General features: G+C 51.9%; 4 protein-coding genes and 2 long non-coding RNA genes across 9 annotated transcripts in view; 2 read left to right on the top strand and 4 right to left on the bottom strand.

The window, feature by feature from the left end:
• The window catches only part of APOBEC3D (apolipoprotein B mRNA editing enzyme catalytic subunit 3D), a 12,117-nt gene extending 10,295 nt beyond the window's left edge, over positions 1-1,822 (bottom strand). The window contains exons 1-2 of one of the 2 annotated variants that reach the window (XM_034949103.3): positions 1,408-1,822; positions 1-120 (exon numbers count right to left, since the gene is read on the bottom strand). The exon at positions 1-120 is cut by the window's left edge and continues 73 nt beyond it. In XM_034949103.3, the coding sequence (XP_034804994.2) occupies positions 1-120; positions 1,408-1,424 (137 nt within the window). In that variant the 5' untranslated portion in view covers positions 1,425-1,822. The remainder of the gene's footprint in view (positions 121-1,407) is intronic. The other variant, XM_034949104.3, reaches the window with a different exon arrangement.
• A 372-nt stretch (positions 1,823-2,194) lies between these two features.
• On the top strand, positions 2,195-10,327 carry LOC117977493 (uncharacterized). The gene is made up of 3 exons (XR_004668662.3): positions 2,195-2,329; positions 7,998-8,111; positions 9,879-10,327. It is a non-coding gene; the product is annotated as an uncharacterized LOC117977493 (long non-coding RNA).
• Positions 2,453-9,105, bottom strand: APOBEC3C (apolipoprotein B mRNA editing enzyme catalytic subunit 3C). Of its 2 annotated transcripts, none has more exons than XM_063603312.1 (4): positions 8,578-9,105; positions 7,206-7,362; positions 4,906-5,185; positions 2,453-2,577 (listed from the first exon to the last, which is right to left on the bottom strand). In XM_063603312.1, exons 1-4 carry the CDS (start codon positions 8,592-8,594, stop codon positions 2,474-2,476), a joined length of 558 nt encoding a protein of 185 aa, XP_063459382.1. In that variant the 5' UTR covers positions 8,595-9,105; the 3' UTR covers positions 2,453-2,473. The 2 variants fall into 2 exon arrangements, with proteins under 2 accessions (XP_063459382.1, XP_008973353.1); XM_008975105.4 differs by lacking the exon at positions 2,453-2,577 and adding an exon at positions 2,597-4,682 and having other exon boundaries at positions 8,578-8,840.
• Positions 10,328-24,780: 14,453 nt separating the features above from the next.
• On the top strand, positions 24,781-61,763 carry LOC130541153 (uncharacterized). The gene is made up of 5 exons (XR_010111798.1): positions 24,781-24,915; positions 25,317-25,573; positions 30,059-30,124; positions 30,505-30,685; positions 61,704-61,763. It is a non-coding gene; the product is annotated as an uncharacterized LOC130541153 (long non-coding RNA).
• APOBEC3B (apolipoprotein B mRNA editing enzyme catalytic subunit 3B) lies at positions 30,520-40,543 on the bottom strand. Of its 2 annotated transcripts, NM_001301766.1 has the most exon segments (8): positions 30,638-30,652; positions 30,934-31,049; positions 31,458-31,752; positions 33,474-33,627; positions 36,596-36,710; positions 36,917-37,196; positions 38,772-38,928; positions 40,527-40,543. In NM_001301766.1, coding segments are annotated over 8 exon segments (1,149 nt in total).
• APOBEC3A (apolipoprotein B mRNA editing enzyme catalytic subunit 3A) lies at positions 59,505-65,305 on the bottom strand. Its single transcript, XM_034949099.4, has 5 exons — positions 65,157-65,305; positions 63,691-63,835; positions 61,696-61,990; positions 61,154-61,269; positions 59,505-60,872 (listed from the first exon to the last, which is right to left on the bottom strand). Exons 2-5 carry the CDS (start codon positions 63,826-63,828, stop codon positions 60,858-60,860), a joined length of 564 nt encoding a protein of 187 aa, XP_034804990.3. The 5' UTR covers positions 63,829-63,835; positions 65,157-65,305; the 3' UTR covers positions 59,505-60,857.
• Positions 65,306-68,384: the final 3,079 nt, after the last annotated feature.

Here is a 68,384-nt window from a genome sequence, read left to right as displayed (position 1 = left end):
GAGCAGCCCCTCTTTATTTTCACTTCATAGCACAGCCAGGTGTAGCTCCGACCATAGAGGATGGGTTCGTTTTCAAAGTGGTTGTAGAATGTGCGTCGATACATCCGCTCCATCGGATTTCTGAAGGCACAAGAGAGAAACCGGCCCATGCAGGGAGCCCTCCCTGGAGTCCTCGGGGCTCATGTCCACTGAACACAGCTCCCGGGACGGCCCTGGGCCTCCCCCACCCCTCCACAGCCCTGAGAATTTCTGCTGCCTTCCCAGGCAGGAAGACTGAGGGGAGAGGAAGAGGAGGGGATGCTGGCAGGGGGGCTGGGGTGATCTCTCCCAGCTCGGGCCCAACTCTGGCCTTTCCAGGGATACATTCCCCACTCTCCTAGTATTTCTGCCAACCCACTCCCCAATCCATTAGGAGAATGCAAAAGAGAATAAAACTCTTCACCCCTAAAAAATAGCTTTTAACCTTTCAGCTCAATTCCTTCCTGATGTTTCACTCTGCGTGTTAACATTATTTTAAAATCATGGTAGAACCGAATTCTGAGGCCCAGGCCTCTCTTCTAAGTGCTGCGTGGGGGTGGGCTCATGTGAGGCTGCCCTAGGCCTGCAGGGACCATTCCCATCTTACAGAGGAGGGGTCAGAGGCACAGAGAGGTGGGGTAACCTGCCGAGGCCACAGAGCTGGGGACAGATGGAGCAGGGGCCCCTTTCCAGGCCAGCCCTGTGCAGCCTCTGCATCACGGGCCCTGCAGGAGAAAGCTGTTGGGGACTGGGCTCTCTTTTCACTAAATTTAAAATAAGAGCATTTCTCCTGATCATTGCGTTCTTTCTCACATTCCATGTTACTGGTCATGTTCTAAAAGATGAAGAGTGACCTTGGAGTGGAACCTGTCTGGGGACATCTGCTGACTGTGGAGTCATCCTTGGACGATGTGATTTATCTTGTGCTTCAGAGACCATTCCCTCCCCACACCCTCTCCTAAGACTTTGTATTTAAACAAAGTAAATCTTACAGAAAGTTCATCAAAGCACTGAGAACAAAATGCCTGATTGCCCCAATCATCCTTTGGTTCAATTCTCCCAGTTCCTGAGCTCAGGAATGGTGGGCAGCACACAGAGGGAGGACCCTCTCAGGGCAGGGAGCACCGGCCTGGCCATGACTTTCAGGGAAGAGTCTCAGGAGGGGGCCTGGACTGTGGCAGGTGGGGAAGGTGGCCCATTCAGAAGCAGCAGTGGGGCGACCACACAGCAGGGCAAGGAGTCTGGCTGGGAGTGGGGGCGGCAGGGAAGCCAGAGGGAAGGAAGTCCAGGGCTGGGGCTGGGGCAGGGGGAGGCCAGGGCTGAGGCCCAGCAGGACCACCAGACAGGAAGGGGCCGGAGGGGCCCTGCGGACATAGTGGGCAGCGGTACCTGATCTGTGGATTCATGTTCAGCCTCTTAGATACGCTTGTCCCAGTCTCCCTCTTTTTTTGAAGTGCTGTGGTTTCACTTCCTGCTTGCGGTGTCCTTGCAGTTGGACAGCCCTCCTTAAAGTGACCTCCTGGCCGGGCACGGTGGCTCACGCCTGTAATCCCAGCACTTTGGGAGGCCGAGGCGGGCGGATCACGAGGTCAGGAGTTCGAGACCAGCCTGACCAACATGGAGAAACCCCGTCTCTACTAAAAATACAAAAATTAGCCAGGTGTGGTGGCGTGCGCCTGTAATCCCAGCTACTCTGGAGGCTGAGGCAGGAGAATCGCTTGAACCTGGGAAGCAGCGGTTGCAGTGAGCCAAGTTCCTGCCACTGCGCTCCTCCAGCCTGGGTGAGAGAGTGAAGCTTCCTCTCAAAAAAAAAAAAAAAAAAAGTGACCTCCCAGGGCCTGGTGAGTCATGGCCCCTCCCCCTTCCTGCTCAGGCGCTGATGTAGGAGGCCCTGGGATGCTTTATCTTCCTCAGTCTCTCACCCTCTTTCTGGTTTTCTCTGGGGCCCTCCCCCTGGCAGAGGGACCTCTGATAAAGACAGGCCGCTCTGTGCGGCAGGACCCAAGGCAATTGCAAAGGGAAAGAGAAAGTCATTGCAGCCAGTGCCCGGGAGGTGGGTCCACACCAGGCTGAGCCAGCAGAGCACAAGCCCCTCCCCTGGTGGTCCCGCCCAGCTGGAGCCGCCACTCCACCATCAAGACAGACAGGCTGATGCCTCTGCAGGGACTCCCGGATCCTGCCCTCGGGGATCATCCCAGAGACGGCCCCCACCCAGCGGCCATGGGGACAGGGAGGGAGAGTAAAGGGCCAGGCGTCTGCCTCCCCCCAGGCCTTCACCCTCGGAGGCCGCCTTGGGAGGGAGGGACAGCAGGTGAGTGTGGGCCTCAGATGTTCCACCGGGATGCCATGCGCGGCCCCACACTGAGCTCTTTCCTTCCTGCTTCTCCTTCTTCCCCATCTCCTGCCCGGAGATCCTCCCTGGTGGGCTGAGCTCTCGCCTCCTCTTGTCCCCATGTCATGGAAGAGCAGCGGCTGGTGTCCCAGGCCAGCCTGTCTGGAGCCTCCCTGCGCGTCTCACAGCTCCCTTCCCCTGGTAGCGTGTTCCCATGGCGCGGTGACCTAAAAATTACACAAGGGATGCATTTGCAAAGGACACTTTATTTCTTGTTAAGGGCGACAGCCTGCAAGGTAGCCATCCAGCAGCCTGGGAAGAGCAGCCTCTGGTTAACACCAGAGACAGACATTTAGAAGCAGGAGGGGTTGGGGCAGGAGCTTTATGCTGAAGAGGTTGGCTAAACATACATATTCAACAGGCTACAGGAGGAGCTATGAATATTCATGTAGGTGGTTGCAGTCCATGCTTATTGAACAAACATGTGTGGAACATATGATCCCAGCCGGGCATAGTGGCTGATGCCTGTAATCCCAGCACTTGGAGAGGCCGAGACAGGCGGATCACCTGAGGTCAGGAGTTCGAGACCAGTCTGGCCAACATGGTGAGACCCCATCTCTACTAAAACTACAAAATTAACCAGGTGTGGTGATGCATGCCTTTAGTCCCAGGTACTCGGGAGGCTGAAGCAGAAGAATCGCTTAAACTCGGGAGGCGGAGGTTGCAGTGAGTCCAGATTGTGCCATTGCATTCCAGCCTGGACAAGAGGAGCAACACTCTGTCTCAAAAAAAAAAAAAAAAAAAAAGATATTTGGAGGCAGAGAGACCCCAGAGGTGCGTGTGCATAGAGGAAAGGCCACAGAGGACACGGCTGGAAGAGACTCCCTGCCAGCCAGAAGGAGCGGCCTCAGAGGAAACAACCCCACCCACCCCTCGAAGTTGGACCTGCAGCTTCCAGATCTGTGAGAAAATAAATGCCTGCCATGTGGGCACCTGGCCTGGGACATCTTCTATGGAGGCCACAGCATGAAGGGGTCATTTTTATGGAGAATCTCATTCTCTAAAACTTACATCTGCTTTGAAAATGTCAAATCAAATTTAAAGTGTTTAGAAGAGCCTCTAAATTTCATATTTCATTTGCAAAGAAAGAATTTAATTTGAGACATACACGGAGTCCGGATGGTGTTCACCATGTTGAGAGAGCAAAGAGATGGCAATTATAGAAGGAGAAATGTTCTCTTGCCCTATGTAAAGCCCATGGGCACTAGGAAGGGCTGGGAGCTGCGAGGTTCTATTGCTGAGTCACTGCGTTTGGAGCAAGGAGTCCAAGACTTACAGCCATTTATCGCAGAAGGTATGGATAAAGCTGGTTTCAGGGTACAATGCACAGTTTCAGGAGTCAGGCTTACAGAGAAGTCCATTTCGGAAACAATGTTGTGTGGCCTGACTGCTTTTCCTCCCTGGCTCCTGGCCTCTGTTTTAGCTGGGTAGGACATGAATGACCCAATTCATAGGATGAAATTTACAAAGGATGTTTCTCAAAACTTCTGGTTTTCAACTTACATATATTCACACCTGTTTAGGTTGAGTTTATTTATCGATTTATTTTCAGGCAGGGTCTCTATCTGTTGCCCAGACCCGAGTTCAGTGGCGCGATCTCTGTTCACTCCAGCCTCCACCTCTCGGGCTCAAGTAATCCTCCCACTTCAGCCTCCCAAGTAGCTTGGACTACAGATGCATGCCACCACGTCTGGCTTTTTTTTTTTTTTTTTTTTTTTTTTTGTAGAGATGGGGCTTTGTCATGTGGCCCAGCCTGGTCTGGAACTCCTGGGCTCACGCGATTCTCCCACCTTTGCCTCCCAAATTGCTTGGGGATTACAGGCGTGAGTCACCATGCCCAGCCTAGGATGAGTTTAGTAAGATTTGGTTATGCTGGGGAGATGGGAAAAGCCAGGTTAGGGGCACGCAGGCTGGAGGAACGGGGTCTGTGGGGGTGGATGGATAGCCATGGAGGCAGAAAGGAGCCTCTGCAGGAAGAGTCTGGAAGAGCGAGGAGGAAGCGGTGAGGCAGGGGAGCACTGTGGAATGGCCCTGAGGCCAGGAGGGGCTCAGGATGACCAGGCAGAAACAGAGTGGGTCCAGGGTGGAGGGGAGGCCCGTGCAGCATGAGCAGGAGGCTAGAGGAGACAGACCATGAGGCCCAGGGAGACCCCTCACTGGAGACTCTCCCGTAGCCTTCTTTTCAGAAGTCGAAAGTTGGTTTTTAGTCCCTTCCAAGGCTTGAATGGCTCATTATCATTGTACACAAAGTTTTCCCAACAATATTTAAAATCTGAGAAAAAACAAGGAGAAAGCAGTGAGGGCCCAGCAGGCCTCTCTCCCGGCCCTGGGCCCTCCCCTCCCAGCCCAGGTCTCCAGGCTGCCAGTTGCAGTGGGCGCCGGCCCGGTCCCCACAGACACCCAGGGGACACTGACCCGCCCCACAGCATTGAAGAACCATCTGCCCCTCATGCTGTCCCTCCTGCACCCACTCTCCTCAGCCCCCCACGTCTCACCTTCATAGTCCATGATCTCCACAGCGACCCCTTCCTGACTCAGGCTGCGGAGCCCCTCCTGGTAACATGGATACTGGAAGTAGTAGAGGCGGGCGGTGAAGATGGTGAGCTTCACGTTGCTGTGCCTGGCCAGGAACTCGGCCACGTTCCCTGCACACTCTGGGCAAGGGCTCCAAGATGTGTACCAGGTGACCTGGTAGTTTGTGTTAGGAGACAGTATGTCGTCGCAGAACCAAGAGAGGAAGCACCTTTCTGCATGACAATGGGTCTCAGAATCCACCTGGGGAAGGAGGAGGAGGAGGACAGGGGAGCTCAGACCAGGAGCAGGAGGAGTGCAGGGGTGGGGCGATGGGAGCAGAGGGCGGGCCTGGAGCCCCGGGCCGTTTCCTTATTTATTCATTTTTGAGACAGGGTCTCTCTCTGTTGCACAGGTTGGGGGGTGCAGTGGTGGGATCTGGGCTGACTGCAGCCTTGACCTCCCAGGCTCAAGGAATCTTCCCACCTCAGCCTCCTGATTAGCTGGGATGCAGGTGCATGCCGCCACACCTGCCTAATTTTTTAAATAATTTTTTTAGAGACGGGGTTTCACCATGTTGCCCAGGCTGATCTTGAACTCTTGGGCTCAAGCGATCCTCCTGCCTCACCCTCCCAAAGCTCTGGGACTATGAGCATAAACCACATGCACGGCCTTATTTTATTTCTTTACTTTTCATTTTTCTGGCTACATAGTAGGCCCCAGGGTGTTTTATTCATTGAGTTTCCCTTCTTCTATCCTTCTCCTTCTCTCTTTATTCTTTTATTTTTATTTTTTTCAAAGATGGAGTCTTGCTCTGTCGCCGAGGCTGGAGTGCAGTGGCACAATCTCGGCTCACTGCAACCTCTGCCTCCCAGGTTCAAGCAATTCTCCTGCCTCAGCCTCCTGAGTAGCTGGGACTACAGGCATGCACCCCCACACCTGGCTAATCTTTGTATTTTTAGTAGAGACTGGGTTTCATCATGTTAGCCAGGCTTGTCTCGAACTCCCAACCTCATGATCCGCCTGCCTCAGCCTCCCAAAGTGCTGGGATTACAGGCATGAGCCACCACGCCGTGCCCGGCCCCTTCCTTCTTTATTTTATTGAGTCTTTCCCTGTCTCATAGACTCATGTGTGAATTCTGCCATCTTTTCTCCCAGGCATCCATTCACCAGGCATCCTCAGCCCCTGCTATGGCCTGGCTCTCTGGGGTCAGCTTTGTTCCCTGCCTGCCTTCTGCTGAGGAATCAGGGCAGTGGCGGGGGCAGCCCCACCAGCCCGCAGTCACTGGCCCAGACACAGCGCTGGACACAACACCCCCCGCTTCCCACAGCTGCTGATTCCTGAGGACTGCCGGACGCACAGCTCCATAACAAGATTTTGGGAAACAAAGTCAAGAGTGAGGGTGCTGGGCGCTAAACAAGGCCTTTTGGGAGGAAGCAAACCCCCTCCACGATCTGATCACAGGAGAGTCAGGGAGGAAGATCTGGGCCATGGACTTAAAAAATGTGGGGAGGGCCGGGCACAGTGGCTCATGCCTGTAATCCCAGCACTTTGGGAGGCTGAGGCGGGCGGATGATGAGGTCAGGAGATCGAGACCATCCTGGCTAACACCATGAAACCCCGTCTCTACTAAAAAAAAAAAAAAAAAGAAAAAAAAAAGAAAAAATTAGCTGGGCATGGTGGCGGGCGCCTGTAGTCCCAGCTACTTGGGAGGCTGAGGCAGGAGAATGGCGTGAACCCGGGAGGCGGAGCTTGCAGTGAGCTGAGATTGTGCCACTGCACTCCAGCCTGGGCGATAGAGCAAGACTCCATCTCAAAATAAATAAATAAATACATACATAATGTGGGGGGGAGGCCAGGGGCATGGTGTCTCACGCCTGTAATCCTAGCACTTTGGGACGCCAAGGCTGGTGGATCACTTGAGGTCAGGAGTTCGAAACCAGCCTGGCCAACATGGCGAAATCCTGTTTCTACTAAAAATACAAAAGAATTGGCTGGGCATGGTGGCAGGCGCCTGTAATCCCAGCTACTCGGGAGACTGAGGCAGGAGAATCACGTGAACCTGGAAAGCAGAGGTTGCCGTGAGCTGAAATCGGACCACTGCATTCCAGCCTGGGTGACAGAGCGAGACTCCATCTCAAAAAAAAAAAAAAAAAAAAATAGAAATGTGGCAGGAAAGTGTACACAGGAGAGCCCAGGCCGGGCACATCACTTATTGTTGCGTTTTCTGCATTCCCAGCTGCTTAGCTCCTATTTAGGGTGTAACTAGGACTTTGGTGCTACCTGGTTTCGGAAGACGCCCGTCTTCCAGGAGACAACTGAGCGGCGCTTTATACCTTCCACAGTGAAGCACAGCCAAGTTTCGTTCCGATCGTTGGCTTCCCATAGGTTTTTAAATTGGAAGTAGAATGTGCCTGGATACATTGCCTTCATCGGGTTTCTGAAGGCACAAGAGAGAAACCCCAATGCAGAGACCCCCGCACCGGAGTCCTCAGGGCTGATGCCCACTGAACACAACTGCCTGGACGGCCCTGGGCTCTGGGCCTCCCCCATCCCTCCACAGCCCTGAGAATGTCTGCTGCTTTCCCAGGCAGGAAGACGGGGAGAGAGAAAGAGGAGGGGACGCTGGCAGGGGCAGCAGGGCCGGGATGACCTCTCCTAGCTGGAACCCCAGCTCTGGGGCTACCAATGGAACACCCTCAACCTCCCAGTTTTTCTGCTACTTTTTTTTTTTTTTTTTTAAAGACGGCATCTCGCTCTGTCCCCCAGGCTGGAGTTTGCAATCTCAGCTCACTGCAACCCCCACCCCTCGGGTTCAAGGGATTCTCCTGCCTCAGCCTTCCAAGTAGCTGGGATTACAGACGCCCGCCAGCACCCCTGGCTAATTTTCTGTATTTTCAGTAGAGACGAGGTTTCACCATGTTAGTCAGGCTGGTCTCAAACTCCTGACCACAAGTGACCCGCCCGCCTCAGCCTCCCAAAGTGCTAGGATTACAGGCATAAGCCACCGTGCCTGGCCTAAAATAAGAGCATTTCTCCTGATCATCATATTTTTTCCTACACTCCATGTTGCAGGTGTCATTCTAAAAGGTGAACGGTGCTCACGGAGGAGGAGCCTGTGTCTGGGGTCGTGTGCATCCTCCTCTGCTCACAGTGGAGGCATCTTTGGAAGAAGTGACTTATTTTCTGGTACAGAGACCATTCCCTCCCCCACACCCTCTCCTAAGACTTTGTATTGAAACGAAGTAAATCTTACAGAAATTGCACCAAAGCGCTGAGAACAAAATGCCTGATTGCTCAAATCATCCTTTGGTTCAATTCTCCCAGTTCCAGAGCTCCCAGGAATGGTGGGAAGCACACAGAGGAAGCACCCTCCCAGGGCGGGAAGCACCAGCCCGGGCATGATTTTCGGGGGAGAGTCTCAGCAGGCGGACTGGGCTGGGGCAAGTGGGGAAGGTGGCCCATTCAGAAGCAGCAGTCGGGGGACCACACAGCAGGGCAAGGAGCTTGCCTGGGAGTGGGGGCAGCGGGGGAACCAGGGGGGAGGGACCCCAGAGGTGGGGCTGGGGCAGGGGGAGGCCAGGGCTGAGGCCCAGCAGGACCGCCTGGCAGGAAGTGGCAGGAGGGGCCTGGCAGACAAAGCGGGCAGAGGTACCTGATCTGTGGATTCATGTTCAGCCTCTTAGATACGCTTGTCCCTGTCCCACTCTTTTCTGAAGCGCTGTGGCTTCTCTTCCTGCTTACAGCGTCCTTGCAGTTGAGCAGCCCTCTTTAAAGTGACCTCCCAGGGCCTTGTGAATCATGGCCCCTCCCCATTCCTGCTCAGGCACTGGTGTGGGAGGCCCCGGGGTGCTTCATGTTTCTCTGGCTCTGGCCCTCTTTCTGGTTTTCTCCGGGCCCCTCCTACTGGCAGAGGAACCTCCGATAAAGACAGGCTGCTCTGTCTTTATCTGTCCTGGGCAGGACCCAACGGAACTGCAAAAAGAAGAGAAAGAGAAAGAGAAAGGCATTGCAGCCTGAGCCTGGGAGGCGGGTCCAGACCCAGCTGAGAGAGGGGCAGGTGTCCCGTTGCCTGGTGGTTGGGCAGGCTGGAGCCCCCTCTCCACCACCCCCTCCCCAGCCCTAATGTGTGCCCAGATCTTTGAGCAGCACCACCCTGTTGAGTGAGGGGAGGTTTTGAGACCCCAGTGGGGAAGGAAGTGTGGACTCCGCACAGCACAAGCGAAGGCTTAGGTGTGCCTCGAGTTCCCAGCTGTGTGCTGAGTCCATCGCACGCATCCCCTCTTCCAACCTCCCAGCTTCCAGAAGGTGGGGGGCAGGTCAGCCCCTCAGAGATGTGGGCGGAGGATTACCTAGGTGCTGAGGCAAGAGACTGAAGGCACAAACTGTTTCAGTATAATAAAGAATATACTTACAATAAGAATAGTTATAATACAAATTAGATACAGAGATGATCATGGACATTATCAATCATTAGTGTAGACATTATTAATCATTAGCTTTTAATATTACTCTTTATGGTATTACTAATATAACCAAGAAATAACCGGTGGGTATAGGGTCAGGTGCTGAAGGGCTGTTGTGAGAAGTGACCAAGAATGCAAGAGGTGAGCCCTCTGTCACGCCCGCATAAGGGCTACTGGAGGGCTCCTTGGTCAGGCGGTAACGCCAGTGCCTAGGAAGGCATCGTTACTTAGCGGACCACGAAAGGGAGTCTCCCTTTTCTTGGAGGAGTCAGGGAACGCTCAGCTCCACCAGCTTCTTGTGGGAGGCTGGATAGTATCCAGGCCTGCCTGCAGCCATCCGGAGGCCTAAACCCCTCCCTGTGGTGCTGTGCTTCAAGGGTCACGCTCCTTGTCCACTTTCCTCCTGTACTCCTGGTCCCTCTTTGAAGTTCTTAGAAGATAGCGGTAGAAGAAATAGTGAAAGTCTTAAAGTCTTTGATCTTTCTGATAGGTGCATAGAAGAAAACGCTGACGTATACTGCCTTCCCTCTCTGCTTCGGCTACCTATAAGGGAAGGGCCCCCTGTCCTATGATCACGTGACTTGCTCGACCTTATCAATCACTTGGACGACTCACCCTCCTTACCCTGCCCCCCTTGTCTTGTATGCAATAAATAACAGTGCACGCAACCATTTGGGGCCACTACCCATCTCCGTGTCTTGATGGTAGTGGTCCCCCGGGCCCAGCTGTTTTCGCTTTATCTCTTTGTCTTGTGTCTTTACTTTTTACGATTTCTCATCTCCACACACGGGGAGAGCACCCACTAAGCCCCATAGGGCCAGACCCTACATCAGGGACTGCGATGTCTGCGACATCAAGCGGGGGAAGCAGGTGTCTACAAACAGGCTCACGGCCTACAGGGACCTCTCACGGTGTTCCATGTGGACCAAGAAAATGTGAAACACATACACACACAACTTTCTGATTATTTAAGTTCATCTAAGCATATTTTGGAGGAATGAATGTACATTGTATCCTTGAAATAATCTTCCTAAATAGATTCCTTTAAGGGGAGTTTGTTCTTGTGTGGGGAAGAAAGATGAGACTGTTATTGTGTCTATGTAGAAAGAGGAAGACATAAGAAACTCCATTGTGATCTGTACTAAGAAAAATTCTTCTGCCTTGAGATGCTGTGAATCTGTAACCCTAGTCCCAACCCTGTGCTGGCAGAAACATGTGCTATATTGACTCAAGGTTTAATGGATTTAGGGCTGTGCAGGATGTGCCTTGGTAAAAATGTGTTTGCAGGCAGTAAGCTTGGTAAAAGTCATCGCCATTCTCCAGTCTCGAGTACCCAGAGACACAGTGCACTGCGGAAGGCCGCGGGGACCTCTGCCCAAGAAAGCCTGGGTATTGTCCAGGTTTCCCCCCGCTGAGACAGCCTGAGATATGGCCTCATGGGAGGGAAAGACCTGACCGTCCCCCAGCCCGACACCCGTAAAGGGTCTGTGCTGAGGAGGATTGGTGAAGGAGGAAAGCCTCTTTGCAGTTGAGATAGGAGGAAGGCATCTGTCTCCTGCTCATCCCTGGGAATGGAATGTCTTGGTGTAAAACCCGATCGTACATTCTATTTACTGACATAGGAGAAGACCGCCTTATGGCTGGAGGTGAGACATGCTGGCGGCAATACTGCTCTTTACTGCACTGAGATGTTTGTATAAAGTCAAACATAAATCTGGCCTACGTGCACATCCAGGCACGGCACCTTTCCTTAAACTTATTTATGACACAGAGTCCTTTGCTCTCATGTTTTCCTGCTGACCCTCTCCTCACCATTACCCTATAGTCCTGCCACATCCCCCTCGCTGAGATGGTAGAGATAGTGATCAATAAATACTGAGGGAACTCAGAGACCAGTGCCCATGCGGGTCCTCCATATGCTGAGCGCCGGTCCCCTGGGCCCACTTTTCTTCCTGTATACTTTGTCTCCGTGTCTTATTTCTTTTCTCAGTCTCTCGTCTCCACCTTTCGAGAAATACCCGCAGGTGTGGAGGGGCAGGCCCCCTTCAGTTCCAGCTGGAGAAGTTGTGCTCTCTGTAGAGGCTCTGAACTCCTCTGGCTACCACCTGAAGGCAGATAGGGAGGAGGCTGCGTGGGTGGTAGGGGGTGCAGCAGCGCCCGTTCCTGCACGGAAGCTTACCTATCGCTGCACAAAGCGGACTCCCAGTGGTTGTTTTTGGAAAGTGAAGTTTCCTTCCTTCCTTCCTTTCATCTTCCCCAATATAAATCTTTTAGTTTACAAGTAAATTTTACTATCGAAAATGAAAACTCGGGGAGGGCAGAAAGATCACACACAGGGCTGCCACTTCACACCTGGAGGGTTGCTCCGTGGCCGTCCAGAGGTGCTCCTCACTTCCCAGACGGTGCCGAGGCCAGGCAGAGGTGCTCCTCACTTCCCAGATGATGCTTCCGCCGGGCCGAGGCGCTCCTCTTGAAGGTGAAATTTTCTGTTGCCATAAGAAAGAAATGGGGGCAAAGGGTAAGACCATAGATGGCAAATAATCAGTTCCGTTGATCAGAAACACACTTCTTAGAAGAAAATGTAATAATGACCCTAGACCAGGGAGGCATCCTCCAACCCAGCTGTAAGGCAGCAGTTACGGCGCAGTGGGGAAGGGACACCAGCTTTGCAGCCAGGAGACTCTGAGATCTGCCCCTTCCTTACTGTGTGACCTTGGGTGGTTTACTTAATGTCTCCAGGCCTCTAATTGCAGGCATGAGCCACTTGCCCAGCCCATTTTATTATTTTGAAAACCTTTTCGGGCCGGGTGTGGTGGTTCACACCAGTAATCCCAGCACTGTGGGAGGCCGAGGCGGACGGATGACTTGAGGTCAGGAGTTCGAAACCAGCCTGGGCAACATGCTGAAACCCCGTGTCTACAAAAACAAAAACAAAAACAAAAACAAAATTAGCCAGATGTGGTGTGCACCTGTAATTCCAGCTGCTAGGGAGGTTGATGGGGAGGATCACTTGAGCCATGATTGCATCACCGCACACCAGCCGGGCGACAGAGTGAGACCCTGTCTCAAAAAAAAAAAAAAAAAGAAAGAAAGAAAAGAAAAGAAAAAGAAATACGTTTTCCACCTGTGTAATTTTATTTGAAAAAGGTTATATATGGCTGATTGCCGTGGCTCATACCTATAATACCAGCACTTTGGGAGGCTGAGGCGGGCAGATCACCTGAGGTCAGGAGATCGAGACCAGCCTGACCAACATGGTGAAACCCCGTCATGACTAAAAAAAAAAAAAAAATTACAAAATTAGCCAGGCATGGTGGCTTGCACCTGTAGTCCCACCTACCTGGAAGGCTGAAGCAGGAGAATAGCTGGAACCTGGGAAGTGGACGTTGCAGTGAGCAGAGATCTCACCACTGTATTCCAGCCTGGGCCACAGAGTGAGACTCCATCTGAAAAAATAAAAAAAAATAAGCCAGGTGTTGTGGCTCACGCCTGTAATCCCAACACTTTGGGAGGCTGAGGCAAGGGGATCTCCTAAGGTCGGGAGTTAGAGACCATCCTGACCAACATGGAGAAACCCCGTCTCTACTAAAAAAGAATACAAAATTAGCCAGGTGTGGTGGTGCATGCCACCATGTAATCCCAGCTACTCGGGAGGCCGAGGCAGGAGAATCACTTGAACCCGGGAGACAGAGGTTGTGGTGAGCCAAGATCGCGCCATTGCACTCAAGCCTGGGCAACAAGAATGAAACCTCATCTCAAAATAACAAAATAAAATAATAAAAATAAATATTAAAAAGAAGGTTTTATATATATGGGATCTTTAGTATATGATTATATGAAATATATATCTAGAATATATATATGGGATCTTTTAATATGATTTCTTTTGATATATATAGAATCATCCGTATATGATTATATGTGGAATGTATGTACGGAATCGTTCGTCACTGACGTTTTTCACTCAGCATAATACCCTTGAGGTTCATCTGAATTGTTGCTGGTTTCCATAGGTTGTTCGTTTTCATTTCAGGGCACGACTCATGGCATGGATGTACCAAAGCAGGTTGAACCATTCGCCCACTGGACGTTTAGATTGGTTGTGGTTTTTGGCTATTGTGAACAAAGATGCTATGAACACAGGTTTTTGTTTTTGTTTTTGTTTTTTAAATGTGAACATAAGTTTTCATTTCTCTGGAATAAATGCCCAATAGTGCAATTGCTGGATTGTATATTAAGTACACGTTTAGTTTTATAAGAAACTACTTGGCCGGGCTTGGTAGTTCACGCCTGTAATCCCAGCTCTTTGGGAGGCTGAGGTGGGCGAATCACGAGGTCAGGAGATCGAGACCATCCTGGCCAACATGGTGAAACCCCATCTCTACTAAAAACACACACACAAAATAGCTGGGGGTGGTGGTGTGCGCTTGTAGTCTCAGCTACTCAGGAGGCTGAGGCAGAAGAATCACTGGAACCCAGGAGGCAGAGGTTGCAATAAGCTGAGATCACACCACTGCACTCCAGCCTGGGCAACAGAGCAAGACTCGGTCTCAACAACAACAACAAAAAAAATTAACCAGGCATGGTGGCAGGCCCCTATAATCCCAGCAACTAGGGAGACTGACGCAGGAGAATTCCTTCAGCCGGGGAGGCAGAGGGTGCAGGGAACTGAGATCACACCACTGCACTCCTGCCTGGGTGACACAGCTTGTCTCAAAAAAAAAAAACTCCTGACCTCAGGTGATCCGCTCACCTGGGCCTCCCAAACTGCTGGGATTACAGGCGTGAGCCACTGCGCCGGGCTGGCCATTGGGAATATTCTAAGTACGTCATATAAATGGAATCATTCAGTATTTCTCTTTATGTGATTGGCTTATTTTACTCAGCATAATATCCTCAAGGTTCATCCATGTTGTAGCGTGGGTCAGAATTTCCTTCCTTTTCAAGGCTGAGTAATATTCCATTGTATGTGTAGAGCACATCTGGCCTCTCCATTCATGTGTTGATGAAAACTTGGGTTGCTTCCATGGGTGTACAAATACCTCCTTGAGACTCTGCTTTCAATTTTTTTGAGTGTACACCCGGCAGTGGAATTGCTGGATCATCTGGCCATTCTATTTTTAATTTTTTGAGGAACTGCCGTGCTGTTTTCCACAGCAGCTGTCTGCTGTTATTAGGTGAAGTGTTCCGTATATGTCTGTTAGACCTAGTTGGCTTATTGTGTTGAGTTCTCTATTTCCTTCCTTTTTTTTCTATCTGGTTGTTCTGTCCATTATTGAGCATTGGGTATTGAAGTCTCCAATTATTGTAGAACTCTAATTCTCCCTCAATTCTGTTCATTTTTGCTTCATATATTTTGATGGTCTGTTATTAAGTGTGTAAATTTTTTTTTTTTTTTTTGATACAGAGTCTCGCTCTGTTGGCCAGGCTGGAGTGCAATGGTGAGATCTTGGCTCACTGCAACCTCCGCCTCCTGGGTTCAAGCGATTCTCCTGCCTCAGCCTTCCAAGTAGCTGGGATTACAGGCATGCGCCACAACGCCCAGCTAATTTTGTATTTTTAGTAGAGACGGGGGTTTCACCATGTTGGTCAGGCTGGTCTTGAACTCCTGACCTCAGGTCATCGGCTCACCTCGGCCTCCCAAAGTGCTGGGATTACAGGCGTGAGCCACTACACCTGGTTAAAAAAAAAATCTCTTATCTGCTATTAGCGTAGCCACTGCTGCTCTCTTTTGGTTACTATTTGCATTACATTTTATTTTTATTCATTTGGGTGAGCCTGCCTTTAGTGTCTGCCACACTCTCCAAAGTGAGATTCCCAGTTGATATTCCCACTAGTGTTTACTTGTGTATTAATAAGGCTGTTCAATTTTGCATATTTTATTGCTTATTTCATTTCTTCTATAAATTGCCTGTGCATATCACTTGCCCATTTTTCTGTTGGCAGAAACCTCTAGCCCAGTGCTGGATTGGGGTTTCAGGAGCCAGCCTTTTCTCTTGACTTTGATTTCACCATCTAGTAGATACTTGTAGTAGACTAACCTTTTATCTAGAAACCTTTTATGAGATGAAGAAAGCTTGCTAAGACTTTTGTTGAACTGGGAATGCTTTCTTTGGCATGGCAGCATGCTTCAAGCTCTTAAGATAGCTTCTAAGCTACCTTTGCATCTTCTAAGGCGCTATTTTGTTTTATTTCATTTCATTTATTTTATTTTTTATTTTATTTTATATTTTATTTTATTTTATTTTATTTTATTTATTTTATTTATCTTAGAGATGGAGTCTTGCTCTGTTGCCTAGGCTGGAGTGCATTGGCACGATCTCAGCTCAGTGCAACTTCTGCCTCCCGGATTCTAGCGATTCTCCTGCCTCAGCCTCCTGAGTAGCTGGGATTACAGGTGTTCACCTTCACACCTGGCCAATTTTTATATTTTTAGTAGAGATGGAGTTTCACCATGTTGGCCAGGCTGGTCATTAACTCCTGACCTCAAGTAATCCGCCTGCCTTATCCTCCCAAAATGCTGGGATTACAGGCAAAATGCTGGGATTAGTGCCTGGTCCTAAGATGCTATTTTAATAGCATATGCTTTCTGTTTTTTATGATTGAGATGGTCATGTGGTTTTTCTCCTTTAATCTATTGATATAGTTGCAATATCATTCTGTTTGACAAGTAGTAGTGGCTTGTGATTTGGATTGACTATCAAAAGAGACATGATAGGCTTCACCCAGTATGCATTTCCTTGGCTTTAAGAAAAGATACAGGACAGGTGGGACAACGTGTGTAACAGCACAGAGCGGAAGTCTCAGGACTCCCACGTGTAGCTTCTGAGGCCCCTTGTCACTCACGCACACGGACACTTGGTCCTGAGGCTGAGGAAGTGTGGACCTGCCCAGCTCCGGGAAGCCATCAGCTCTGGGGCCTGCAGATTAAATGCCTTTCTGTTTTTTTTTTTTTTTTTCTTGAGACTGAGTCTCGCTCCATCACCCAGGCTGCAGTTCAGTGGCACGATCTCAGCTCACTGCAACCTCTGCCTGCTGGGTTCAAGTGATTCTCCTGCCTCAACCTCCTGAGTAGCTGGGATTACAGGTGCGTGCCAACACACCTGGCTAATTTTTGTTTTTTGTTTTTGTTTTTGTTTTTTGAGATGGAGTCTCGCCCTGTCACCCAGGCTGGAGTGCAATGGTGTGATCTCGGCTCACTGCAACCTCCACCTCCCAGGTTTAACAGATTCTCCTGCCCCAGCCTCCCTAGTAGCTGGGATTACAGGCACATGCCACCACACCCAGCTAATTTTTTGTATCTTTAGTTGACATGAGGTTTCACCATGTTGGCCAGACTGGTCTCGAACTCCTGACTTCAGGTGATCTGCCGACCTCGGCCTCCCAAAGTGCTGGGATTACAGGCATGAGACACCGCGCTCGGCCAATTTTTGTATCTTTAGTAGAGAGGAGTGTTTCACCATGTTGGCCAGGCTGGTCTTGAACTCCTGACCTCAGGTGTTATGCCCGCCTCAGCCTCCCAAAGTGCTGGGATTACAGGCATGAGCCACCGCGCCCGGCCGGATTTAATGCCTTTTTAGTCAGGGACTCTTCAGTTCCTGGGCTGCTGTGTCTCATTGACTGAAATTACTCATGAATTATAGTTTTTTAAAAATTGTTTTCTATTTTTGCCCAGTTGTAGCATCAGGGTTGTGATAATCCTGGGTCATGATTTGGGAAGCTTCCCATCATTTTCTTTTCTCTGGAATAGTCTCTGTAATGTGGAATGATCTGTTCATTGACAATTTGGTAGAAATTGCCAGTAAAACCATCAAGGCCTGAGGTTAGGTGAGGATTGGTTACCTTTTTAGTGTCCTCACTGATGATCGACCTGAGTGATTTTTTTCCATTTTGTGTCAGTTTTGGTGATTCTTACTTTTATGGAATATTTATGTAAGTGTGCTAGAAGGCCAAGCACGACTTTTCCATCTGCCCTGGAATTGGTGGCCGGGAGTTAAAACCATGGTCAAAGAGAGATTATGTACCTAACATCCTACAGAAAGCTTCAGATGGGTGAGGGTCAGACAGATACACCACAGAAAGAGTCATGACGAGGTCTTGTGAAGAGGCATTCAGCTTTGGCCGGGAGACCCCAGCAACAAGCAACAAGCAACGGCTGGGAATTAAGAGGGCTTGGGAAACTGAGTGTGTAGAAAAACACACAAACTCAAGCCGTGTTTTTCCTCTGCTCTCGCACCAACACAACAACAGTCAACACAGAAGACTTCTGTGACCAAATGTGGGGGATTTCTTCCCACCAACAAACAAGCAATCCATTCTTCAGCAGGCACCAGCCAGGTGTCCTCTCAGTCACATCCAACATTGCCTTGAGATGGTGTCAGATCTCACAGGTTGAGGGCCCAGTCCCCAAAACTGCCCCTGCTTTAGACACCAGTAGAAAGCTCAGACATCTGGAGTGTCTGACCAACAGGCTTCAAGTTGAGGTTCCCATGACCCATTCTTTGGGTTCAGTTAATTTGCTAGAGCACTACTCTGAAGGCTGAGGCAGGAGAATTGCTTGAATCCAGGAGGCGTAGGTTGCAGTGAGCCGAGATCGTGCCACTGCACTTCAGCCTGGGCAACAGAGCGAGACTCCGCCTCAAAAAAAAAAAAGAAAAAAGAAAAAAAGATCATTGAGTTCTAAGTGTGCCTAATTCACACTATGATTTTGTCTTAAACGCGTGAATGATTTAGCAGCGATAACGTGTTACCCTAGTAAGAACAGGAATCGAGCTCAAATACTGACACCACCGTGTCTAGCAGCACAGCCTACCCTGAACTCATTGGAAATCGATATCCATTTGTCCCTTAAAATATTTTAAGTAATTTTGGAGAGACGTAGGAGAATAATGCTTTTTTCTTTTTTTTTTTGAGACAGAGTTTCAGTGTTGTCACCCAGGCTGGAGTACAATGGCACGATCTCGGCTCACTGCAACCTCCCACTCCTGGGCTCAAGCGATTCTCCTGTCTCAGCCTCCCGAGTAGCTGGGATTAGAGGCACTCGCCACCACGCTTGGCTAATCTTTGTATTTTTAGTAGAAATGGAGATTCACCATGTTGGCCAGGCTGGTCTCCAACTCCTGACCTCAAGTGATATGCCCATCTTGGCCTCCCAGAGTGCTGGGATTACAAGTGTGAGCCACCAAACCCAGCAGAGAATAATGCTTTTTAAACATTTTTTTAATTTTTAAATTTTTAATTAATTAAATTTAATTTTTTAATTTTTTAGAGACAGGATCTTATTCTGTTGCCCAGGCTGGAGTGCAGTGATGGCTCACTGCAACCTCAAACTCCCCAGCTCAAGTAATCCTCCCAGCTTTGCCTCTTTTTTTTTTTTTTTGAGATGGAGTCTCGCTCTGTTGCCCAGGCTGGAGTGCAGTGGCACAATCTCAGCTCATTGCAAGCTCCCCTTCCCGGGTTCGCGCCATTCTCCTGCCTCAGCCTCCCAAGTAGCTGGGACTACAGGCGCCCACCGCCACGCCCGGCTAAATTTGTATTCTTTTTTTTTTTTTTTTTAGTAGAGACGGGATTTCACTGTGTTAGCCAGGATGGTCTCGATCTCCTGACCTTGTGATCCGCCTGCCTCAGCCTCCCAAAGTGCTGGGATTACAGGCGTGAGCCACTGCACCCGGCCCCAACTTTGCCTTTTAAAATGCTTGAATTACAGGCATGAGCCACTGTGCCCTGCCATGGTAATGCTTTTTAGGGGTGTATTAGTTGGGGTTCAGCCGATAAACAGAACCACTAAGATGTATATATTTTGTTTATGAATTTTAAAAAATCTGAATCTGACCTTATCCAGTTGCAGGGGCTGGTTAAGCAACCCCCATAAAGTGTTGTCTTCACTGCCTGTGATGTTGGAGCTTGAAGTCTGTGGCGGGGTGGTTCAAGGGGCCATCAGAAAGGGATGAGGGATGCTAGGTGTGGGAGAGCAAGAGCCAGCTGGAGCCCACAGGTCTGAGCTGTGGAGCGTACGAGGAGAGACAGAACCCATGTCATCGTTCTTGCCTCTGACTTTAATTGTGTCCTACTGGGGACCTTCCTCAAGGAGCTAAAGACACACACTTGGCTCAGGATCAGAGACACTCAGGGACCATCTAGGACTGCTCCTGGCAGCTGCAGGCCCAGGTGCTGCTTCACACCAAGGAGACGTGAGCATGCCAGAAAAGGGCTGCTGCCTCACTTCCTCCCAGCAGACTTGCCAGGGCGGTCTCTGTGGCTAGCCCTGAAATCTGACCGCTGGGAAGGGAGGGCATCCTGACTTAGTGCACACATTACAGAGCTTCCGCAAGGGGGCAGAAGAGCTGACCCCAAACCCTGAGAATTTGATTAGGATTGCATCAAATCTGTAAACTTTTTTTTTTTTTTTTGAGATGGAGTCTTGCTCTGTCACCCAGGCTGAAGTGCAGTGGCTGGATCTCTGCTCACTGCAACCTCAGGTTTAAGCAATTCTACTGCCTCAGCCTCCTGAGTAGCTAGGATTACAGGTGCACGCTACCACGCCTGGCTAATTTTTTGTATTTTTAGTAGAGACCGGGTTTCACCATGTTGGCCAGGTTGGTCTCAAACTCTTGATCTCAAGTGATCTGTCCACCTCAGCCTCCCAAAGTGCTGAGATTACAGGCATGCGCAACCGCACCTGGCCGATTTAACCTCTTAATATTAAGTCTTTCAATCCCAAAACATGGTATATCTCACCATTGATTTAGGTGATTTTAAAAACTTTCTCTTAGTTCTTAGTAGAGTTTTGTAGTTTTCTGTGTATGGGTCTTATACAACTTTTGCAAGATGATTTTTTTTTTCTTTCTTTTTTTTTTTTTTTTTTGAGATACAGTCTTGCCCTGTCACACAGGCTGGAGTGCAGTGGCTCAATCACAGCTCACTGCAATCTTGACCTACCCAGGCTCAGGTGATCCTCTTGTCTCAGCCTCCCAAGTAGTTGGGACTACAGGTGCACGCCTCCACATCCAGCTAATTTTTGTATTTTTTGTAGAGACAGGGTTTTACTATGTTGCCCAGGCTGGTCTTCAACTCTTAGGCTTAAGCGATCCACCTACCTCAGCCTCCCAAAGTGCTGGGATTACATGTGTGAGCCACTGCACCTTGCCTGCAAGATGATTTTTTTTTTTTTTTTTTTTTTTTTTTTTGAGATGGAATCTCACTGTCGCCCAGGCTGGAGTGCAGTGGCGCAATCTCAGCTCACTGCAACCTCCACCTCCCGGGTTCAAGCAACTCTCCTGCCTCAGCCTCCCAAGTAGCTGGGACTACAGGCGCACCCCACCACGCCCGGCTAATTTCCATATTTTTAGTAGAGACAGGGTTTCACCATATTGGTCTGGCTGGTCTCAAACTCCTGACCTTAGGTGATCCACCCACCTCGCCCTCCCAAAGTGCGGGATTACAGGCATCAGCCACTGTGCCCGACCATCAAGATGATTTTTAACGCTCTGTTTTCAGGGACAGATTTCTGGTGATAGATAACAAACCAATATTCTAAATGGCTCACTATGGGCCAGGTGCTCTTTATAATATATGTAGCTATAATATGAATATGAACAAACTCATTTAAGCCTCACAACCCACAATGAAGAAGTTTTATTATCATCTCCATTTTATATGACAGACTGAAGCACAGAGGTGCTAAGTAACTTGCTAAATGCCACAATCCAATAAGTGGCAGAAGCAGGATGAAACCCAGGCAGCCGGCTCCAGAGTTGCCACTCACACTGCTCCCCTGTGCTGCTTGGTAACAGTGACAAGTGTTCCTACCAGTATCCAATAGCACAGAAAATCAGGACTGATGCTCTGTCAATATCAGACTTGACTCTTTTCTTCTTTTTTGAGATGGAGTCTCGCCCTGTTGCCGAGGCTGGAGTGCAGTGGCACGATCTCGGCTCACTGCAACCTCCACCCACCAGGTTCAAGCAATTCTCATGCCTCAGCCACCGGAGTAGCTGGGATTACAGGCGCACGCCACCGCGTCTGGCTAATTTTTGTATTTTTAGTAGAGACGGGGTTTCACCACGTTGGCCAGGCTGCTCTCTGCTCTCTGCTAACTCCTGACCTCAGGTGATCTGCCCACCTCAGCCTCCCAAAGTGCTGGGGTTACAGGCATGAGCCACCATGCCCGGCCAGACTTTACTCTTACATTCAGATTCATTGAACTCGTTCTATAAAAGCAAGATCTCCCCGCTCAGTTGCTGCAGGGGAGAGGGGACATCTTCATCTTTATCTTATAGTATTTTGTATATACAAAGATGTGCACAATTTTTAGAATGAGGCTATGGAACTTTGTTCATTAGCAGGAAAGCCCAAAGCAGACTAGTAGAGCTACGTGTTACGGGATGAAAGGGAGTAAGAGTGGATAGAATTTTCCTCAAAAACAGTTTGTGGCCGGGTGCGGTGGCTCATGCCTGTAATCCCAGCACTTTGGGAGGCCGAGGCGGGTGGATCATGAGGTCAGGAGATCGAGACCATCCTGGCTAACACAGTGAAACCCCGTCTCTACTAAAAATACAAAAAATTAGCCAGGTGTGGTGGTGGGCGCCTGTAGTCCCAGCTACTTGGGAGGCTGAGGTAGGAGAATGGCGTGAACCCGGGAGGCGGAGCTTGCAGTGAGCCGAGATTGCACCACTGCACTCCAGCCTGGGCGACACAGCAAGACTTTGTCTCGAAAAAAAAAAAAAAAACAGTTTAAAACAGACCAGGCGTGGTGGTTCATGCCTGTAATCCCAACACTTTGGGAGGCCAAGGCAGGCAGATCATGAGGTTGGGAGTTCAACAGCAGCCCGGCCAACATGGTGAAACCCACCTCTACTAAAAATACAAAAATTAGCCAGGCGTAGTGGTGGTTGCCTGTAGTCCCAGCTACTCGGGAGGCTGAGGCAGGGGAATTGCTTGAACCTGGGAGGTGGAGCTTGCAGTGAGCTGAGATCACGCCACTGCACTCGACCCTGGGTGACAGAGCAAGGCTCCATCTCAAAAAAAAAAAGAAAAAGAAAAAAAAGAAAAAGAAAAAGAAAACCACCACTAACAAACAAACAAACAAAACAGTTTAAAACAACAAAGACATCAGTTTAATCTCCCCCTAGTAACCATTGAAATACTATACAGTAGCCCATTCTCATACCAGATTGGAAAAGATCAAAGAGACTGAGTAGATAAATGAACAATGTCCTGCAGAGAGAACATGGTCCTGGTGAAGCCGGGTCCCAGCGGCTCCCGGCACCCTCGCTCCCCTCGTGTCTTCCTCCACTCTGCCACAGTCATCACACCCAAAGCCAAATGCCCATCAACAACAGAACTGGCAAAGTGAGTGCCGGGTATTCACGGGTGGGATAGTGGACAGCAATAGGAATTGACCTGCAACCGTGATAAACAGAATGGGTGAACCTTGCAAACATAGGGTTGAGTGACAAGAGCCACACACAGAAGATTGTGTACTATGTGCTGGTGTTTAGAGCAAGTGCAGAAAAAGCTAAACTAACGTATTGCATTAGAAATCTGGAAAGTGGCTATCATGGAGGAAATGGAGAGAGGATGGGGCCTGCCAAGGTACAGAGGGAGAGAAGAGCCCTGGGGACAGCTGTGACCCAGGACAGGCTGGTGGCGTCCATCCGTCTCCAGGCAGGACCAGTTCTCATAGGGCTTTCCCTGGTGGTCTGAACAGTCTTCCCAGCAGGGCTAAACACTGCGTTGAGGGGGAGATAGTCAGCTTCCGTCACAGGGGCTGAGGCCATGGTGTGTGGGGCAGGTGGGGAGCCCTCCCCAGCACCTCTCGGCCTTGGCCCTGGCATCCTTTCCATGTGGACGTCCTGAGTCTTCCACGTCCTGAGTCTTGTCCTTGGTGTCCCCTACAGTCCTAGCCAAGGACTCTCCCCACCGGCTCCCAACCACCCTTCAGCCCAAAGCCTCCCCCTGACATCCCACATGACAGCTGACCAGCCCGGTGCAGGGTCCTCATTTCCTGCAATTTCTGGCTGTTGGCAGTGGAGGGGTCAGGCTTCAAGCCTTCTCGTTGACGTTGACATGCTCAGCCAGGAAGCTGTTCACTGTCTCGGCACATTAAGGACAAGGGCTCCAGGAGATGCTCCAGGTGACCTGGTACCACCAGTGCATGGCCAGTGGCTTTAGAATGTTAGTGGAGAAGGAGAAACAAGTTTCCAGACAGTCAGATTCCTCAAGGCAGAAGAGGAGGGAAGGGGAGGGGTGGTGGTTTGGATGACTGTGCAAGCCAGATGGGGGGTCCTCAAGCTCAGCCATTCCAGTGTGCTGCTCTCTCCTGAGAGGGAGGGAGGGAGGGAGGGAGGGAAGGAGGCAGGGAGGGAGGGAAGAAGGGAGGAAGAAAGGAAGGAAGGGAGGGAGGGAGGGAGAGAGGGAGGGAGGGAAGGAGGGAAGGAGGGAAGGAAGGGTCAAGGAAGGGAGGGAGGTGTTGTGGGAAGTCAGGGACCCCAAATGGAGGGACCAGCTGAAGCCATGACAGAAGAACATGGATTGTGAAGATTTTATGGACATTTATTAGTTCCCCAAATTAATACTTTTGTAATTTCTTATGCCTGTCTTTACTGCAATCTCTAAACATAAATTGTAAAGATTTCATGGACACTTATCACTTCCCCAATCAATACCCTTGTGATTTCCTATGCCTGTCTTTACTTTAATCTATTAATCCTGTCAGCCGAGGAGGATGTATGTTGCCTCAGGACTGTGTGATAATTGCATTAACTGCACAAATTGTACAGCATGTGTGTTTGAGCAATATGAAATGTGGGCACCCTGAAAAAAGAACAGGATAACAGCAATTGTTCAGGGAATAAGAGAGATAACCTTAAACTCTGACCACCAGTGAGCTGGGCAGAACAGAGCCATATTTCTCTTCTTTCAAAAGCAAATGGGAGAAATATCGCTGAATTCTTTTTCTCAGCAAGGAACATCCCTGAGAAAGAGAATGCGCACCTAGGGGTAGGTCTCTGAACTGGCCCCCCCAGGGCGTACCTGTCTCTTATGGTCGAGATTACAGAGGTGAGATAGACTCCAGTCTCCCATAGCGCTCCCAGGCTTATTAGGAAGAAGAAATTCCCGCCTACTAAATTTTGGTCAGACGGGTTGCTCTCAAAACCCTGTCTCCTGATAAGATGTTATCAATGACAATGGTGCCCGAAACTTCATTAGCAATTTTAATTTTGCCTCAGTCCTGAGGTCCTGTGATCTCGCCCTGCCTCCACTTGCCTTGTGATATTCTATTACCCTGTTAAGTACTTGATGTCTGTGACCCACACCTATTCACACACTCCCTCCCCTTTTGAAAATCCCTAATAAAAACTTGCTGGTTTTTGCGGCTTGTGAGGCATCACGGATCCTACCAACATGTGATGTCTCCCCCGGAAACCCAGCTTTAAAATTTCTCTCTTTTGTACTCTGTCCCTTTATTTCTCAAGCCAGCCGACACTTAAGAAAATAGAAAAGAACCTACATGATTATCGGAGCAGGTCCCCTGATAGGGAGGGAAGGAGGGAAGGGTGAAGGAAGGAAGGAAGGGAGGGAGGGAGGTAGGGAGGGAAGGAAGGAAGGGTTAATCAAGGGAGGGAAGGAAGGAAGGAGGGAGGGAGGGAGGGAAGGCGGGAGGGAGAGAGGGAAGGCGGGAGGGAGAGAGGGAGGGAAGGAAGGAAGAGTCAATGAAGGGAGGGAGGGAAGGAAGGAAGGGTCAATGAAGGGAGGGAGGGAAGGAAAGAAGAAAGGAAGGAAGGACGGGAAGGAGGGAGGGAGAGAGGGAGGGAAGGAAGGGGTCAATGAAGGGAGGGAAGGAAGGGAGGGAGGGAGGGAGGGAAGGGGGGAGGCAAGGAAGGACAACTGGTTCAGTCATATACTAGTTCCTTCATTCCTTTAACAGTAACCCAAGAGCACCCACTCAGGGCCACGGCTCAGGCAGGAACCTGGGATGCAAGGATGGATGGCACATGGTCCTCCCTCCAGGAGATCACAGTGTAGGGAAATCAATGAGGACCCATAGTGAGCCCCTCCATCCCACGTACCCCCTCCTCTATCCACTTGTGGGCGCTGCAGCCTGGACTTCTGCATCAGCAGCTGTGTGGAGGTCTGTTACCCTGAGATCTGCAGCCAGGGCAGGGGGCTGTGCCCAGGAACAAGGTAGGTCAGAGGGAGGTGGGAGAGCCCAGGCGGGTGGGCGCAGCATGGGAGGGTGTGTTGCAGGAGGCTGTGGTGGCTGCTCTGCTCCAGTGACCAGAGGGAATGGCTCTAGCTACCTGGTGGGCTGGTGTTGGGCACACGAGGCATTGTCGGGGGGGCTATGATCGTGTGTAGGTCCCTCCGAGAGGGCCCCAGGCCCTGGGTTTCCATCTTTGTGGCTTCCATGCAACTGCGTTGTGCAATGTGTTTGGTCTGAGCCTGATGGGAGGAAGAAAGCTGGTCTTGTGGGGGGCTCCCCTTTCCCTACCAATCTGGGATTCCTGTGTCCATCCCTGGCTAACACCTGGTTGTGAAGGACACTGGTGTCCAGCAGGACAGGGTGTCACCATCTGATCACTCTACATGGTAGGATAGGCAAGTCTCCCCTCGCCCTTTGGCCAGCTGTAGGTTTTCATAGTTAAAGTTGAAGTCCAGGTCAGGCGCGGTGGCTCACACTTGTAATCCCAGCACTTTGGGAGGCTGAGGCGGGCAGATCACCTGAGGTCAGGAGTTCGAGACCAGCCTGGCCAACACGGTGAAACCCCATCTACTAAAATACAAAAATTAGCCGGGCATGGTGGTTCGTACCTGTAATCCCAGCTACTCAGGAGGCTGAGGCAGGAGAATCGCTCGAACTTGGGAGGCAGAGGTTGCAGTGAGCTGAGATGGTGCCATTGCACTCCAGCGGGGGTGACGGAGTGAGACTCTCTCAAAAAACAAAAACAAACAAACAAAAAAAAGTTGAAGTCCTTTGGAGACATCTGGCACCCAGAGGTCAGACGGGAGATGAAAGGAAGACACAGACGGGTCCCCTGCAGCCCTGGCAGGCACTTGTTCATCTCTGAGGCCCCGACCACCTGGGATGAGCCTGGAAAGCTTTTTGCTTTCTTTGCTGGTGGTCTCCAGGACCTTCTGCCCCGAATCCAGCCTAGTCCACGAGGCCACATCTCATTTTTCCTTGTGTAGGGTCAGGGATGGGGTCACTTCTCAGCCCCAGGAACGGTGCCTTCCCTCCCTCAGGCCCTCCTCTTTGTGACGACCACCCCAAATCTCCCTGTCCTTCCTTAGCCACAGACGCTCTGTCTCCAAGTCTTCTCCCACTGCCCATCCACAGGCACCTCTTTGCCTGAAGTTCTCATCCTGGACACTTCCTCCTTCAGGAGGGAGCAGAAATGGCATCGTCTGACTGGGTAACTCCGGCGAGCCCAGGGCTGGAGGTGGAGCCTTCATGGGGCGAGGCTGTTGTAGGGTAACACTGAAGGAGTTGGTTCCAAAACAGTGGCCGGGTCCTGGTTTGGGGCTGGACTCCTGCTGGCCCCTGGCTTGGCTCTGTTCTTCCCCAACTAGTGCCACAGTTTCACTGGGGATGCCCAGATGCAGAGGAGCTGCGAGATGCGTGAGGAGGCAGGTCCTCACACCCTTCCGTGGGGACAGTGAACTCCAAGAAGATTTTCATAGGCGGGTTTGGCTAAGTGCATCAAAAGCTTTGTTCAGTTCTTAGGAAATGTTCTACGACCATCTGTCCAAAATGCCTAAGCAATTATGAAACCCCACATCGCAGCTTCATGGACAATACTGGAAATTTGAAAACTACCTAACTGTGCTCCACTGGGGGTTGGTGAGACCTTGTAGATCAGGGGCTTTCCACGCATGGATTTTTTTGAGATGAAGTTTCGCTCTTGTTGCCCAGGCTGGAGTGCAATGGCGCAGTCTCGGCTCACTGCAACCTCCGCCTCTCAGGTGCAAGTCATTCTCCTGCCTCAGCCTCCCAAGTAGCTGGGATTACAGGCAGGCACCACTACGCCTGGCTATCACACGTATATTATGCAGCCTTTTGAAGCCTTTTCCTAAGATGTGGGGAAATGTTTGTAACTATACTATAAGGAAAGATGCAGGACTCCAACTTCTGGGTACAAGATAGTTTCCAGCATAGCCCTATTTATTACCTGTTGGCCACGGCTCTGGCTGGGACCATCCATTGAATACTTTACCTGCCTTAATGAGCTCCAAGCCAAGGCACAGAGAGGGTGAGTCACTCAATAGGGGGTCACACAGGTAGGAAGAGGAAGAGCCGGGAGTTGAACCCAGGAATTCTGCATCCACAGCCCATGCTTTTAACTGTTACATTCTATCATCTCTGCTATAAAAGTATTGGACAGGAAAAAAAATGGGCCAAAGAATCACAAGAACCTCCCTAGACTCACTTTCCAGATGAATGGGGAGGGGGGTGGCTAGGAGCTGTGTTGTGCCTATTTCTTAAGTTGGGGAGTACACACTTTGGTGTTCGCATATTGTCATATTTAAATCTTAAGAATTAAAAAAAATTCTATAGGCTGGGCGCAGTGGCTCATGCCTGTAATCCCCGCACTTTGGGAGGCTGAAGCAGGTGGATCACCTGAGGTCAGGAGTTTGAGACCAGCCTGGCCAACATAGTGAAACCCCGTGTCTCCTAAAAATACAAAACTTAGCCGGGTAGGGTGGCACATGCCTGTAATCCCAGCTACTCAGAAAGCTGAGGCAGGAGAATTGCTAGAACTCAGAAGGTGGAGGTTGCAGTGAGCCAAGATTGCACCATTGCACTCCAGCCTAGGCAAGAGTGAGATTCCATGTCAAAAACAAAACAAAACAAAAAAACAAAAATTCTATATTTAAAATTTAATTAATTTTTTTTTTTTTTTTTGAGTTGAGTCTTGCTCTGTCACCCAGGCTGGAGTGCAGTGGCATGATCTAGGCTCACTGCAACCTCCACCTCCTGTGTTCAAGCCTGCCTCATCCTCCTGGGATTACAGGCATGCACCACCACGCCCAGCTAATTTTTGTATTTTTAGTAGAGACGGGGTTTCACCATGTTGGCCAGGCTGGTCTCAAACTCCTGACCTCAGATGATCCACCTGCCCCTGCCTCCTAGTGCTAGGATTACAGGCGTGAGCCACTGGCCTAGGTCTATACTGTTTTTAATCATTCATTTTTTTTCTTTCAACAATTGTAAATGGATTCCTACCCAGGGGGCAAGGCTGGGCAGTCAAGGCACAGGCAGCAAGCAGTAGACTCCAACCTCAGTGCGTTTCCGGGAAGTGGAGGCAGATGGTCAAGAAATGAGAATCTACACACAGGGAAGATAAATCCAGTTTGTAACAAGGACAGTGCAGGAAATAGACATGGAGATGAGGCAGAAGGGAACTGTGTGGGCAGCTCACTTCAAGAGGCCAGGGGAGGTGACTTGGGAACTGAATCCTGAGGGAGAGAAGGGATAGCAATGGGAAGAGCCGAGGGAAGCTTTGTCCAGAGAGAGGGAATGGCAGGTGCCGTGGTCTGAGGCGAGAGAGGGCTGGGTGACCTGGACTAGAAGAGACACCAGCCAGACAGCATAGAAAACAAGTAGAGGAGCTGGGCTTGGTGGCTCACGCCTGTAATCCCAGCACTTTGGGAGGCCGAGGCAGGCGGATCACCTGAGGTCGGGAGTTCGAGACCAGCCTGACCAACATGGAGAAACCCTGTCTCTATGAAAAATACAAAATTAGTTGGCCATGGTGGCACATGCCTGTAATCCCAGCTACTCCAGAGGCCGAGGCAGGAGAATCGCTTGAACCCGGGAGGTGGAGGTTGCGGTGCGCCAATATCACACCATTGCACTCCAGCCTGGGCAACAAGAGCAAAACTTCATCTCAAAAACAAAACAAAAACAAAAAAACAAGTAGAGGGTGACAAAGCTGGCAGGGGAGAAGGGAGTCCTCTCCTTGGCCGCTGTCTCATGCAAGGGAGTCCCCGTCCGGGGACAGGTGCTCTGGGGCACCTAGAGGAGGTTTCTTTTTGTGAAGTCTCTGTCACTGTGTGTGGGTGCGTGTGTGTATGTGTTTTGTGCATGTGTTGTGTGTGTATGTGTTGTGCGTGTTGTGTGTATGTGCGTCTTGTGTGTGTGTGTGTGTTGTGTGTGTCTAGGCCAGGGAAACAGTGAGTCGTTTCTGCCCAGGAGCAGCTGCATGTGAGGCCCGTTCTTGGTCTTATACGCGGCTTCTGAGGACTTTCCAGAAATCGTGAGGTGGGAGCCACCTGCTGTAATCAGGCACATGAATAACACATCCCAGAGTCGGGAACCAATGCAGAACGCCCGGGACAGACACCAAGCTGAAGCCACAGCCCTGACACCTGCCGCCCTAGCCCTGGGCTCCATCTCTGCCTCTGGAGCTTCCTGTCCCCGGGACTCAGCTCCCCTCCCCTCTGTGGCTGGGCTCTGCCTCCTGGGCTGCTCCTCTCCCCAGCCCTCTCTCTGGGCCCAGCCTGGACATCTGCCCCCTCCCTGGGCTCCTTCCCCCGACTGGGCCTGTCCTGGGTCTCAGCCATGGCCTCCCCTGGGCTCCCTCTCTAGGGGGGTGGAATCAGGAAGGGGTGGACACAGGGCGGCTCCCGAGGGCCCCTGACTGCACGTGTGTGGTTCCTTTCCAACAGGGAGACTGGCTGCTGGCTGTCCTCTTACTGCTGGGCCTGTCCCTTCCAATCAGCGCCCGGGGCTCTGTGAGTGAGGGTGGGCGGGGCTCTGTGAGTGAGGGTGGGCGGGGCTCTGTGAGTGAGGGTGGGGTCTGCATTTAGGTTCCTCTCCTGTGTGGTTTAGCTGAGTTTTCTGGATCCAGAGGGATGTTGTGTGACCTTTCCCCGCTACAGGTCCTCTACACAAGGAAAGACATCTCCACATTTGCTAGTGTTTGTGGAAACAATTATGGAAGATTCTTAATGTTTTATTAGTCTAAATATGGAGCCAATTAATCATTTCATTAATACATTGAAAACTATTCTGGGAATACTGAGCATAATCTTACTATTGTACACTTGGAACATAAGAGAAATTTTCAATTAAAATTAATTCACTCTGATTTTTAAAAAATCTACTTGGTCAGGAGCACATTGCTTTGCTGGTGTCTGTGAGCAGCTGGAGATGGTGGTGAACGGTCTGTTTGCATTTCTTGGAAGATCTTTTACTCTGCTGCTCATCCCAGGTCTCTGCCTTCCTTAGAGACTGAGGCCCATCCTTCAGTTTCCCTGATTCTGGAAGAGCAGGGGGGTTGAATGGAGCAGGAGGTGAGAGAGTGGAAAGAGGGCACAGGGAGGTGGCCTGGGGACAGTGACAATGACGGGAGAGGAGGGAGGGATGCGGGAGGTGGGAAAGAGAAGGAGGCTGTGAGAAGGAAAGGGAGGGACGGAGCTGGGCGCCCTGTGGGGAGCAGGGAACCCAGAGGAGGCTCTGAGCAGAGGGGAAGGCAAGGCCCAGGGGAGTGGGGAGGAGGGGGAGGCCGATGGGGCACCATGCAGAGGGAGGAAGCCCTCACCTGGAGAATGGCCCGCAGCCTCCCACTCAGGGCTTGGCTGTGCTCCTCTAGTCCATCCCAGGGCTGGAAGGGACATCCCTGGCGGTACACAAAGGTGTCCCAGCAGTACTCAAACTCTGAAAAGGGACAGGGGAGATAAGTCACACTCCCGCTGTGGGATCGGGGTGGCACCAAGGGCCCATGACTCTCAGGACAGACTTCCCACATCCTGGTTTCAGTCCCTCCTTTCCCTCTCCCTCCCCTAGGGACTTAGCTCCTTCATCAGGCACTTCCTTCCCATTGGAATCTGGGCCAGCCCAGTTCTCTTTCTTTCGGAAATCCCCAAGTTCTGCTTCCACTTCCAGCCACTCTCCCCGGGCCCATATCTCCTGGCCTGGCCTCTCTCTTCCCATCGACCCCAAAGTCAGGTCCCAGAGTCCAGTCATCGTTTCTGCAGGCAGCAGACCAAGGCCTTTCTCCTTTTCTTCCCAGGAACCTCTCCTGCCCCCACCCCACCCCACCCCACCTGAACCTTCCATTCTTACCATCGTAGGTCATGATGGAGACTTGGGCCCCAGCATCCCGCAGCATTTGCAGCGCCTCCTTATATAGGGGGTCGTAATCATAGATGCGGGCAGCGAAGATGCGCAGTCTCACGTGTGTGTTCTCCTGAAGGAACGCACGCACTTGCCCGGCACAGCCCCAGGAGAAGCAGGGGCTCCAGGAGATGAACCAAGTGACCCTGTAGATCTGGGCCGGGTCCAACTGCAAAGAAGGAACCAGGTCCAAGAAGCACAGCTCCGCATGGCGGCCGTAAAAGCCACAGAGAAGATTCTTAGCCTAGAAAAGGAAACAGAGTGTGAGGTGATGTGTGGTGAACAGGGAGGGAGGGCCTGGACCAGGTGGGGCTGGGGAGGCGGGGGCCTCCAGCACGAAATTACAGGGGTCGCCAAAACCCCGGTTATTAGGATGCATGATTTTCTATGCAATATTAAAAATATCAGATGTTATGCAAAAATCCCAAGATAAGTAAAATGTTGCCCATTTAAATACAAACAGATCAGGAGCAATGATGTTTTATTTTGCCCCAGCTCCAATATACACAGGACAGCACTCTCCTGCCAGGCTTTATTAAAATCTTTGGTTTTATTCATCATGATCTATTTGCATTAAATTTGCGTTTTAAAAGATTGCATTAATTATGAAATTAAAATGTGTTTTCTCTAATTACTGAGCATTTGGAGCCCCCATCAATTTTGTACCCAAGGTCAGAGGCTTCAGGACCCTCACCCCAGACCCAGCCCTGCAGGGAGGGGCTACAGAGATGGGGGCAGGGAGGAGGGGCCGGCAGAGCCCCGAGGTCATTGGCCTGATGCCCCTGAGTGAGTGTGCTTCCTTCAAGGGGAGATTGACCTGCTCTACTCATCAACTCCCCTACTCCCATCCCATCTGTGGCCCATAATTCTAGAAGCTTCTATTCTGTGCCACAACCTGTGCTGAGCCCAAATGTGATATAGACTTAGGCCAAAATGAATTCCACCAAAAGTAGTGGGGAAGAGAAGACCAGCAGGACTCACTCCAACGTGGGAAGGTCCCTGTGACATGGTATAATTGTCATTATTGTGACTTATAGAAATATGGTTTTTACTCCAAACTTCAGAGAAAAGGATTTTCCACTAAGACTAGGAATCGGTCAAGTTGGGGACAGCAGGGCAGCAAGGACTGTGATTGTGATGGGGACAAAGACAGGGAGGGATTCCATCAGCAGTGATGCAGGGTGGAGTGGATGACACGGTTTGTGCTGAGAAGGGGCTGTGGGTCATTCCTGGGGGAGTCCCACTGCTTAGGCGGTGATGGAGACTGGCACCCTTGAAAGGATGTTCCAAGCAGTGTGTGTGGATCCAGCGAGGCCCACATTGAGCTCATAGAGCCCAGAGAAGCCCCCAGTTTCCAGCACCAGAGCCAAGCATTACCTGGCCTCTCCAGACAGAGGCTGTGCTGGGTAGGGGCCAGGGAAGAAAGTCCCTTGGGCTCAGGGCTCCTGGCCAGCCTAGCCTGGCCCCCTCAGCCTTTCCTGGCCCAGTTCTTCCCCAAATGCTGGCCATCTTTGCATCCTGACATGGGACCTGTTCTGGCCTTGCTGTGGGCTCCACCCTGGGCAGGACAGAACCCCTGATCGGCCTCTCCTGCCCCAGTCTGTCTCTCCGCAGGATGAAGCCCAAGAGAGGGCACAGGGACATCCTGGCCTTGTGAGTCAGGTAGGCCCTGAGTCCTCAAATCCCACAGTTCCAAATCGTTCCTGGTGAGAGCTGTGTCTGTGAGGGGATCCTGGGAGGGTCCTCAGGAAGCACTTTGCCATTGGGCAGACTCAACCCCACCTGGCCATGGAGAGTCACTGAAGCCAAAGTCTCCCCCCAACTCCAGGGCCAAGCAGCAGCAGCTGCAGGAAGCACAAGTGACAAACACTGCAGGAAACCACAGGCACCACCCAGAACCTTCTACCTATGAGTGTCCCTGGATTGGGAGGGCCCTGCCTGGATGCAGGTGGCTGGGTCGGTCACCTCGTTGCATAGAAAGCCCATGTGCTGGTCCATCAGGACCCAGGTGCCATTGTCCAGGCGCTCCACCTCATAGCACAAGTAGGTCTGGTGCCGTCGAAGGACCAAAGGGTCATTGTTAAAGTTGAAAGTGAATGTGTCTGGATCCATCAGGTGTCTGTGGACAAAGACGGGGGAAACCAAAAGCCCTAAGACTCCTCCTGGGACTACCTCTCGCTCCTCTCCTGCACCCCCCACTCCTTCCCTGCTCCCCATATACTGAGGCACCTGTCAGAGGAGGCGCTTCCACTCCCTTTGTGGGGGCCACTGATCCTCTCTCTCTGACCCCTTCTGGGGGATTATCAGGAAGTCAACACAGCCCCGGGGCCTGTTTAGGCCTTGTCAGGGTCTCCCCAGGGTCAGCTCAGTGTGCTCAGGCCCTCCGGGGAGGACCCTGCCCCTCTCCCTGGGGTAGAGCTGGGTCTCCTTCCCTGGCCTCACCATGCACCCCTGTCCTGGCTCTGCTCACCCACAGCCCCTGCTGGAGATGGACCTGCTGGGGCTTCCTCCTGCCTGCAGGGTTAACTCCTACCACACCCAGCATTGGGGCAGGGACACTCCTGAGGGGGATCATTGGGGAGAGGAGCCTGCCAGGGACATCTTTTTGGATAATTCATAGCATTTTCCACGTCCCTTTGGATGCCATGAGGTCTCCCAAACGTGCTTCTCAGGCCAGATGGGGCAGCTCAGGACTCCTGGGCTGGAAACACCAGCCCCACCTTGAAGGCCTCTCCCGGCCCCTCTGTAGACATCCTGACAAAACCAGAATTAGAAAAATCTCTGTTTGGAGGCAGCAGCAAAAGAAGAAAGAAGAGAGAGAAGAAAGAAAGAAAGAAAGAAAGAAAGAGAGAGAGGGAGGGAGGGAGGAAGGAAGCAAGGAAGGAAGGAAGGAAGGAAGGAATCTCTGTTTGCCACAATTTCTAGTAGACCTGGGTATGAATCTGGGCTCTACCACTCACTTGCTTTGTGTTCTCAAGAAAAGGAAACAAGGCTTCTTCATAGCAAAGTGGTCCTACAAGCAACACCCTTTTCTAAATATTAGGGAGAACGAGATGACACTGAACATAAAAATGGCTTAGGCCAAGTCCAGAGACATGGAACATTTGCAAGAAATAGTAGATGCTCATTTAAAGACAAGTGAGGAGAATCCCCTCTCCAACTGTCTTCACTGGCTGGAGCACAGCATCATTATCCACTGGGATTTTCAGGCTCCCTGTGCACCTGCCCCAGGAGGTGGAAGGAGACCTGGAATTGGTACCATTGGAGGAGAGACCAGCACTGGGACCAAAACTGGGAACCTAGAGCAAGAGGCCAGGTCCAGAGAGAGGGTCAGGAGGAAAAGAGAGGCCCCAGGGGTTTGAGGGTGAGAGGTGAGTGCTCATCAGAAAAGCTCGAAGAGGAGTTCTTGTCTCCTTTTTAGTGTGTGGGGACTGGAAACACTTGTGCTTCAGTCCTGAGTCCTGTGTGTTTCTGTGACCAGCACTGCTGTCCCTCCCGGGTTCAAGTGATTCTCCTGCTTCAGCCTCCCAAGTAGCTGGGATTACCGGCTCCCGTTACCATGCCTGGCTCATTTTTTGTATTTTCAGTAGAGAGGAGGTTTTGCCATGCTGGCCAGGCAGATCTCCAACTCCTGACCTCAAGTGATCCACCCACCTCAGCCTCCCAAAGAGCTAGGATTATAGGCATAAGCCACCGTGCCCTGCCTAAAATAAGAGCATTTCTCCTGATCATATTTTTTCCTACACTCCATGTTGCAGGTGTCATTCTAAAAGGTGAACGGTGCTCACGGAGGAGGAGCCTGTGTCTGGGGTCGTGTGCATCCTCCTCTGCTCACAGTGGAGGCATCTTTGGAAGAAATGACTTATTTTCTGGTACAGAGACCATTTCCTCCCCCACACCCTCTCCTAAGACTTTGTGTTGAAACAAAGTAAATCTTACAGAAATTCCATCAAAGTGCTAAGAACAAAATGCCTGATTGCTCCAATCATCCTTTGGTTCAATTCTCCCAATTCCAGAGCTCAGGAATGGTGGGAAGCATATACAGGGAGCACCCTCCCAGGGCAGGGAGCACCAGCCCGGCGGTGACTTTCAGGGAAGAGTCTTAGCAGGGGGTCTGGCCTGGGGCAGGTCGGGGAGGTGGCCCATTCAGAAGCAGCAGTGGGGCGACCACACAACAGGGCAAAGAGCCTGGCTGGGAGTGGGGGTGGCAGAGGAACAGGAGGGGAGAGAGCCCAGGGCTGGGGCTGGGACAGGGAGAGGCCAGGGCTGAGGCCCAGCAGGACCACCAGGCAGGAAAGGGCAGCAGAGGCCCCATGGGCAGAGCAGGCAGTGGTCCCTGATCTGGGGCTTCATGTGCAGCCTCCCTGGCAGGCTTGTCTTGGCCCTGATGTTAGTCCTGGGTTTGGATTCTATGTCTATCTTCCAGGGCCCTTGTTCCAGGAGACACCTGCGCTGTGAGTGACCTCCCAGGCCCATCTGAGTGCAGGCCTCACTTTATGCTGCTTTCTCACCTGGATGGAAGGACATCTGGAGGGACCCCTGGATCCTGCCCTCAGGAATCATCCCAGGGACCCCCCCCTACCCCGCCACCCAGCAGCTATGTGGTAGTGAGGGAGAGTGAGGGGCAGGTGTCTGCCTCCCCCCATGCCTTCACACTCAGAGGCCACCATTGGAGGGAGGAATAGTGGGTGGGGGTGGCCCTCAGATGTCCCCCCAGGATGCCATGGGTGCCCCCACACTGAGCTCCTTCCTTCCACATCTCCTGCCCAGAGTTGTTCCCTGGCAGGCTGAGCTCTTGCCTCCTCTTGTCCCCATGTCACAGAAGGGCAGCGGCTGGTGTCCCAGGCCACCCTGTCTTGCTGTTTGTTCCTCTAGTCCAAGACCCAGGTGCCTTAGAGGCAGAAGGGGCCTCTTACTCACAGGAAGGGCCCAGGAAAGCAGGGAGGAGGCAGTGTGGAGGGAGCACCAGGAGTTAAGGGAAGGTGGTGTGACCATGAGGGTAGGCAGTGGGTCAAGAGGGAGGGCGGGAGGGCCAGGCCAAGGGAGGTGAGAGGAGAGAGACGATGAGGCCAGAGGGAGACCCTCACCTGATAATCTCCTTTAGCGTGCGGTGCAGGAATGCATAATTGTCATCGAATTTGTACCAAGGCATGAATGGCTGACCTTCATTGTACACAAAGTTTTCCCAGCAGTATGCAAATTCTGAGATGAAGAAGCGGGAAGCAGTCAGGCTCTCCCCTGACCCTGGCCTGTCCTCCCAGACCTGGTCTCCTGGCTGTCAGTTGCAGTCAGTGCCAGTCCCACCCCTGCAGGCTGCCCTGGGACACCCCCAGCCATGGCATTGCAGATCCATCCATCTTTCATGCTGTTCCTCCCACTCACGCTCCCCTGACCCCTCCACCTCTCACCTTCATAGTCCATGATCTTCACGCGGGCTCCTGCCTGACTCAGCCTGCAGAGCGCCCTTCGGTAATCTCTTTCCCAGTAGTAGTAGAGGCGGGCGGCGGAGATGGTCAGGGTGACATTGGGGTGCTCAGCCAGGAATTCGGCCAGCTTCGCCACACAGTCCGGGCAGGGGGTCCAGGATACAAACCAGGTGATCTGGAAACACTTGTAAGCAGACAGCTGGTTGCCACAGAACCAAGAGAGGAAGTACATTTCTGCGTGGTGCTCAGGCTGGGAATACATCTGGAAGAGGAGCAGGGGACAGGGGATGCTCTGAGAGGGGGAGCAGGAGGAGTGCAGGGGTGGGGCAGGGGGAGGAGGAGCCAGGACAGGAGCCCAGGGGATCTTGCCATTGAAGCTCCTTTCGTCCATCCCCTCTGTTTAGTTTGAGTGATTGTCTGCTCCAAAGCTCACGTTCAGTGTTAATGGCTATTGTAATGGCCTTAAGATGTGGCACCTAGAAGAGGCTATGAGGCTGTGGGGACTGCACCTTTGTGGGTGCCACTGCTGTGGTTATTCAAGGGCGACTTCAGCCCCTCTTTCTGTCTCTTGCCCTCTATCTGGAAGGGCAGTGTGTCAGACTAAACTCCTGCTTCCTCTTGTCCCCGTGGCATGGAGCAGCTGTGACTCGACATCCCAGGCCACTCTGTCTGGAGCATCCCCTGAGCTTGTGGCAACAACCTTCACCCTCATGTGACTGTTCAGCTCACAGGCTGAGGCAGGAGAATCGCTTGAACCTGGCAGGTGGAAGTTGAGAGTGAGCCATTGCACTCCAGCCCAGGCAACAAAGAGTGAAACTCAGTCTTAAAAAAAACCAAAACAAAACAAAACAAAAAAACAGAACTGTGGGAAATGGCCAGGTGCGGTGACTCATGCTTGTAACCCCAGCACTTTGGGAGGCCAAGGCAGGTGACTCACCTGAGGTCAGGAATTCCCCAGCCTGGCCAACATGGTGAAACCCGGTCTCAACTAAAAATAGAAAACATTAACTGGGCGTGGTGGCAGCCTTCTGTAATCCCAGCTATTCGGGAGGCTAAGGCCGAAGAATCACTTGAACCTGAGAGGTGGAGGTTGTAGTGAGCCAAGATTGTGCAATTGCACTCCAACCTGGGTGCCAGAGCGAGACTCCATCTCGGAAAAAAAAAAAAAAAAAAAAGGAAAAAAAGAGAAAAAAGAAATGTGGGAAAAATACACAATTGAGAGCCCAGTGCTGGGCATTTTACTTATTGTAGTGTTTTCTGCATTTCCAGCTGCTTAGGTCCTACTGTAGCAAGGGTTAAAAAGAAAAGAAGAACAAGTTTTCCTCTGCCTAGCCAGCTCACTCCAACGACAGTTTTAACACTGCCTGAAAAGTCAAGGCCAAAGGAATGGGCTCCAGACACCACCCCCACACCCCTCCAGGGCAAGGTTGAAGAAAATTTTTAAAAAATTAAAAAAAAAAGACAAATTCCTTTACTGTCTCTCCTTTCCAGAACCATTATAACTATATTTTACAAATGTCTGTATTTAGCCAGTTCCTGTTTTTCTTTTGATGTAGCTGCAAGGCCACCAGCTATAGAAGGTCCCAAGTTATGCTAAGTCATCTGTTATGCTATATATTATGTGACCTGTCACTGTTTGATTAATTGCCTTTGTTCTGCTTCTGTAAGTTTGCTTATAAATACCTCAATCTGTCTCTGTTAAGGGCTCAGCCTTTTTGGATGTGAGTCTGCTGAGCCAGTGCACCTAAATAAATCCTCCTGTCTCACCCATATCAGTCTCTCCAGTCCTCTAATTGCTGCAACACTGCCTGTGATTCGATTGAAGTTTGGGTGGTACCTGGCCTCGAAAGACCCCTGTGTCCCAAAGGAGATTTGAGTGGCCCCTCCTTATTTTCACTTCATAGCACAGCCAGGTGTAGCTCCGACCATAGAGGATGGGTTCGTTTTCAAAGTTGTAGTAGAATGTGCGTTGATACATCCACTCCATCGGATTTCTGAAGGCACAAGAGAGAAACCAGCCCATGCAGGGAGCCCTCCCTGGAGTCCTCGGGGCTCATGTCCACTGAACACAGCTCCCGGGATGGCCCTGGGCCTCCCCCACCCCTCCACAGCCCTGAGAATTTCTGCTGCCTTCCCAGGCAGGAAGACTGAGGGGAGAGGAAGAGGAGGGGATGCTGGCGGGGGGCTGGGGTGATCTCTTCCAGCTCGGGCCCAACTCTGGCCTTTCCAGGGATACATTCCCCACTCTCCTAGTATTTCTGCCAACCCACTCCCCAATCCATTAGGAGAATGCAAAAGAGAATAAAACTCTTCACCCCTAAAAAATAGCTTTTAACCTTTCAGCTCAATTCCTTCCTGATGTTTCACTCTGCGTGTTAACATTATTTTAAAATCATGGTAGAACCGAATTCTGAGGCCCAGGCCACTCTTCTAAGTGCTGAGCGGGTGTGAGCTCATGTGAGGCTGCCCTAGGCCTGCAGGGGCCATTCCCATCTTATAGAGGAGGTGCCAGAGGCGCAGAGAGGTGGGGTAACCTGCCGAGGCCACAGAGCTGGGGACGGATGGAGCAGGGGCCCCTTTCCAGGCCAGCCCTGTCCAGCCTCTGCATCACGGATCCTGTAGGAGAAAGCTGTTGGGGACTGGGCTCTCTTTTCACTAAATTTTAAAATCAGAGCATTTCTCCTAATCATTGCATTTTTTTCCCACTTTCTCACATTCCATGTTACTGATCATGTTCTTTTTTTTTTTGATGAAGTCTCACTCTGTCGCCCAGGCTGGAGTGCAGTGGCATGATCTCAGCTCACTGCAACCTCCACCTCCCAGGTTCAAGCTATTCTCCTGCCTAAACCTCCCGAGTATCTGGGACTACAGATGCGCCACCACGCCTGGCTAATTTTTGTATGTTTTTTAGTAGAGACAGGGTTTCACCATATGGACCAGGTTGGTCTCAAACTCCTGACCTCATGATCCGCCCACCTTGGCCTCCCAAAGTGTTGGGATTACAGGTGTGAGCCACCATGCTCAACCACTGGTCATGTTCTAAAAGATGAAGAGTGACCTTGGAGTGGAACCTGTCTGGGGACATCTGCTCACCATGGAGTCATCCTTGGATGACACGATTTATCATGTGCTTCAGAGACCATGCCTACCCCCACACCCTCTCCTAAGACTTTGTATTTAAGCAAAGTAATTCTTACAGAAATTTCATCAAAGCGCTGAGAACAAAATGCCTGATTGCTCCAATTACCCTTTGGTTCAATTCTCCCAGTTTCTGAGCTCAGAAGTGGCAGGAAGCACACAGAGGGAGCACCCTCCCAGGGCGGGGAGCACCAGTCTGGGCATGCCTTTAAGGGAGAGTCTCAGCAGGGGGCCTGGGCTGGTGCAGGTGGGGGAGGCGGCCCATTCAGAAGCAGCAGTGGGGCGACCACACAGCAGGACAAAGAGCCTGACTGGGATTCGGGTGGCAGGGGAGCCAGAGGGGAGGGAGCCCAGGGCTGGGGCAGGGGCAGGGGGAGGCCAGGGTTGAGGCCCAGCAGGACCACCAGGCGGGAAGGGGCAGGAGGGGCCCGGCAGACAGAGTGGACAGCGGTACCTGATCTGTGGATTCATGTTCAGCCTCTTAGATACGCTTGGCCCTGTCCCGCTCTTTTTTTGAAGCTCTGTGGTTTCACTTCCTGCTTACAGCGTCCTTGCAGTTGGACAGCCCTCCTTAAAGTGACCTCCCAGGGACTTATGAGTCATGGCCCCTCCCCATTCCTGCTCAGGCATTGGTGTGGGAGGCCCCGGGGTGCTTTATGTTTCTCTGGCTCTGGCTCTGGCTCTGGTTTTTCCCGGACCCTTCCCGCTGGCAGAGGAACCTCCAATAAAGACAGGCTGCTCTATCTTTATCTGTCTTGGGCAGGACCCAACGGAATTGCAAAGAGAAAGAGAAAGAGAAAGAGAAAGGCATTGCAGCCAGAGCCCGGGAAGCGAGTCCAGACCAGGCTGAGAGAGGGGCAGGTGCCCCGTTGCCTGGTGGTTGGGTAGGCTGGAGCCCCCTCTCCACCACCCACTCCCCGGCCCTAATGTGTGCCCAGAGCTTTGAGCAGCACCTCCCTGTTGAGTGAGGGGAGGTTTTGAGACTCCAGTGGGGAAGGAAGTGTGGACTCCGCACAGCACAAGGGAAGGCTTAGGTGTGCCTCGAGTTCCCAGCTGTGTGCTGGGTCCATGGCATGCGTCCTCTCTTCCAACCTCCCAGCTTCCAGAAGGTGGGGGGCAGGTCAGCCCCTCAGAGGGACTGCGATGTCTGCGACACCAAGGAGGGGAGAAGGGTGTCTATAAACAGGCTCACTGCCCACAGGGACCTCTCAAGGGGTTCTTTGTGGGCCAAGAAAACGGGAAACACATACACACAGCTTTCTGATTATTTAAGTCCATCTAAGCATATTTTGGAGGAATGAATGTACATTGAAATAATCTTCCTAAATAGATTCCTTTAAGGGGAGTTTGTTCCAGCTGGAGAAGTTGTGCTCTCTGTAGAGGCTCTGAACTCCTCTGGCTACGACGAAGGGAAGGCAGACAGGGAGGAGGATGCGTGGGTGGTAGGGGGTGCAGCAGCGCCCCTACCTGCACAGAAGCTTGTCCAACCTCTGCACAAAGCGGACTCCCAGTGGTTGTTTTTGGAAGGTGAAGTTTTCTTTTCTTTCTTTCTTTTTTTTTTTTAAATCTTCCCCAGTATAAATCTTTTAATTTGAAAGTAAATTTTATTGTCGAAAATGCAAACTTGGGGAGGGCAGAAAGATCACACACAGGGCTGTCACTTCACACCTGGGGGATTGCTCGTGGCCGTCCAGAAGCGCTCCTCACTTCCCCAAACGGTGCGGCCTGGCCGAGGCGCTCCTCTGGAAGGTGAACTTTTCTGTTGCCGTCAGAAAGAGTTGGACAAAGGATAAGACCATCGGTGGAAAATAAACAGTTCCGTTTATCAGAAACATACTTTGTAAAAGAAAATGTAATAATGACCCCAGACCAGGGAGGCATCCTCCAACCCAGCTGTAAGGCGGCAGTTAAGGCACAGTGGGGAAGGGACACCAGCTTTACAGCCAGGCGACTCTGAGATCTGCCCCTTCCTTACTGTGTGACCTTGGGTGGTTTACTTAATGTCTCCAGGCCTCTAATTGCAGGCGTGAGCCACTTGCCCAGCCCATTTTATTATTTTGAAAACGTTTTCGGGTGAGGTGTGGTAGCTCATACCAGTAATCCCAGCACTGTGGGAGGCCGAGGTGGATGGATGACTTGAGGTCAGGAGTTCGAAACCAGCCTGGGCAACTTGCTGAAACCCCGTGTCTACAAAAACAAAAACAAAAAAATTAGTCAGATGTGGTGGTATGCACCTGTAATTCCAGCTACTTAGGGAGGTTGAGGCGGGGAGGATCACTTAAGCCATGATTACATCATCACCGCACACTAGCCTGGGCGACAGAGTGAGACCCTGTCTCAAAAAAAAAAAAAAAGAAAGAAAGAAAAAAATTTTCCATCTGTGTAATTTTATTTGAAGAAGGTTATATATGGCTGAGTGCAGTGGCTCATACCTGTAATACCAGCACTTTGGGAGGCTGAGGCGGGTGGATCACCTGAGGTCAGGAGATTGAGACCAGCCTGACCAACATGGAGAAACCCTGTCACGACTAAAAAAAAAAAAATTACAAAAATTAGCCAGGCATGGTGGCACGCACCTGTAGTCCCAGCTACCTGGGAGGCTGAGGCAGGAGAATAGGTGCAACCCAGGAAGTGGACATTGCAGTGAGCTGAGATCTCACCAGTATCCTCCAGCCTGGGCGACAGAGTGAGACTCCATCTCAAAAAATAAAAAAATAGTCCAGGCGCGGTGTCTCACGCCTGTAATCCCAACACTTTGGGAGGCCGAGTCAGGGGGATCTCCTAAGGTTGGGAGTTCGAGACCATCCTGACCAACATGTAGAAACCCCATCTCTACTAAAAAAGAATACAAAATTAGCCAGGTGTGGTGGTGCATGCCTGTAATCCCAGCTACTCGGGAGGCTGAGGCAGGAGAATCACTTGAAACTGGGAGACAGACGTTGCAGTGAGCCGAGATCGCACCATTGCACTCAAGCCTGGGCAACAAGAATGAAACACCATCTCAAAATAACATAAAATAAAATAATAAAAACAAATATTAAAAAGAAGGTTATATATATGGGATCTTTAGCATATGATTATATGGAATATATATCTAGAATATATATGGGATCTTTTGATATGATTTTTTAAATATATATAGAATCATCAGTATATGATTATATATGGAATGTATGTATGGAATCATTCATCACTGACGTTTTTCACTCAGCATAATATCCTTGAGGTTCATCTGAATTGTTGCTGGTTTCCATATGTTGTTCGTTTTCATTGTTGGGCACGACTCATGGCATGGATGTACCAAAGCGGGTTGAACCATTCGCCCACTGGACGTTTAGATCGGTTGCAGTTTTTCGTTATTGTGAACAAAGCTGCTATGGACACAGGTTTTTGTTTTTGTTTTTTAAATGTGAACATAAGTTTTCATTTCTCTGGAATAAATGTCCAATAGTGCAATTGCTGGACTGTATGTTAAGTACATGTTTAGTTTTATAAGAAACTACTTGGCTGGGCGCAGTGGCTCACTCCTGTAATCCAGCACTTTGGGAGGCTGAGGCGGGTGGATCATGAGGTCAAGAGATCGAGACCATCCTGGCCAACATGATGAAACCCCGTCTCTCCTAAAAGTACAAAAATTAGCTGAGCATGGTGGTGCACACCTGTAGTCCCAGCTACTTAGGAAGCTGAGGCAGGAGAATCACTTGAACCTGGGAGGCGGAGGTTGCAGTGAGCTGAGATCGTGCCACTGCACTGCAGCCTGGGTGACAGAGTGAGAAACTATCTCAAAAAAGAAAGAAAGAAACTACTAAACTAAATTGGAGAATAGCTGTACTATTTTATATTCTCACCAGCAATGTATAAATGATCCAGTTTCTCCAGCATTTGGCACTGCCACTGAGTTTTATTTTACCCATTGACAAGTCTGTGGTAACATTCTGATAGGTCTGTAGTAATATTGTGATTTTAATGTTCACTTCCCTAATGGCTAATGATGTCGAATGTCTTTTTCATGTGACTGTCATCTACTTATTGCTCTGGTAAAATCCTTGCTGCTGGTTTTCTTTTTTTCCAATTTTAAAAATGTTGTGAACATGGCACATGTATACATATGTAACAAACCTGCACATTGTGCACATGTACCCTAAAACTTAAAGTATAATAATAATAAAAAAAAGAAAAAATATTGTGGTAAATTATACATAACATAAAATCTACCATCTTGACCATTTTTAAGTACAGAGTTTAGTGGTATTAAACATATTAAACATATTTGTAATGTTGTGCAACCACCACCACCATCCATTTCCATGGCTCTTTTCTTTTTCTTTTTCTTTTTTTTTTTTTTGAGACAGAGTCTCACTCTGTTGCCCAGGCTGGAGTGCAGTGGCAGGATCACAGCTCACCACAACTTCCGCCTCCCAGGTTCAAGCAATTCTCCTCCCTCAGCCTCCCGAGTAGCTGGTATTACAGGTGCGCACCACCACACCCAGCTAATTTTTGTATTTTTAGTAGAGACAGGGTTACACCTTGTTGGCCAGGATGGTCTTGAACTCCTGACCTCAAAAGATCCACCTGCCTCAGCCCCTCAAAGTGGTGGGATTACAGATGTGAGCCGCTGCACCCGGCCGGCTCTTTTCATCTTGTGAGACTGAAACTCTGTACCCGTTTAATGCAAACTCTTCATTCCCTCCTCCCCATTCTCTCCTCTGCCAGCCCCTGGCAACCACCATGCTACTTTCTGTCTTTAACATTTTGAATATTCTCTGTTTGTTTGTTTGTTTGTTTGTTTGTTCTGAGATGGAGCCTTGCTCTGTCACCCAGGCTGGAGTGCAGTGGTGCGATCTTGGCTCACTGCAACCTCTGCATCCCAGGTTCAAGCGATTCTTCGTGCCTTAGCCTCCCAAGTAGCTGGAATTACAGGTATATCCTACCATGCCCAGCTAATTTTTGTATTTTCAGTAGAGACGTGGTTTCAGCATGTTGGCCAGGCTGATCTTGAAGTCCTGAACCTGCCAGGTGAGGTGGCTCACGCCTGTAATCTCAGTACTTTGGGAAGCCGAGGAGGAAGAATCACGAGGTCAGGAGTTCGAGACCAGCCTGGCCAACATGGTGAAACCTTGTCTCTATTAAAAATACAAAAATTTGGCCAGGAACGGTGGCTCACACCTGTAATGCCAGCACTTTGGGAGGCCGAGGTGGGCGAATCACAAGGTCAGGAGATCGAGACCATCCTGGCCAACATGCTGAAACCCCATCTCTACTAAAAACACAAAAAAAAGTAGCTGGGGGTGGTGGCATGTGCTTGTAGTCTTAGCTACTCAGGAGGCTGAGGCAGAAGAATCACTGGAACCCAGGAGGCGGAGGTTGCAATGAGCCGAGATCACGCCACTGCACTCCAGCCTGGGCAACAGAGCAAGACTCTGTCTCAAAAAAAAAAAATTAGCCAAGCATGGTGGTGGGCCCCCCGTAATACCAGCAACTCGGGCGACTGAGGCAGGAGAATTGCTTCAGCCCGGGAGGTGGAGGCTGCAGTGAACCAAGATCATGCTACTGCACTCCTGCCTGGATGACATAGCCTGTCTCAAAACAAAAACAAAAACAAAAACAAAAAACTCCTGACCTCAGGTGATCCGCTCACCTGGGCCTCCCAAAGTGCTGGGATTACAGGCGTGAGCCACTGTGCCAGACTGGCCATTGGGAATATTCTAAGTGCGTCATATAAATGGAATCATTCAGTATTTCTCTTTATGTGACTGGCTTATTTTACTCAGCATAATATCCTCAAGGTTCATCCATGTTGTAGCGTGAGTCAGAATTTCCTTCCTTTACAAGGCTGAATAATATTCCATTGTATGTGTAGACCACATTTGGCCTCTCCATTCATGTGTTGATGAAAACTTGGGTTACCTCCATGGGCGTACAAATACCTCCTTGAGACTCTGCCTTCAATTTTTTTGAGTGTACACCTGGCAGTGGAATTGCTGGATCATCTGGCCATTCTATTCTTAATTTTTTGAGGAACTGCCATGCTGTTTTCCACAGCGGCTGTCTGCTGTTATTGGGTGAAGTGTTCCGTATTGTCTGTTAGATCTAGTTGGCTTATTGTGTTGAGTTCTCTATTTCCTTCCTTTTTTTTCTATCTGGTTGTTCTGTCCATTATTGAGCATTGGGTACTGAAGTCTCCAATTATTGTAGAACTCTAATTCTCCTTCAATTCTGTTCATTTTTGCTTCATATATTTTGATGGTCTGTTATTAAGTGTAATTTTTTTTTTTTTTTTTTTGATACAGAGTCTTGCTCTGTCAGCCAGGCTGGAGTGCAATGGTGAGATCCTGGCTCACTGCAACTCCACCTCTTGGGTTCAAGCAATTCTCCTGCCTCAGCCTCCCGAGTAGCTGGGAGTACTGGCATATGCCACCAAGCCCATCTAATTTTTGTAGTTTTAGTAGAGACGGGGTTTCACCATGTTGACCAGGCTGGTCTTGAACTCCTGGCCTCAAGTGATCTGCCTGCCTTGTCATCCCAAAGTGCTGCGATTATAGGCACCAGTCACCGCACCCAGCCTAAACTTTTTTTTTTTTTGAAGTAGAGTTTTGCTCTGTCTCCCAGGCTGGAGTGCAGTGGCGCAATCTCGGCTCACTGCAAGCTCCACCTCCCGGGTTCACGCCATTCCCCTGCCTCAGCCTCCTGAGTAGCTGGGACTACAGGCGCCCACCACCATGCCCGGCTGATTTTTTGTATTTTTAGTAGAGATGGGGTTTCACCGTGTTAGCCAGGATGGTCTCAATCCCCTGACCTTGTGATCCGCCCGCCTCGGGCTCCCAAAGTGCTGGGATTACAGGCTTGAGCCACCACGCCCAGCCAAAAACCTTTTTTTAAAAAAAGCATTTTACTGGTGCACTTATAATTTAAAATAGGAATAATTTGGGTTGCAAATATTTGAAAATTCCATCTGTGAATTAAAGAACACGTTAACTTCGTTTCTTAAAGGTAGTTTCCCAGTAGGGCACTGTATGATTTCCTCTAGAGCAGCCGTCCTCAAACTCCTTGGCACCAGTGATCGTTTCGTGGAAGACAATTTTTCCACTGACAGGGTGAGGGGGATGCTTTTGGGATGAAACTGTTCCACCTCAGATCACCAGGCATTAGATTTTTTTTTTTTTTTTGAGACAGAGTCTGACACTGTCGCCGGGGGTTGGAGTGCAATGGCACGGTCAGCTCACTGCAACCTCCCATGTTCAAGTGATTCTCCTGCCTCAGCCTCCCAAAGTGCTGGAATTACAGGTGTGAGCCACCGTGCCTGGCCAGCATTAGATTCTTATAAGGAGCACCCAACCTAGATCCCTCACATGTGTAGTTCACAGCAGTTCACAATAGGGTTCTCGCCCTTGTGAGAATCTAACACTGCCATTGATGTAAGAGGAGGCGGAGCTCAGGCGGTAATGCTCACTCACCCACGGCTCATCTCCTGCTGTGCAGCCGGGATCCTAACAGGCCATGTACCTGTACCCATCTGAGGCCCGGGGGTTGGGGACCCTTGCTCTAAAGAAGAGCAGACTTTTTTTTTTTTTTTTTTTTTTTAGACAGAGTTTCACTCTGTCTCCCAGGCTGGAGTGCAGTGGCGCGATCTCGGCTCACTGCAAGCTCTGCCTCCAGGGTTGAAGCCACTCTGCTGCCTCAGCCTCTCGAGTAGCTGGGATTATAGGCATGTGCCACCATGCTTGACTAATTTTTGTATTTTTTTTAGTAGAGACAGGGTTTCACCATGTTGGCCAGGCTGGTCTCGAATTCCTGATCTCAAGTGATGTGCCTGCCTTAGCTTCCCAAAGAGCTGGGATTACAGGCGTGAGCCACCATGTCCAGCCCAGTTTTTTTTTTTAATGAAACATTGTATCTGAACTAAGGAAGTTGCATGTAAAGTTAGGTAAATGGTAAAATACAAAAAAGAAAGAATCTTTGTAACTGATTTCAAGACTTGTTTCAATTGCCCCAGCTGGGTTTGAGCACCCGGGTAGAGACCTACCTGGCTGGGTCAACCCCAGCTTGGCTTTGCAACCTCTAACGGCAATAGTCCGTTTCCTCATCTGAACAGGGAAGGTGAAAATGATGGCTCCTCACTGTGGGGTTGGGCGCAAGGGTTCAGTGAGCGCTCCCATTCAGGTGTAAGGTTTAAATGAGCCGCTCCCCTTCAGGCATAAGGAACGGAGCCTGGTGGGTGGTTAGTACTCAGTAGATGTTGCTTATTTTCACTTATTTCTGCTTCTGTTTGAGTCCTTAAAGTTTACAGCAAGGGGAGTCATAACACCCAGTGCCAGCTCCCTGTTTAGGGCTATGCACACTCAAGCACCGTAGCACTCGGCAAACATGGGCTGACAGCCTGCGTGTCCTCCCAAAGGTAGAAACAGCAGGGCTTAGAAACAGGGGAGCTGGGAGCACCAAAGGTGACTGCAGAGCCCAGCCCAGGAGACTGGGGGTGTCCAGCTGAAGAAGGCAATTTGGGGTCATAAGTGACCAACATTGAGACTCGGCACCCAGTCCGAGGGAGGACGGGGCCAGGGCAGAAGGCCCAGAGAGAGGAGATGCCGTCCAGCCAGCAGGAGGACGCTCACAGTCACGGGAGCTCCGGAGGAGGGAGGCAGAGTAAAGAAGCGACCACAGTGCCAGATGCTGTAGGGGGCTGTGCACGGCCTTGGCCTGGCCTCTATATTTCTTCTCCTTGAGTTCTGTTTCTCTTATCTTTACTATTTGAGGCCACACCTGGCATGATGCTCTTCAGGGTCTCTGTCAACGGAGTGCCCGTCCAGATGGCAGAACTGGGGAAGCCAGCCTCACCCTTCCCTGACTCCGGGACACATGAGGTGCAGATCTGGGCTCTGCCCAGAAGCCATGAAAGCCAATCTGATACTAGCCTTGGTTTCCTGGACGGGGACAGACTCACCTACATCCCTGCAGTCTTAGGGCATGTTATCCAGGTGACGCCACTCTGGGTGGCAAAGACAAAACCCAAAAAGCAAGGGCAGGCCGGGCACGGTGGCTCACACTTGTAATCCCAGCACTTTGGGAGGCCAAGGTGGGCAGATCACTTAAGGTCAGAAGTTTGAGACCAGCCTGGCCAAAAAGGTGAAACCCCGTCTCTACCAAAAATATAAAAAATTAGCTGGGTGTGGTGGCATGCACCTGTAATCCCAGCTACTCAGGAGGCTGAGACAAGAGAATCATTTGAACCTGGGAGGCAGAGGTTGCAGTGAGCTGAGTTGGTGCCACTGCACTCTAGTCTGAGTGGCAGAGCAAGACTCTGTCTCAAAAAAACCAAACCAAACCAAAAAAAAAAACAAAACAAAAAAAACAAGCAAGGGCAGGTGCAGCCCAGCCCCATCCCTGTGTTTCTCAGCACCTGGCCCAGGCTCTGCAGGGCACGGACTCCTGGGTGACCAAGTGGAGCTTCAGGGTCTCCTCCAGTGTGGCCTGGGGGTCCTGCAACCTGACTCTCACCGGACCCTGCCGAGGAAAGGGACAAAGGTTTATGCCGCACGCCTCTGCTGCATGCTCGCCCTCTAGAGGGTGTGACCTGAACAGCACACTTGAGAAGTTGCATTTTTCTCACCTTCCTACAGTTGAGGAGTGGGACTGTCAAGGCAAAGCAGCCTGGGTGGTGACAGCAGGCTTTGGTAAAAAGGTTCTGTCTGCCCTGGATCCTGGGTCCAGGTTCTAGTCTGGTGTTACTGAGGGTCCCAGTGAGCTTGCACCGGAACTCCTTGTCTTGTCCTATCTGCATGACTCTGATGACCTACTTCGATATGGAGGGGTGTGCCCTACCTTGAGCTTGGCCCCAGCGTCCCCCTGTATGGAGCCTCCACCTGTTCTCCCTTTCCCAGGCCCCCCAGGCCCATCCCCTGCCTGCTAATAGTCCTTGCTCCCAGAGAAAACAGGTCCTGCAGAGGCCCTGGGTTGGATATTCTCACGTAGAAATGTTCACTTGAGACCTTATTCGTCGGATCTTCCCTTGCTTGGGCGACTCTAACAAATGTCGACTTTTTTTTTTTTTTTTTTTTTTTTTGAGACAAAATCTCACTCTGTTGCCCAAGCTGGAGTGCAGTGGCACGATCACCACTCACTGCAGCCTCAACCTCCGGAGCTCAAGGCATCTTCTCTCCTCAGCTTCCCACATAACTGAAACTACAGGCTCACGCCACCACACCTGGCTAATTTTTTTTGTATTTTTTGTAGAGGTGGGTCTCACCATGTTGTCCAGGCTGGTCTCAAACTCCTGGGATCAAGCCATCTGCCTGCCTCAGCCTCCCAAAGTGCTGGGATTACAGGTGTGAGCCACCGTGCCTGGCCAAAGGTGATTTTTCATCATTTTTCTCTAAGGGCTTGGGCTGGTGCAGTGGGGGTGCGGTGTATGCCTCATGCTTCCTCCAGTCTGTTTTTACACCCCTTTGCCATGAGATTTTGACACTCTTCTCATCAAGGGATGTAGTCTATTTTTTTGTCCCCTTCCATCTGGGCTGGTCTGTGACTTGCATTGGCCAATAAAATGCAGTAGAAATGATGTCATGTGATTTCCTTGGCTGGGCTTTGAGTAGCCTTGTAGGTTTCATTTTTTGCATATCTAGGACTTGCTCACCTACATACAAGTAAAACAGACTTGTAGTCCTAAATGCTGCGAGACCAGGTGGAGAGAGGAAACACCCCAGCTGACAGCCTGCCCAAGCCTCCAGGCATGTGATGAAGGCCCCCTGGATATTCAGCCCCATCTAGCTATTCTCCCCCCACCCTTTTTTTTTTTTTTTTTTTGAGACGGAGTTTCTCTCATGTTGCCCAAGCTGGAGTGCAATGGGGCAATCTCAGCTCACTGCAACCTCCACCTCCCGGGTTCAAGCGATTCTCCTGCCTCAGCCTTCCGAGTAGCTAGGATTATAGACACCCGCCACCACACCCAGGTAATTTTTGTATTTTTTAGTAGAGACAGGGTTTCACTACGTTGGCCAGGCTGGTCTTGAACTCCTGACCTCAGATGATCCACCTGCCTCACCCTCCCAAAGTGCTGGGATTACAGGCCTGAGCCACCGAGCCCAGCTGGAGATCACTTGTGTTTTAGAGCACAGATCTCTGAACCTGAGGCAACTCACCTCCACAAAACAAACTGAAGGTGCCCTGTCTATACCTGGGATTGATTTAGATGACAGGATCTTGGATGTGATGTCTGAACATGATTCCATATTGGGGTGATACTTTGTGGCTATTGGGAATGGGTGGGTTATTTTCAAGTGGGTGGAGTAAGATGCATTGGCACACAGGGAAGACTGATAAACTGTCATGTTGGCGATCCCCAGTGAAACACACCCCCTGATATTCACATCCTCGTGACTGGCTTCCTACACAACACATACACACACACAAACACACACACATATACACGTATATTTTCTTTTTGAAAAGCATCTCGCTCTGTCACCTAGGCTGGAGTGCAGTGGTACCATCATGGCTCACTGCAACCTCCACCTTCTGGGCTCAAATTCTCCTCCTGTCTCAGCCTCTGGAGTAGCTGGGACCACAGGTGCACACCTGGTAGCGACAGGGTTTCACCATATGGCCCAGGCTGGTCCTGAACTCCTGGCCTCAAGCGATCCACCCGCCTTGGTCTTCCAAAGTGCTGGAATAACAGGTGAGAGCCACCATGCCCAGCCTCGTCCTCCCATATCAACACTGAGCTTGACCACTTACCTTGGCCAACAGGGCATTAGCAAGTGTGATGTAGGCAGAGTCTTGACCAGACTTGGTATTTTGGAACCCAGCTGCCATTTGGTGAGGGAGCTCAAGCTGGATGCATGGGGTGACCACAGGGAGAGCATCTGACAGCCCAGCTGGGTGCCTGGCTGATAGTCCACACCAAGTACCAGGCAGGTAAGTGAGACCACTGGGCACCATCCAGCCCACCTGGCCACCTTCTGACTGTAGCTGCACAAGTGAGCCAGCTGCTGGCTCATCCAGTGGACAGGTCATCTGAGTCCTGATCCACAGAAGCCTGAACAATATACCTTATGGTAAGCTTTAAGGTGGGGTGGTTTGTAGCACAGAAATGGATCTTTGAAGCAGGTGTGATTCTCCATGCAAGGCTCTGGCAATTGCCCCAACCTTTATGCAGTCTCCAGTGATGAATTTCTTTACCCATTTATTTTGAAACGTGTATTTTGGGCGCAGCACCCAGAATCTGACTCCTCCACCTTGGTCGTCATGGAAAGCTCATCTCTGGTGGCAGTGTTATCATTCTGTCAATTACTCAAGAGCCCAATACAAACAGGTATCACAGAGGATGTGACTGTCCACTCTGTGTACTAATGAATAATTTGTGTATTACCATCCACCGTTTTCTTATTCATTTATACTGTTTTTAATCATTCATTTTTTTTTCTTTCAACAATTGCAAATGGATTCCTACCCAGGGGGCAAGGCTGGCTGGGGGCACTGCCGTCGAGGCATGGGTAGGAAGCAGTGGACTCTGACCTCAGTGCGTTTATGGGAAGTGGAGGCAGATGGTCAAGAAATGAGCATCTACACACAGGGAAGATAAATCTGGTTTGTAACAAGGGCGGTGCAGGAAATAGACATGGAGATGGGGCAGAAGGGAACTGTGTGGGCAGCTCGCTTCAAGAGGCCAGGGGAGGTGACTTGGGAACTGAATCCTGAGGGAGAGAAGGGATAGCAGTGGGAAGAGCCGAGGGAAGTTTTGTCCAGAGAGAGGGAATGGCAGGTGCCGTGGTCTGAGGCGAGAGAGGGCTGGGTGACCTGGACTAGAACAGACACCAGCCAGACAGCATAGAAAACAAGTAGAGGAGCTGGGCGCGGTGGCTCACACCTGTAATCCCAGCACTTTGGGAGGCCGAGGCAGACAGATCACCTGAGGTCGGGAGTTCGAGACAAGCCTGACCAACATGGAGAAACCCTGTCTCTACTAAAAATACAAAATTAGTTGGTCATGGTGGTGCATTCCTATAATCCCAGCTACTCGGAGGCTGAGGCAGGAGAATCACTTGAACCCAGGATGTGGAGGTTGTGGTTAGCCAAGATCGTGCCATTGCACTCCAGCCTGGGCAACAACAGAGAAACTCCGTCTTAAAAAAAAAAAAAAAGTAGAGGGTGACAAAGCTGGCACGGGAGGAGGGAGTCTCATGGGTCATTGGGAAAAATGTAGATTTCTTTTTTTTTTTTTTTTTTTTTTTTTGAGACAGAGTCTTGCTCTGTCCCCCAGGCTGGATTGCAGTGGTGCCATCTCGGCTCACTGCAACCTCTGCCTCCCAGCTTCAAGCGAGTCTCCTGCCTTAGCCTCCTGAGTAGCTGGGATTACAGGCGCCTGCCACCATGCCCAGCTAAGTTTTGTATTTTTAATAGAGACACAGTTTCACCATGTTGGCCAGGCTGGTCTCCAACTCCCGACCTCAAGCGATCCACTCGCCTCGGCCTCCCAAAATGCTGGGATTACAGGTGTGAGCCACCGCACTCGGCCTCGATTACATTTTAAAAGACAACAACTGGGTGTACCCTCCCACATGTGCCCACATGCACGTGCACGTGCATACATGGGTGTGTGAGCCTACATGCATGTGTACATGTGCATATCCATGTGTGGTTGGGGTAGGGGTTGTTTCATGTCACCAAACAGTGACATGACCTGGTTTTTCTTTTGAAGAGTCACTCCAGAGTTGGGCCAGGTGGCTGATGCCAGTAATCCTGGCACTATGGGAGGTCAAGGATGGAGGATTGCTTGAGACCAGGAGTTTGAAGACCAGCCTGGGCAACATAGCAAGACCCTGTCTCTACAAAAAATTCCCCAGGCATGGTGGCATGGTCCTGTTGTCCCAGCTACTCAGGAGGCTGAGATTGGAGGATTGCCTGAGCTCAGGAGTTCGAGGTTGCAGTGAGATATGATCACGCTGCAGCACTCCAGCCTGGGTGACAGAGACAGAGCTTATCTCTAAAAAAAGAAAAAAACAAAGTCACTCCAGTAGCTGCATGCAAAGGGAATGGGAGCTGAGCTGGTGAACCGGAGACTGTCAGACATCCCAGGTGACAGGTGACAGTGATGGCAGTCAGGGTACATTGGGGGTGAATTGTGGGGACGAATTCAGCCAGAGTGAGTTACTAATTAGATATGGAAGTGAGAGGAAGGGGAGGAAGCAGCATTTTGGGGTTGAAACAGCTGGGCGAATGAAAGGGAAGGTGGGCAAAAGAAACATTCAGGATTAAGACCAAGACTTCTAATGTGGCATTGTCAAATTCAAGGCGGCGTGGCAGGGGGGCCACCAGGGCCGAGGGGAGCTGTGATCATATGGGAGAGGAGTGCAAAGCCCACGACCTGGGTGATACCTCCCAGGACCGGGGCTGACCGGGGCTGCTCTAATGTCTTTCTTTCTTTTCTTTAATTTTACATTTTAATTTAAATTATATACATGAACACTGCAATGAAGGATACCACAACAGTCCTGTGTTCTGCCAAACAAGCAACGTCCGTGCTTCTCCAGCCAGGCGGGCCACCTCAGGACTCTTGGGCAGGAAGCACCTACTGGGCCTTGCAGGCCTCTCCCAGCCCCGCTCTGTGCACCCTACATAACCCTAATGAGCCTGGCCTTAGGGCAATCTCAGTGCTGCCTATGGTTTTGCATAGACACTGGTGTGAATCTGGGCTCTACCACTTACCCTCTGTGTGTTTACAGGAAAAGGAAAGAATGGCTTTTCCTCGTAGCACGGTGGTGTCGGGAGCAACTCCCTATTCCCAATATTGGGTAAGATAGGGTTGGATTGGGCACGAAAAGAGCTTAGCCCAGAGGGGAGACATGGTGCATTTGCCAGAAATGGTGGGTGCCACTCTAAAGGCGGGTGAGGAGAATCTTCTCTCCAACCGTCTTTGCCCCCTGGGCACAGTGCCGTCACCTGGGATTTGCTGCCCCCCTGCACACCTGCCCCAGGAGCAGGAGGAGACTCAATAGATAGCATCAGACTAGAGACCGTGGCTGGGAACAGGGCTGGGAGCCTAGAGCAGAAGCCAGGTCCAGAGAGGGTTAAGGGGAGAGGACAGTCCCCAAGGGAACCAGAAGGAGCCCCTGGAGGGCAGGAGGCACGTGACCACCACCAAGGAACCCGAGGAGGAGGCTCAGGAGCAGAGGCTTCGAAAGGCTGCAGGACCTGGCTGTCAGCACCGCGTTAGCCATTAGCCATCATGTCCTAGCCCCTTCACGGTTCCTAGGTCAGGGTCCTCCTGCTTCTGTGACAGTCACAGCATGTGCTCCTGTGGTCCTCCTCGGTTGCTCTTAGGACGCAGGAGTCTTACTTCACTTCAGAGTGACCGCAAGCTGCTGGGTCAGCAATGCCCTGCCCCACCCCTTCCTGAACTCAGGTCCCCTGTGCCACCCACATCAGTGTCACAGAATAAGGAAGTTCTCTGCCGTGTCTTCCCACAAGCATTGGTTTTGATTTCCCTGCTCTGACAACAGCCCTACAGGGATGCTGTGGAGTGACAATGAGGAAAGCGAGCCTTGGCCACACTTCAGTCACTTTGGGCAGCAGGGACCAGGAAGGCAGGAGGCCAGGGGACAGGCAGGAGGACAGGTATCCACACCCTGGAGAAAGGCCTCGAATAAGACTCAGCGACCCCAGAGAGTAGGCTCCAGAACAGCCGACCCTACGTCCCCTACTATAGCCAGCACAGGGCATGCCTGCTGCATCCAGGGCCCTGCAGGGCGTGCAGTGCAGAGAGCAGAGTGTGTCCTGGGCCTTGATCCCAGGCCCTGGGAAGGGAAGGAGACAGACATGTTGAGCCCTTGTTTGTGTCAATCCATCTAATTACGGCAAACTAGAGCAAGGGGTGCTTTCATCCCCATTACTCCTCGAGAGGAGATACCAGAGGCTCTGAAAGGTACCTAGACTTGCCCAGGCCCTCCCAGCGAGCAGAGTGATGCAGGGACACAAATGCCCTCAGAAGGCTCACCCTGTGCCCTTTCTCCCACTTCCAGTCCTGCAGAAATGTGTGGGAAGCTGTGTTCCTGCCCCAAGTGAGCCCCTGAGTCCCAACGGCAGGTCTGGCGCCATCCTTTCCCAGGTCCACCTACTGCACCCAGCACAGCTGCCTGAAGAATGCACTGGCCCTGTGGGCCTGGGGGCTGCCCCCTGTCCTGCTGATTCCCCTGTCTTGGCTCCTCTTAGACCCCCCATCCTTGGCCAGCTGTCTCATGCAAGAGAGTCCACATCCTGGGGACAGTCCCACCTGGCCACCCGGACCAAGCACAGCTCCTCGCCCTCCCAGCCTGGCCGGTGCTCGCTGAGGTGGAAACCTCAGAAGAAGGTGGGAGTGATCCTCCCTCCTCAGCACAGTGTCCCTGCCATCTTGGTGGGCACCACTCCTCATGGGCAGATCAGAGGAGGCCCTGTTCTCTGCCATGAGGATGCCACCTCCCATTCTGTCTCCAGACCTTGGACTTCTCTAGTCAAGAGGATGTCCCCTGGGGGCTGTCAACTCCCAATTGAGTCTCGGGTGGTTCCGGTGTGAGCTCATCTTGGTGTGCTGTGTGAGTCTGACCAGAGACCACCCTTCCCAGTTCACACTCGAGGCACACACAGCATGGTGCCCTGCAGTACCCACAGCCCACCTGCACAGAGACCGCACCTGTACCAGCAGACACGAATGGGCTGTGGTCCCTGCTCATGCCCCCCACAGGCCTGCCCTTCCAGGAGGGGGTGTCGTCCTGACCCAGCCAGCTCTACTCCCAGCCCCAAATGTTTCGTCACTCAGCCCTACAAAGTGCTTCTGAATCCACTGAGGGCATGATAAGGCTCTCCTTAGCACAGAGCTCTGAGTTAGAGTGGGGGTGGGGCACAAAGAGTCTGGGGTTCCTGCTATGCAGACCCTGTGCCCTGCAGGACCCTCGGAGGGCAGAGCCCTTGCCCTCCCCCAACTCTTCCTGTGTGGCTGCTGCTTCCCAGAGCAATGGCCTCTCACCGGAGCAAATGTGCCTGGGTCGCCAGTGGCCACGACAGCCCTCACTGAGCTTTCTGTGGGGAGACCCGGGAGAGCTGCACGCAGGGGACAGTGCTTTGCTGGGCATCCCCAGGGGCGTCTCCTGCCTGTCTTTGACTCCTCAGTCTCTGATTCTGGGGTCTGCAGGGCTGTCCTGGGGCCCGGGACCCAGCCTCAGCCAGGATCCAGGAACTCTGGGCTGTCACTCCTCTCCTAGCTCCCAGCCACCTCTTATCTACTCCACAGTCCCCACCGCTGGCACCTGCTCCCTGAGGGGAGTCCTTGTAGAATCCCCTTTTATGGTTACATTTGCTGTCCCCAGTCAATCTGCTTGGTCCTGAGCAAGAGTGACCTGGGGGATATCCAAGGACAAGGCTGAAAGAGGGAGAGAAAGGCCCAGAGTGTGTGTGCAGGGCTGCTGTCCCCAGGGGGCCCACAGGAGCCAGGCTGTGTCTTTACTGTGACCTCCCTCCCCAGCCAGGTCTCTGCAAGGGTGGCCACTCTGTGATGTTAATTGGATGCAAGGACGCTGGGGTGTATTGGGTGGAGGGGGCTTGGCTGGGATCTGGAAGATGGGGGTGTAAGGAGCAGTGTGAGGGACGAGTTGCCCTAATTGGGAACCCGGTCTTCATTCGCAACAGAAACTCAGTGGCCTCATCTGCAGCGGGTTGGGCTGGGAGCCCATCACGGATGGGTTTACAAACCAGAAATGTTAGACTACACACAACAATTTCACATCTGTAAACCATTTCATCTGATGACAAACATGGCCTCAGGCTCAAATGTTTACAGCAAATTGGGGCAAAAATACTGTCTGGAGTTAAATTCTCAGTAGCAAATTGCACAAGCCGGAGAGCAGGGCAGCGCCTCCAGAGAGGAAAGAAGAGAGGGTGAGTGGGGCTCCCCACCAGCGCAGAGGGAGGCCAGGACCCTCCCTGGCCAAGGATGGACAGGGCCAGCCACTGTCTGGGCTTTTGACTCCCACGAGCCAGCCCAGGGTAGGTTAGATGTGAGTGGGAACGATTTTACTCCAGCCTCTGGACCCTGGATCTTCCATAAGTGCCACAACCTGGAACAGCAGGGTGCGCTCCCCTGGGATTGCTGTGCCCCCTGCCAGTGCCACCATCCTGCACACACACGTTCCTCTGTGCACTGGAGCCTGACTCTCTCAGGGCAGCAAAACCCAGTGACAACTGGGCACTTCCTGGTCCTCTTGAGGTCAGGCCAGGGCAGAGTGTGTAAGGCATCCATAGAACCTGGGGATGACTCTGGGCTCATACCAGGGCTGCAGTCCTCAGGGTGACTGGGATGAGTGTGCACCGTCCGTGGGCCAGCTGGAGGGAAGGAAGGAGATTGTGCCCTTTCCTGGGGAGTGACAGCCCCTCCCCATTTCGGCCTCTGCAACACTGAGGGAAAATGAAAGACCCCACATTCCACTGGAGTTTCCACCAGAGCCCAGGAAAGGTCCCCGGGAACAAGAAGGAGCTGGTTCCCCATGTGGGCGGCAGGGATGGGAGCAGGGAGAATGGCCTCCTTCACAGGTGCAGGCTTCACCCGAGATTCACCCTGGTCCCCTGTAAGGGGGGGAAAAGGCAAGTACCCAGCAGGGGTCCAGACTATTGAGGGACAGAGCAGGGCAGAGGGACCCTGGGCAGGTGCTGGGCTGTGCAGCCCGGGTCACCCTGAGACCAGAATGGAGGTTCCACTTGGGTCTGGAGTCCATGCTGCTGTGTACAAGGTCCCGGCTCTGCCACCACTGTGGGGCCCCGACCCCTACAGCCCAGAGGGACCACAGGCTCTCAGTTCCCAGCCCAGGTCCCAGCAGTGTCATGAGGCTGTGTCCAGTCACCTCACCAGGACCCCCAGGGCTCCCAGGTCATGGGCAAAGCTGTGAGTTGAGGCCCGGGGGACAGGAGCCTGGGCCCTTGGAAGGTGGGGTTCTGGGGGACGAGGGGCAGGTCTCCCTGGGAGGTGCTGTGACATGACTAACTCTGGTGTTCTTTCACCAGGTGAGCCTCTCACGCCTCCCCTACACTGGTCCCTTTGCCCAGAATGATTGCACGTTTTTCATCACTTGCTTCCAACAAGTGGAGTTAGGGCTGTTATCAAACCCAGAGACACAAGCAAAGGGCAGCTTTGACAACTCGGTCCCTCCCGCACCCGCCCCTGCGTGGGAAATGCCAAAGTCCTCTGCTCAGGGCGGGGCTGGGGTGCGCCCCGGAGTGCTCTGGGGCACCTGGAGGAGGTTTCTTTTTGTGAAGTCTCTATCACTGTGTGTGGGTGCGTGTGTGTATGTGTTTTGTGCATGTGTTGTGTGTGTATGTGTTGTGTGTGTTGTGTGTATGTGTGTCTTGTGTGTTTGTGTGTTGTGTGTGTCTAGGCCAGGGAAACAGTGAGTTGTTTCTGCCCAGGAGCAGCTGCATGTGAGGCCCGTTCTTGGTCATATATGCGGCTTCTGAGGACTTTCCAGAAATCGTGAGGTGGGAGCGGCCGCTGTAATCAGGCATATAAGTCACACATCCCAGAGCTGGGAACCAGCGCAGAAGGCCCAGGACAGATGCCAAGCTGAAGCCACAGCCCTGACACCTGCCGCCCTAGCCCTGGGCTCCGTCTCTGCCTCTGGAGCCTCCCGTCCCCGGGACTCAGCTCCCCTCCCCTCTGTGCCTCCTGGGCTGCTCCTCTCCCCAGCCCTCTCTCTGGGCCCAGCCTGGACACCTGCCCCCTCCCTGGGCTCCTTCCCCCTACTGGGCCTGTCCTGGGTCTCAGCCATGGCCTCCCCTGGGCTCCCTCTCTAGGGGGGTGGAATCAGGAAGGGGTGGACAGAGGGCGGCTCCCGAGGGCCCCTGACTGCACGTGTGTGGTTCCTTTCCAACAGGGAGACTGGCTGCTGGCTGACCTCTTACTGCTGGGCCTGTCCCTTCCAATCAGCGCCCGGGGCTCTGTGAGTGAGGGTGGGCGGGGCTCGTGAGTGAGGGTGGGGTCTGCATTTAGGTTCCTCTCCTGTGAGGTTTAGCTGAGTTTTCTGGATCCAGAGGGATGTCGTGTGACCTTTCCCCGCTACAGGTCCGCTACACAAGGAAAGACATCTACACATTTGCTAGTGTTTGTGGAAACTCTTGCAATTCATGACACAGTTACTGAGCAAAAGCAATTATGGAAGATTCTTAACATTTTATTAGTCTAAATATGGAGCCAATTAATCATTTCATTAATACATTGAAAACTATTCTGGGAATATTGAGCATAATCTTACTATTGTACACTTGGAACATAAGAGAAATTTTCAATTAAAATTAATTCATTCTGGTTTTTTTTTTTTTTTTTTGAGATGGAGTCTGGTACTGTCGCCCAGGCTGGAGTGCAGTAGCGCAATCTCTGCTCACTGCAAGCTCTGCCTCCCGGGTTCACGCTACTCTCCTGCCTCAGCCTCCCGAGTAGCTGGGACTACAGGTGCCCGCCACCACGCCTGGCTAATTTTTTGTATTTTTAGTAGAGACGGGGTTTCACCGTGTTAGCCAGGATGGTCTCGATCTCCTGACCTCGTGATCCACCCGCCTTGGCCTCCCAAAGTACTGGGATTACAGGCGTGAGCCACCGCGCCCGGCCCACTCTGATTTTTTAAAAATCTACTTGGTCAGGAGCATATTGCTTTGCTGGCGTCTGTGAGCAGCTGGAGATGGTGGTGAATGGCCTGTTCGCATTTCTTGGAAGAAGATCTTTTACTCTGCTGCTCAACCCAGGTCTCTGCCTTCCTTAGAGACTGAGGCCCATCCTTCAGTTTCCCTGATTCTGGAAGAGCAGGGGGGTTGAATGGAGCAAGAGGTGAGAGAGTGGAAAGAGGGCACAGGGAGGAGGCCTGGGGACAGTGACAATGACGGGAGAGGGGGGAGGGATGCGGGAGGTGGGAAAGAGAAGGAGGCTGTGAGAAGGAAAGGGAGGGACGGAGCTGGGCGCCCTGTGGGGAGCAGGGAACCCAGAGGAGGCTCTGAGCAGAGGGGAAGGCAAGGCCCAGGGGAGTGGGGAGGAGGGGGAGGCCGATGGGGCACCTGGCAGAGGGAGGAAGCCCTCACCTGGAGAATGGCCCGCAGCCTCCCACTCAGGGCTTGGCTGTGCTCCTCTAGTCCATCCCAGGGCTGGAAGGGACATCCCTGGTGGTCCACAAAGGTGTCCCAGCAGTGCTTAAATTCTGAAAAGGGACAGGGGAGATAAGTCACACTCCCGCTGTGGGATCGGGGTGGCACCAAGGGCCCATGACTCTCAGGACAGACTTCCCACATCCTGGTTTCAGTCCCTCCTTTCCCTCTCCCTCCCCTAGGGACTTAGCTCCTTCATCAGGCACTTCCTTCCCATTGGAATCTGGGCCAGCCCAGTTCTCATTCTTTCAGAAAGCCCCAAGTTCTGCTTCCACTTCCAGCCACTCTCCCTGCCCTCCCCGGGCCCACATCTCCTGGCCTGGCCTCTCTCTTCCCATCGACCCCAAAGTCAGGTCCCAGAGTCCAGCCATCGTTTCTGCAGGCAGCAGACCAAGGCCTTTCTCCTTTTCTTCCCAGGAACCTCTCCTGCCCCCACCCACCCCACCCCACCCCACCCCACCTGAACCTTCCATTCTTACCATCGTAGGTCATGATGGAGACTTGGGCCCCAGCATCCCGCAGCATTTGCAGCGCCTCCTTATATAGGGGGTCGTAATCATAGATGCGGGCAGCGAAGATGCGCAGTCTCACGTGTGTGTTCTCCTGAAGGAACGCACGCACTTGCCCGGCACAGCCCCAGGAGAAGCAGGGGCTCCAGGAGATGAACCAAGTGACCCTGTAGATCTGGGCCGGGTCCAACTGCAAAGAAGGAACCAGGTCCAAGAAGCACAGCTCCGCATGGCGGCCGTAAAAGCCACAGAGAAGATTCTTAGCCTAGAAAAGGAAACAGAGTGTGAGGTGATGTGTGGTGAACAGGGAGGGAGGGCCTGGACCAGGTGGGGCTGGGGAGGCGGGGGCCTCCAGCACGAAATTACAGGGGTCGCCAAAACCCCGGTTATTAGGATGCATGATTTTCTATGCAATATTAAAAATATCAGATGTTATGCAAAAATCCCAAGATAAGTAAAATGTTGCCCATTTAAATACAAACAGATCAGGAGCAATGATGTTTTATTTTGCCCCAGCTCCAATATACACAGGACAGCACTCTCCTGCCAGGCTTTATTAAAATCTTTGGTTTTATTCGTCATGATCTATTTGCATTAAATTTGCGTTTTAAAAGATTGCATTAATTATGAAATTAAAATGTGTTTTCTCTAATTACTGAGCATTTGGAGCCCCCATCAATTTTGTACCCAAGGTCAGAGGCTTCAGGACCCTCACCCCAGACCCAGCCCTGCAGGGAGGGGCTACAGAGATGGGGGCAGGGAGGAGGGGCCGGCAGAGCCCCGAGGTCATTGGCCTGATGCCCCTGAGTGAGTGTGCTTCCTTCAAGGGGAGATTGACCTGCTCTACTCATCAACTCCCCTACTCCCATCCCATCTGTGGCCCATAATTCTAGAAGCTTCTATTCTGTGCCACAACCTGTGCTGAGCCCAAATGTGATATAGACTTAGGCCAAAATGAATTCCACCAAAAGTAGTGGGGAAGAGAAGACCAGCAGGACTCACTCCAACGTGGGAAGGTCCCTGTGACATGGTATAATTGTCATTATTGTGACTTATAGAAATATGGTTTTTACTCCAAACTTCAGAGAAAAGGATTTTCCACTAAGACTAGGAATCGGTCAAGTTGGGGACAGCAGGGCAGCAAGGACTGTGATTGTGATGGGGACAAAGACAGGGAGGGATTCCATCAGCAGTGATGCAGGGTGGAGTGGATGACACGGTTTGTGCTGAGAAGGGGCTGTGGGTCATTCCTGGGGGAGTCCCACTGCTTAGGCGGTGATGGAGACTGGCACCCTTGAAAGGATGTTCCAAGCAGTGTGTGTGGATCCAGCGAGGCCCACATTGAGCTCATAGAGCCCAGAGAAGCCCCCAGTTTCCAGCACCAGAGCCAAGCATTACCTGGCCTCTCCAGACAGAGGCTGTGCTGGGTAGGGGCCAGGAAAGAAAGTCCCTCGGGCTCAGGGCCCCTCAGCCTGGCCTGGCCCAGCTCCTCCCCAAATGCTGGACATCCTTGCATCCTGACATGGGATCTGTTCTGGCCTTGCTGTGGGCTCCACCCTGGGCAGGACAGGATCCCTGGTTAGCCTCTCTTGCCTCAGTCTCTCTCCATGCAGGATGAAGCCCAGGAGAGGGCACTGGGGCATCCTGGCCTTGTGAGGTCAGGTAGGCCCTGAGTCCTCAGATCCCACAGTTCTGAATTGTTCCTGGTGAGAGCTGCGTCTGTGAGGGGATCCTGGGAGGGTCCTCAGGAAGCACTTTGCCATTGGGCAGACTCAACCCCACCTGGCCATGGATAGTCACTGAAGCCGAAGTCTCCCCCCAACCCCAGGGCCAAGCAGCAATAGCTGCAGGAAGCACAAGTGACAAACACTGCAGGAAACCACAAGTACCATCTAGAACCTTCTACCTATGAATGTCCCTGGATTGGGAGGGCCCTGCCTGGATTCAGATGGCTGGGTCGGTCACCTGGTTGTGTAGAAAGCCCCTGTGCTGGTCCATCTTGACCGAGGTGCCATTGTCCAGGCGCTCCACTTCGTAGCACAGGTAGGTCTTACGCCTTCCAATGCCGTTGTTAAAGTTGGAAGTGAATATGTGTGGGTCCATCAAGTGTCTGCGGACAGCCGGGGAAAAGACCAGAGGAGGAAGAGCCCTCCTGGACTGCCCTGCCTCCTCCTCCCTCCCCACACTTCCTCCCTTGCACCCCACCCTCCTTCCCCCTGCTCCGCACATCCCTTAGCACCACCTCCCAACCTCCCCGTCTGACCCCTTCTACGGCTCACTGGGAGATCACTGCAGCCCTGGGGCCTGTCTAAGCCTTGTCACGGTCTCCCCAGGGTCAGCTCAGTGTGCTCAGGCCCTCCGAGGAGGACCCTGCTCCTCTCCCTGGGGTAGAGCTGGGTCTTATTCTGTGGCCTCACCATGCACCCCTGTCCTGGCTCTGCTCACCCACAGCCCCTGCTGGAGATGGACCCGCTGGGGCTTCCTCCTGCCTGCAGGGTTAACTCCTACCACAGCGAGCATCGGGACAGGGACACTCCTGAGGGGGATCACTGGGGAGAGGAACCTGCCAGGGACTTCTTTTCGGGTAATTCATAGGATTTTCCACATCCCTTAGGGTGCCCTGAGGTCTCCCAAATGTGCTTCTCAGGCAATTGAGATGGGGCAGCTCAGGACTCCTGGGCTGGAAACACCAGCCCCACCTTGAAGGCCTCTCCCAGCCCCTCTCTATGCATCCTGACATAATCAGAATTAGAAAAATCTCTGTTGGGAGGCAGCAGCAAAAGAAAGAAAGAAAGAAGGAAAGAGAAAGAAGGAAGGAAGGAAGGAAAGAAAGAAAGAGAGAGAGAAACAGAGAGATGGAGGAAGGAAGGAAGGAAGGAAGGAAGGAAGGTTCAAAATGTTCCCCACCATTTCGAGTAGACCTGGGTATGAATCTGGGCTCTACCACTCACTTGCTCTGTGTTCTCAAAAAAAGGAAACAAGGCTTCCTCATAGCCAAGCAGTCCTACAAGCAACCCCCTTTTCTTAATATTAGGGAGAACGAGATGACACTGAACATAAAAAGGGCTTAGGCCAAGTCCAGATACATGGAACATTTACAAGAAATAGTAGATGCTCATTTAAAGACAAGTGAAGAGAATCCCCTCTCTGACCGTCTTCACTGGCTGGGGCACAGCACCATTATCTATTGGGATTTTCAGGCTCCCTGTGCACCTGCCCCGGGAGGTGGAAGGAGACCTGGAACTGGTACCATCAGAGGAGAGACCAGCGCTGGGACCAAAACTGGGAACCTAGAGCAAGAGGCCAGGTCCAGAGAGAAGGTCAGGAAGAAAAGAGAGGCCCCAGGGGTTTGAGGGTGAGAGGTGAGTGCTCATCAGAAAAGCTCGAAGAGGAGGCTGAGGCACAGAGGTGCTTGGAGGGGCTTCCCATACCTGGGCCCGGATGCTGGGCTGGCTTCCGTGTGCTTGTCCCTTCTCGGTTCCTGGTCTGTGTCCTCCCGCTCTTGCGACTTGCTCAAGGCGTGGTGTTAAGATCTTCACCAACATTCTCTTAGGATTCAGGAGCCTTAATATATCATCGGAGCAACCTGGAAGCTGCTGAGTCAGCGATACCCTGCCCCACCCCTTCTCCAGCTCAGGCCGAGCGTGCCACCCTCATTAGCGTCAGAACAAGGAAGTTCTCTGCCATGCCTCTGGGCAAGCTTTGGTTTTGATGTGCCCACTCTGACCACTGAACCACCAGACACTGTGGAGTGACAATGGGGATGTAGGCCTGGCCACACTTTGCTCCCTGTGGGCCACAGGAATCTGGAAGGCAGGAGACCAGGGGGCAGGTGAGAAGACAGGTGTCCACACCCTGGAGAAAGACCCTGAATAACACTCAGCAGTCCAGAGAGCAGGCTCCAGGACAGCCACCCCTGTGTCCTCCCCTGTGGCCAGTGCAGGATGTGCCTGGTCCAGGCTCCCTGGCACCTGCTGCATCCTGGGCTCTCTGTTAGGGTCCTGCATCTTCTTCCCTGGCTGTGGAGATGGGAGACCAGCAGGTACTGCATCCTCCTATTTATCAGTGTATCTAATAATTGTAAACTAGAGGGACGAGTGTTTTCATCCCCATTACCCAGAGGAGATGCTAAAGGCTCTGAAAGGTACCTAGAGATCCAGGCCCTCCCAGGAAACAGAGTCCACAGCAGGGACACACCCCCACCCCTCTGTCAGAAGGGCCACCCTGTGCCCTTTCTCCCACCTCTGGGCCCTGCAGAAATGTGAGGGACACTGTGCTCCTGCCCCAAGTGAGCCCCTGAGTCCTGGGGGCAGGTCTGGCGCCGTCCTTTCCCAGGTCCACCTGCTACACCCAGCACAGCTGCCCCTGGAAGGTGCTGGCCCTGTGGGCCCAGGGGCTGTCCCCTGTCCTGCCTGCTCCCCTGTCCTGGCTCTTACTAGACCCCCCTGTCTTTGGCCAGCAATCCTCCCACCTCAGCACAGTGTCCCTGCCATTTTGGTGGGCACCACAGACTAGAGGAGGCCCTGTTCTCTGCCGTGAGGACCCCTCCCATTCTGTCTCCAGATGTTGGACTCTTCTAGTCAAGAAGATGTCCCCTGGGGGCTGTCAACTCCCATTTGAGTCTCAGGTGGTTCCAGTGTGAGCTCATCTTGGTGTGTTGTGTGAGTCTGACCAGAGGCCACCCTTCCCAGTTCACACTCGAGGCACACACAGCGGGACGCCCCGCAGTACCCACAGCCCACCTGGGCCAGAGACCACACCTGTACCAACTTTGGGAGGACCCAACCCTTCCCCAACCCTTCCCGGTGGCTCCTGCTGCCCAGAGTGTGATGGCCTTTCCCCTGGCTCAATAATGCATCAAATGCCCCTGGAGCAAATACACCCCTGGACCCATGGCCAGGACAGCCCCCACATGAGCTTTCTACGGGGAGACCCAGGAGAGCTGCAACAGGGGACAGCGCTTTGTTCAGCATCCCTGGGGCGTCTCCTGCGTCTCCTGGCTCTGGGTCCTCAGCCTTGGGTTCCAGGGTCTCCCCAGCTCACCCACCCTGGGCACATCCTCCTCCCTGCTGCCCCAGCCGGCCCAGGCCCCACTGGATTCATGACTGGCCCATGCCTGCCTCCCCTCTCTGATCCAGACAGGTCCAGATCTTCCAGAATGTCTCCAAATCTGTAAGATCCACTTTATGGCCCATCACAGAAACAGGCACATTGTCTGTTTCTCTTTCTAGTTTTACAAACCAGTCAGGTTAGACTATCAGCACATCTGCACATCTGTGAACCTTCTCATTTGATGACAAAGAAGGCCTCAGACTAAAATGTTTAAAGCAAAGTGGGGCCCAGCTACTGTCCAGAGTTCAATTCTCAGTAACTCACTGTACAAGCCATGCACCCAGGCAGGGCTCCAGAGAGGAGAGAAGACAGGGTGTTGGGGGGTCCCCACTAGCAGAGAGGGAGGCCAGGACCCTCCCTTGCCAAGGGTGGACAGGGGGAGCCACTGGTTGGGCATCTGCAGCCCAGACATGAGCGGGGAACAGTCTCACTCTAGCCCCTGGACCCAGGAACTTCCATAAGGGCCACAACCTGGAACCTCTGAGTGAGCTCCCCAGGGACTTATGTGCCCCACCCCCTGCCAGTGCCCCCACCGACCACACCCACATCCTTCTGTGCACTAGGGCCTGACTCTCTCCGGGCAGGAATGTCCCAGACACAACTGGCCCCTTCCTGGTCCCCCTGCAGCCAGGGCAGGGCAGGGTCTTCAAGGCATCAGGGGAACCCAGGGGTGGTTAAGAGTGTGCACCTTCCCTAGGCCAACTGTAAGGAAGACGGAAGGAGATTCCACCCTTTCCTGGGGAAGGACAGCCCCTCCCCCATTTCTGTCCCTGGAATGTTGGCTGAACAATCAATGCGATAAATGTGAAAATGTGATAAAATACCAGGTCTTGCTGGAGTTTCCATAGGAGCCTGGGGAAGGTCCAAGGGGAGAGAAAGAAACTGGATCCCCAAGGGGGAGGCAGGAGAATGGCCTCCTTAACAGGTGCAAGCTTCCCTGGGCTTTGCCCAGGTCCCCTGTAAGGAAAACTGGGGACGGGGCAAGTGCCCCACAGGGGTCCAGACTGGGTGAGAGGGACAGACCAGGGCAGAGGGACCCTGAAGTGGTCCCTGATTGCTGGGCCACTCAGCCCAGGTCACCCTGGGACCAGAACGGAGGTCCCGCTTGGGTCTGGCGTCCATGCTGCTGTGTATGAGGTCCCGGCTCTGCCATCACTGTGGGGCCCCGACCCCTATAGCCCAGAGGAACCACAGGCTTCCATTTCCTAGCCCAGGTCTGAGCAGTGTCATGGGGCTGCGTCCAGTCCCCTCCCCTGGACCCACAGGGCTCCCAGGTCGTAGGCAAAGCTCTGAGATGAGACCCAGGGAAGCTGGGAGTCTGAGGAGCTCGGGAGAGAAAGGGCTCCCTGCTCCTGTGCCCCGCCCCCAACAGAGTGACATGACGAAAAGGACCCTTCCTTGGGATACCCCAGACACACCCAGATGCCCACTTCAACATTGCCCGTGGAGCAGGGTGAGGGGACAGCCTCAGTGTCCACCTGCTCCTCTGGCTTTGATTCTGGGCTCTGACAACAGCCCCGCCCTCCTCATCCTAGAAGCAAGTAATT

Source organism: Pan paniscus, chromosome 23, assembly GCF_029289425.2.
Source record: "Pan paniscus chromosome 23, NHGRI_mPanPan1-v2.0_pri, whole genome shotgun sequence".
Classification (NCBI taxonomy): Eukaryota; Metazoa; Chordata; class Mammalia; order Primates; family Hominidae; genus Pan; species Pan paniscus.
This window is presented reverse-complemented; position numbering and strand designations above follow the sequence as displayed.

Bases quoted from the DNA above. Each gene is read 5' to 3' on its own strand.
- APOBEC3C (XM_008975105.4), bottom strand. The intron at 5,186-7,205 runs GTAGCACCAAAG...CTCCTTCCCCAG, and splicing joins CGGGCGTCTTCCGAAACCAG to GTGGATTCTGAGACCCATTG. The intron at 4,683-4,905 runs GTGAGACGTGGG...GTTTTTTCTCAG, and splicing joins GGAGATCATGGACTATGAAG to ATTTTAAATATTGTTGGGAA.
- APOBEC3B (XM_063603031.1), bottom strand. From the start codon at position 38,957: ATGGGCTGGTTTCTCTCTTGTGCCTTCAGAAATCCGATGGAGTGGATG. The intron at 37,197-38,771 runs GTACCACCCAAA...CTCCTCTTCCAG, and splicing joins CAGGGGTCTTTCGAGGCCAG to ATGTATTCCCAGCCTGAGCA. The intron at 33,628-36,595 runs GTGAGGGTCTCC...CTTTGTCCACAG, and splicing joins ACGCTAAAGGAGATTATCAG to ACACCTGATGGATCCAGACA.
- APOBEC3A (XM_034949099.4), bottom strand. From the start codon at position 63,828: ATGGACCCACACATATTCACTTCCAACTTTAACAACGGCATTGGAAGG. The intron at 61,991-63,690 runs GTGACCGACCCA...TTCCTTTTCTAG, and splicing joins GGGGCTTTCTACACAACCAG to GCTAAGAATCTTCTCTGTGG. The intron at 61,270-61,695 runs GTAAGAATGGAA...GTCCCTTTTCAG, and splicing joins CTCCATCATGACCTACGATG to AATTTAAGCACTGCTGGGAC.